This window comes from Coloeus monedula, assembly GCF_965178545.1.
Source record: "Coloeus monedula genome assembly, chromosome: 6".
NCBI lineage: Eukaryota > Metazoa > Chordata > Aves > Passeriformes > Corvidae > Coloeus > Coloeus monedula.
The window spans coordinates 26412747-26484269 of NC_138786.1; the positions used below are offsets into that span (position 1 = coordinate 26412747).

At 46.3% G+C, this 71523-nt stretch overlaps 2 protein-coding genes across 3 annotated transcripts; both read left to right on the forward strand.

Annotated features, from left to right (window-relative positions):
• Positions 1-30305: 30305 nt before the first annotated feature.
• DLL4 (delta like canonical Notch ligand 4) lies at positions 30306-41696 on the forward strand (the record flags this gene model as incomplete). Of its 2 annotated transcripts, XM_082284314.1 has the most annotated exons (11): positions 30306-30690; positions 30823-31086; positions 31559-31616; positions 32278-32547; positions 33248-33308; positions 33417-33547; positions 34927-35096; positions 36170-36389; positions 36839-37547; positions 38303-38411; positions 39849-41696. In XM_082284314.1, exons 1-11 carry the CDS (start codon positions 30637-30639, stop codon positions 39852-39854), a joined length of 2052 nt encoding a protein of 683 aa, XP_082140440.1. In that variant the 5' UTR covers positions 30306-30636. The 2 variants fall into 2 exon arrangements, with proteins under 2 accessions (XP_082140440.1, XP_082140439.1); XM_082284313.1 differs by lacking the exon at positions 39849-41696 and having other exon boundaries at positions 38303-38435.
• Positions 41697-68770: 27074 nt separating this feature from the next.
• On the forward strand, positions 68771-71219 carry CHAC1 (ChaC glutathione specific gamma-glutamylcyclotransferase 1). The gene is made up of 3 exons (XM_082284135.1): positions 68771-69026; positions 69116-69151; positions 69413-71219. The coding sequence occupies exons 1-3, from the start codon at positions 68784-68786 to the stop codon at positions 69842-69844; spliced, it is 711 nt and encodes a 236-aa protein (XP_082140261.1). The 5' UTR covers positions 68771-68783; the 3' UTR covers positions 69845-71219.
• The last annotated feature ends 304 nt before the right edge of the window (positions 71220-71523 follow it).

Consider the following 71523-nt stretch of genomic DNA (forward strand, 5'->3'; position numbering starts at 1 on the left):
AACAGCTGCCTTCAGTTGAGTCAAACACTCCTTATTTCAGGGTTTCTGTGACTAAAAGGTTCAAGAGTAGGTTTATGTGCTTCAAAGTTGCAGAGGTCCAAGTGCTGCAGGTCCCAGAGGGGTGGTGGGTGCAGATCACAGTCTCTCATCACTATAACAGGCAGATGATCAGAGCTTCTCATACCACTGACAAACCTGGGGGTAGTTCTCCTGTCCTGCAGCTTGATCAGTCTTTGGGGATATACAAAGAGCTTAGGCACTTACACAGTGACTCCATACCCTTTGTTCCACCAACAGGCATCCCATTTCCCCCAGGACCCTTGCTGCCTGTCAGCCCCTCTGCAACATCTGCCCTCCAAGAGCTACAGATGCTCCCATTCAATGCAAAAAGGGTCACCAAAAAGACACAAAACCAGAAACAAATCATGCAGAGAAGCTCCTCCAAATCTTTGGGGGAAACACAACACTGCTTTTGGAAGAGTGATGTAGGACAGTCTTTCTTCCATCCTCACATTCTTGCTCCTAAAACACTCTCACCATTAAGGTTAGGATTCCAGGGAGAAGAGAGAAAAAAAATGAGATCTTTCAGTTTCTTTCACCTTCAAGTCAAAACTAAACTTCCTACTTTTATCGTTCAAGGCAGATTTTTTTCTGGCCTTTAACCAAGACTTTTTGCCTGATCTGTACTCTGATCTCTGACATACAGTCAACATGTTCAGTGAAAGCTGCATTTTACTGTTAACCAATGAAGGCTTTAAAAGCAGAGTGCTTGGATGTCAATAACAAAGAAAGCAAGACCCAGAGTTTCACAGTGTCAGAAGTTTATTTTCGAACATTAGCTGTCCAAACACTTTTGTTGGTCTGGAGCAGTCCTTTTTTTCTCCAGGGAAGTCCAAGTCCATAATGATAGAGCTCCACATACACTCCTAGGCTGCTCATACAGCATAAGGTCTGCTCAGAAGACCGCAGTGCATTGCACCTCAGTGAGCCTGTAGTCCTTCAAGTTCTGGATGACACCCAGGACAGTCAGAGTCTTCTCTGCCCTGGTGCATTGTGACTTTTCCATTACCTCCCCTCAGGAGAGCAGCACTCAGTGGAGGTGGAGGAAAGCAGGACAGCCAGTGCTGACAAGTACAAACATTGATGGCTGGCAAGTCACTTACTTAAGGCAGGCCCATGGTCCAGTGCCTGACTGGGTAAGAGTCTTTCCCAGCCCGTTTTAATGGAGGGTTGTTCTGCCAAATGCATGAGCCTGGTTGAGCCAAACTCCACTGTTTCATGAAGCAATCCTGTCCATTGCATGTGGAGAATTATCACCTCCAGGCAGAGAGAAAATGTTGTAAGAATGGACATAAAAGTGAAACGCGGGTAACAAAAATGGTGAAAACTTATGAGATCACCTTGTCCTTCTCTCACACCTAGTCAATACAGGATTGTTCCCTCACTGACTCCAGAACAATGCCACTTAACCTAGATGCAGTCATGCTGCAGGAACTGCCAAACACAATGCAATGAAGACCAGAGAATGAGCTCATATTAGTTAATCCAATTCCTGCAGTAAAACAATCCAGGACTCTGATCTCTGTCCTGCAACATTCTCCTGAGCCAACCCTTTTCCAAGCCAACCCTTGAGTGTGCTAACACTCAAACACAAGCTGGAGCCACTGGTGGGCTGCTGAAATAACCTGGAGCTGGGAAAATGCAGCAAAACAATATGTTCTTTCTACTAAAACTGTTGCTTTGTTTAGATGGGATCCATAAACCTTGTTATTCACAAACATTCAGGGAGCAGAGCTTTATTTCCAAGAATGCTCATGGAAAGGAAATCCATTGTGTAGGCCAACATGAATAGACCCTTGGTGTGCAGTTTTTATGGGAAGCATCCAGGTGGCTAGTGAGAAAATAGCTTCTTACCAAGTAAAGCAATGCATTACAGCTATGGATGATTCCCAAGCAGTTGGAAGACATCCCCACCTGTGAGGCACACGTCACCCCAAGAGGAGTCTGAAACAATGCCACACAGCAAGCACATTGCAGGAGCTGCCACCCCCTCCACCAAATCCACCATCAGCCAAAGCATTCGCACTCACTGTTTGCAAGTCATTGCAGAGCCACAAAAACACACCTAGACAGTAGAAAGGAGCGTCCTATCTATTCCTTGGACTGGTATCTTCCAGTGCCTTATATGTAATGGACCTTAAAAAAAGGGGTTAAAATTAATTGTAGGGTCCACTGAAACGCTTTCCTGGAAATAGCCTGAGCAGCAAACCTATCTCATCCTCCTTCTTAAAATCATGTAGCTGATAAAAAGCAGAAAGTCTTTCATCACTATTTTGTATGCATAATTAGGTTTAGTTTGCAGAGCTGTGAGTCCTGAGTTAGCAAGTGCACGTGCGCACGCACAAACACACAGAGACCTTGTTCATTTATGTGACTGGTACCCAGAAACACAATTCCTCAGCCAGAGTTTGGGTGGAAAATACGAAAATGCATTTTGATAATATTGATGCTGGAATGTAACAGCATGCACAAAAATATGTCCACCAAGTGCAACACATTGTAAACAGGAGAAGAAGTAAAATAAACAAATACAGGTAATTTCATCTGGGTCAGAAGTTGACTCAATGTGACATTTCCTTTTGTAGTGAAGAACATTGTAGAAAAGAGAGCTTATTTATACATACTGGAATATATTTGGGTAGGGTTTTTTCTAGCTCTCTTGGTTATTTTTAAAGTAAGCCTAAATGTTTAGAGGCTTTTCCCCCTTTCAAGATCAAGATTTTCTTTCTACTTGATCTCACATAATCATAACTCATAGTTCTGCATCCTTAAAAATGACTGCTGTATGGCTGTGAGCAATGACCTCACCATGTGATCTCGCCCCAAAATCAAGAAAGAGATTAGGCTGTAAGCAGTAGCTCTAACTTCAATACTACCAGCTATTTAAAGGCATATGAAACACCATCCGTTTCTCCCATGTTTGCTTTCTTCTCCTGAGTGATGCTTTGCAGCTGTGTCTCTTCCAGCAGCAAGGCAGCCAGGGCTCCCTGGGGAGCCCATTTACACTGCTGCTCTTGAAGGGCTAAAGTGGGAACACGCGTCCTGTGTCCCTGGACACACACACTCACACACACTGCTCTGTGAAGCCCTGTGGGTGGTTTTCATGGAAGAGAAAATGCTGGCTGAAGTTCTTCTTGCTCTGTCTGCCTAGTACAGAGTGAATGCAGTCCTGGTCTCGGATGTGTCCCTCGTGCTCCCTGAGCTGGACATGGTGCCGTGGTCAGGACTGAATGCACACATGGGGATTGCTGAGCTGGAGATTATGGAGCAGAAGGGCTACAGTGACAGCTCAACTCCTTGTGCAGGTTTCCATCCAAAGCACTCAAAGCACTGTGCACAGGGAATAGGAATCACAGGGAGGGAGAGGGAGGGAAGGAGGTTGGCCTAGTCACTGAACAAGACAGCTGGCTGCAGGGTACATGTTTGGAGTGACAGATCAGGCTAGAAGCATCACAGCATCCTACAAAGTCACTCATTTACCATGACCAGCAGAGTATGGCAAGCACAAATAACATGTGAAATCCAACAGAGAAAGCCAAGCCTTGCTCTGGGCTGAGCACCCCTCTGTGGCCCTTTGGGAAGGTGCCAATGCAAAGCCAAGGCTCGCTGTGAAATATCATGTGTGTCTGTGTTGAAGGAGTTGGAGAAATCCAGAAGGAGGCTTTTTAACAAGGAGATGAGGGAACAGCAAAAGCAAGCAAGTGTCCAGAGCTCCTTGTCCACACAGACTGACCCTGCAGCACTGAGCAAATGAGATTATAGTCATCAACAGCTCATCAGCCCTGTGACAAGAAGAGTAATCGCCTCTGCTTAACAAACACAGGGCCTGAGACAGGGCAAGTGCAGCTACACCAGTGGTGGGAGAAGCATAGCAAGCCTCTGCCCTGGGTCTCCGGGGTTCACATTAAATGGGGCTGAGAACAGGCAAGGCCATCCGAGCCAGGCAGCAACAGTCACAAGTAGAGAAGGAGACAGGAAGAGGATCTGCACTTCAAGGCTCTTGGCTGTGCATTACCAACTCAACTGTTGTCCACACGACTCCCTGCATCATCCCTGTGCTTCTCCTTGTGCCCCTGGCAAGGGTGTCCTCAGGCTCAGAGCTCACTGTGCCTGCAAGATTGGCAGGAAAGGCTGACCTAACCCTGCACCAAGCAGGCCCTCAGACCTATTGTCTCGAAATCAGGGTAATGATGGATGCCTAGGATGTTTCATCATTTCCCAGCACTGTTACAAGGCCCACATTTAAACCTCATCAGAAACATTTTGGTTTCCTTTCTGATTTTTATGTATCTGGAGTTCTGGCTATACCCCCTCCAGCCTTTGTTCTCCTGTTATTAAAAAGTGTTCAATTTTTCAGAAAATTAGTAGTGCTGTAGAACAGACCTATGAACCTCTTCAAGCGGTCTGAACCTCTTGCATTAGCAGCAAGATCTCAGTGAGGTGTTTGCCACTTGGGACATGTCCTTCACATCCTCTCTATGCCTCTCCACTATCCACCCTCCATTGCTCACTTCTCAGCTTTTTCCCACACTTGCCATGTGGTCAAACAAATGAAAGGCTGGATAAGTCAGCAGTAGAGAACAGGGTAATTAGCTTCTGGATGCATTTGACAAAGAGGTTAGGACAAGGAGGTTAAGAGACTGGGAGCCCTGGACTGAGCTTAAATAGAGCCCTGGACCCATGGATATAGGGAAGGCCCAGGTGAGGCTGGTCAGGGCCATTACAGTTCTTCAGCGCCTTCAAGGCCTGGTACATTCACTGGCTGGATCCTCCTGTTGATCTCTGTTCCCAGAATGGCATTTCCTTCAGACAGAGGTAGACAGCACGTGCCTGCATGCACAGGCACAGCATTTTTTTGATATTTGCCCCTCTTGATTTTCCATCATTCCCTTCTGTTATTGTTTTTTTCCCACATTTGTGCAGAAATTAATACCCAAGGGTTCCAGACTTGATCTGGATTTTATTACCACAGTAAGAGCTTATAGAAATAGTGGTAGCTATACCACTGTCATTTGGAAAAGAGATGATGTGCAACAACTTGCATGTTTCAGTGGCTAACGTAATAATGTGGCAGTTACTGCTCTCTGTTGAGTCTGGTCCAGCTGTTTGTCCAAGAAGTCTCTAGGTGCAGCTGTTCTCACCACCAGGCCCAGATCCTTTCAGTTGCTGTTGAAATTGTGCCATAAATCTGCTGATGGATTTTGTTTTTCTTCCTTGAAAGCACCTGCTTGAGATGCATGGCCAGTTTTGTTATCAGATAGAAAAGGCAAAAGTTGAATTCTGCTTTCAGGCAGTTCATGGAGTGAGGTGAGCTCTCATGTTGGAAGGGGTTGCACCTCTGTTGAAAGCTCTGCTAATAAATTCACCTGTGCCTGCTCCCCAAACTTGCCTTCTACCTACAGGATGCTTGAAATGGGCAGTAAGAATTAGCCTGCCTCTTGCATGTAGGCTGGCATAATAAAATGCAGATCACTGCAGAGGTGACGACAGTGCAAATACCTATTGCAGCTTTAACAAGTAACTCTTCTAAATTAGAGAGAGAGAAGATGTCCAATCCAGAAGATGAGATTTTATCAGTTTCTCTGTGATTTTGATCCTTAGTATGAGTTCAAGATATTAATTGCACCGGTAGTTGAAAATGTGTGAAGCAGTTAAAACTCAGTGACTCCTACTGGGACAGGACTGGTGTGGTTTGGGGAGGATATTGCTGTTATTCAGCTGAAAAAGACCCACATGATCCCAATGCCATCATTGGCATGCAGGGGCAGCAGGGCCTCCCCTTTGGAGCAGGAGGAAACGATTTGCAGTCCCTGGAGGAGGCAGCTCGCGGGGGTCAGGCAGCATGTGCAAGCCTGTAATGCTGGAGGTCCCTGTGCCAAGAAAAATATCTTGGCCATACTTCCTCTGAGCCATTGGTGGGCAGGACAGCCCCAGTTGTTTCCTCCAGACCAGTGAGCAAGTGGACATACAGGGACGTGTGTTGTCCTTGGAGCGGGCTGCCTGCCCACCTACACCCACCTGTTGGTTCAGAGATCTGTGTCCTTTTGCTGAGCAGTGGCTGTTGCATTTCAGCTTCCCTGGGGCTGGCAGACCCCAATGCAAGTCCTGGCTGCTCACAGCCCTTGCAGCCAGCCTGGCATAAGGCTGGGGGAGGTCATAGATTTGTGGCTGGGAAGGACATCCCTATGGCGCTCCTTTGGCTCCCGCTCACCAGTGGTGCACACAACATCTAGGGATTTTACCCATAATATGCAACTAAGATTTTTTTTCACCTTCTCCTATTCCCTTCTTAGTTTTGGCCTTTCTCCTTTAAAGCTTAACAGCCTGATTTCCTCTTGCCTTGCTTACATCTGCTTTGATACAAAATAGACCACCAGCCTGGAGGCACTGAAGTGTTGCTGCTTTTGCAAAGCACAGAATAGGAACCCAAGATGCAAAGGAGAAGGAGTTAGGATACCCAGGGTCTTCATTTCTAAAAATGAGCTTGGTTGGCTTTACCTCAGCTGCCCTTTTGCAGACCTGCACCTCATTCACAAACCACTTGCTTTATTCTTTTTAAAAAAGAACTGAGATCACATCAAACAATCCCCCTGATACTGGGGCTGGATAGGCCCACCTTCTTTAAACTAATTCTTTAGAATAAGCAGATTGCTTCAAAACTATGAAATAAAGTCAGCCCTTCTTGCAAATGTGGTTGTCATTGTTGGCGGACATTGATGTGCTGTGAAGAAAACTCTGTCACATGCCTTGACTTCAGAAAAGCATGAGAAAACACTTGCAGCCTTCCCTGAGATAAGAAGCCACAAACAAATCAGAAACAACAAGCGAAAATTCAATTCAAGGTTTGCTCCAGGATGGACGTCTTGCTACGATAAATTAAGGTGTTTTTCATTATTAAAAATAAACAAAGCAATGAAAGTGAACCATGTCACCATTCATATGCTTAAAAAAACATCTTTAATCTGCTTGGGAAAATCTTTTTTTCCCCCTAACAGGAAAAAATATTAGTTGTCCAGATAACAAGCAAAACAAAATCAACCAAAGGGCATCAAGAGACTTCCTGAAATTGAAAAAACAATGTTTTGTGTAACAAGTTAAAAAAAAAAAAAAACAAAAACAAAACAACCACATGCAGCAAGCAGAATGATTCCTCCAGCTTCTTCAGGTTGTCAGTGGTTTCAGGAACATGAGGAAGAGTTACACAAGCAGTCAAAAGTTTTATTTAACCTTGCAGCATTTTACAGCTGTCCTAAGCCTCTTCCCTTCTCCCTTTCCCCTCCCCCCACCCCCCGGAAACCATTTGTCTTTCTAGTGCCTTATTTTTAACAGCTCAGCTCGGCCCCAAAGGGACATGTGTAAAAACAACGAAAGAACTTAATCCGGCAGCTTTAGGGTTCCCAGGACTGAAATAGCAAGCCTGATGCAAATCAGGAGAGAAGCTGCTTTGGAAGAGGGAGCAACACCTCCTCCTCTTGAGGGAGAGACGGATGGAAGGAGGCAGAGCCACGATGACAGGCAGCCCAAACACTCATGCACCGTGAGACTGGGAGATGTGGGCAATGTCGGGCTGGGCTAGCAGGGATGCTCAGGGACCCCATTCATCCTGCGGTAAATCAGCCCCTGGAGATGCATGGGGAAGTTTGCACAATGTCTGCCCAAACTGTGCCTGGATCCCTGCCAGGGCTGGGAAACTTTCATTCTCATGAGTTCACAAATTTCACCTACAAGAGCCTGATTTAAACAATACAGGAGACAGTGTGGCATTCCTTCTCACATCCCTCTCGGCCACTGCGCTGTGAAGCCAAAGGAAATCATTAGCTGTGCCTGCTAAGAACCTCTGGATCCCAACAAAATATTCACATTTGATGTATTCAGAGATTTTTTTCCTTTGTTTAAAGCTCTTTATGATTTTCACAGGTTTGTTTGTGATGCCAATTTATGCAGTTTCTAATGTTTGGCTGTGTATTTTAAGTGTGGCAATATGGGGTTCAAAGGCCTCCCATGTTGCAGTTACCATGGTTTTAAGTGGCAACCTTGCTTGCAATCAGGTAATTAAGCCATTAATTTATATCTGCTCCCTAATAAATACACAGAGCAGCAGGTTCAACCCTCACACATTTATGAACTCATTTCAGATGTGGCCTCTGAAATGCTGAAAGACCTTTCCTGTGAGTATTTACAGCAGAAGTCAGTCCATTGAATGTTTGCAAAGAGTAATCCCTAGACAGGTGTAGTAGTAGCCAAAGCAAATTGGTCTAGAAATGTCAACATATATTCATGGATTATTTGCCCAGCTTAAGCACTTATAATAAATGTCAACAGACCTGGCAATAAGGTTCAGCTTGCCAGTAAGGAAACCCCTAGCCTTGCAGCAAACACATGCACCACAACAGGAAAGCAGCACAAGCCTGCTGACAGAAGGAAACCCACTGAGGAAGGTGATGGGAGGAAAAAGCTCCATCAAATCTGCATCCACACTTTCTGGGGCTATTCCACCCAAGGGAAGGTTAGCAATCTGTGGTGCTTTTAGCATATCTGATCTTCCTTGCCAGCACAAGGTCCTTTTGTTCAGCAGGATGGTTTCCAGCAGCCCAGAGCTGTCCTCCAAGGCAGCCACCAGTTGCAGGGTGAAAGGGGCACATTTCCCATATGGGTGTGCAGCATGTAAGTATCTGGGAATGTTCCTAATGCTCACCTGCACCCTTTGGCAAGGTGACACTCCCACACCTTTCCTCCTCCACCAGACATGGGACTTGCCAATGTTCCACCAAGGGACTGATTCATCACATCAGTCTGCTGGCCAGAAGCAAGAAACCTGTTAATGGATAAATCAAGCAATATATGGCATGTTTGCGCTGCATACAGTGCTCCAGGGCCTCTACTCATGCAAACAGGAGAAGTCAGCCTCACCACCTTTTACAAAAAACTGTCTTCAGGACAGAAAAGCATCCTGAGTTTCAATTTCAAAAGCTGTTGGGCACAAAGCTCCCTCCCAAGGCAGAGCATGGGCAGCGACACGCAGCCCAGGACAGCTCTGGGTTGGCTGTGCACCACTGCATTCCTTGCTGACCTTGCCCTCCCTAAGCAGCCTGTCCAGGGCAGGGAGCAGCCTGAAAGAGAGAGCTCGTGTGGGAAAAAGGTCCCCATGCTCAGTGCTGGCACCAGAGCAGCAAGCTACAGGGAGCTCCTTTTGTAACTGCAGAGGTTCAGCCATTTCCCCTCCTAGCTGCTAGAAGCCCTTGCATGAAGAAATAAGTGATTTAAGGAGTCATCATTAATAACAAACAATAGAATATTTTTTTCTATTTGATGGGTTTTTAGACCTGTGACATATCCTGCCTTTGGGCACCATTCCAGAAGCACAAAATTGCCATGCTCCCACTGTGCCTGTGGGCAGTGGGCTGGAGGCTGCTCCTAAGTAAACCTGAACACCCAGCAGATACTTCCCTCTTTGTCCATCTCAGTTTTGTTACAAGAGAAAAAATGTGCCAGAGATCACAAACCTCTGCAGCAGCCACAATCCCTCCTGCAGCACCACTCTTGGCATGTCAGCCCGGTGCCAACTGCAGCTCTTCCCTGGCCCTGTGGCTCAGCTCAGCCACAGGAAGGCTGATTTTTAATCTTACTGACACCCTGTTTACACCAGAGAACCTGCTTTGATTGCAGCTGGCTTCCAGCTTCCCTTTGCCAAACCTACCTCGCACCATGCCCGACCCTTGCAGGCACTGTGGGAAGCATTACCGTCTCCACAAGCCACAGCCTCTGGCTGCCCAGAGGGACAGGCCACCACGGAGCCATGAAACACCCATCCAGCAAGGAGATAAATTGCACTGGAGGCTCTGCTGCCTCCATTTGCTCAGCATTCCTGACTGAGAGCTTTTTCCTGCAAAGTCACCAGGCCCATCTTGAGCCAAAGTGCACTCACTCAGCTGCACCATATCCTGACAGGATGTCAGCAGTAAACAGTAGGTAAATACTCATGCTTTATCATTGGTTAGTATTTGTTGTTTTTAGAGACCTGGACTAAAATTCCCACTGGAAAAAAAGTGTGTACAACAAAAGTAGCTTCTATTTTCTGCCCACAGGAGAACCATGTGAAGAGAGCCATTTCCTTCATTATTATTCCACACACAAAAAAGTTTGATGATATTCCTATTGGATTTTTAGATCTTTTGCATCTATCTACTTAATTGCTGGGAATTATTTGATTTATTTGATTTATTAACAAACTTACATTATGAATCAGTAAAGACCTATCCAGTCCCCACAACTGTTTGTTGGCCCTTTGCAATGTGGACCTTCTCCGGATCAGTGAAAGCCCTGCAACCATCCCTGAGGTGCGGAGCAAGCACTCCTCAAGCATGACTATTCTCACACCATTCAAAATTGGTTTTGGGAAATAATTGTGGGTGGAAGTGAGCTCTCTGCAAAAAGCACACTCCTTCAAAAATCAAGGAGTAAGTGAGTACAGCAAGCAAAGCCTTATTCTGGCATGACTAAAACATAAACAGCTATTTGCTGGAAATCACTGGCAGCATTTTCTCAGCAAAGGTTATTGTGAGAAGATATAATTGATATTAATGTCTAGGGTTATCTCATCTGATTGTATCAGCAAAATATGTGATCACTTGGTAATTACTTTTAACATAATTTTCACGGGAGAGCAGTCGACGCTGGAGAACAGAGTTGTCTTTTTAAACGCAGCAAAATACTGCCTAATTATGAATTAAACCCCAGGCTGAGCCAAGTTAGCAGCCTCTGGATTGATTTTGAGCTAGCAGTGCTTTCCCATTAAACTTTGGATGATTCTCATAGTCATTTTTCCATGGAAGTAACACTTTTCTGAAAAAAATAATGTTGTTAGCCCACAGAACATTGAAATGATACAATAGCTGCTTGCTTGGAGCTCACTCGCCACCTGCTTTTCCTTGTTTTGTTTTCTAGCCTCTAATTACTGAGCAGAGTCAATTCCTAATGAGGCAGTTTGATTTCCTGTTTTTCATACTTCTTGAGCTGCTTAAAGAGCCTGTCCAACATAAAAGGAACCCTTTTCTAAACAGATTTTAAATTAATTATAATAACCTTGGTGGTGGTTGTTGTTGTTGCTCTGCGTGTGTGCATGTGTGTTTGTGTGTGAGTGCATCTGAGTTTTCCATGGCTGTGTTTCTCATTTAACATTTCCACACGAAACAACTTTTTTTTTCCCCTCCTGTTTCCCCCTCCCCCCACCCCCAACAATGCAAACTGGAAACTCTTGTCCAGGAAATTGTAGCCACAGAAACACTGTGTCTGGGGCTGAGGAGGAAAAGGTGGTGATGTCATGAATAATTGGGCTGTGAGAAAAAACGGAGCATGAATAAGGAGGGAAATATTCTGACGTCTGTTTTAAAGCTGGAAGATAAACACTTGTTGTGAATGGTACACACTGCCTTCCAAAAGGACTGGTAGGAAGAAGAGCAGTACTAAATGACTGCTCAGAAATATATGAATGATGCTAATGAGGTCTCTGAGCCCTCTCCTAGCCCTACCAAACACGTGTGACGCCTCTCAGTTTGTGTCTCAGTGCTTCCCCTGTGGATAGCAGCGGCACTGGAGAGCTGCTGCATTCTCGGGATTTACAGCAGTCCTAGTCCTCCTCCTGCCTCTGCTCTCTGCTCACTCTGTCCCTGCCTGCTCCCTGGGGCCCTGTGGCATGGTGAGAGGCTGCTGCAGGCTGGAGCTGCACAGGCTGCGCAGGCTGCAGGTGTGGGGTGGCCATGGGCTCTGACCTTGCCCAAGAAGTTCCGCCAGCCACAGCTCCCCTCTGGCTGGCCAAAGGAATCTTGCAGCTATCTTGGTGCATGGATGGTACAAAACATTGCCAGGCAGAGCCTCCTGGCACAGTAGGAGCCCCTGCCATCATCCACCTGCAACTCCCCAGCACCTCAATACCCCTTGCCGCAGTCCCAGGGTGGTGTTCGCTGAGGCCACTCACAAAAGGAACCTAAGGACTTTGCTACGGTGTCAGTTCCCCCATCAGTTTTCTCCTTCCATTCTCCAACCAAGAGCCTTCCCAGAGAAATTCCCCATGGGAACCTTTATCTGGAGCAGAGCCTGCCACCGTGCCCTGGTAACAGGCCACAGCCTCTGCAGCGTTGAGAAGGTGGCTGAGGATTGTTGTGTGTTTGAACAGCCACAACCAGTCCAGCCCGGGACTGTTGTGTGGGCCACTTGGCAAGTGCACAGGGGAAAGGCACTCCCTGTCCCAGAATGTTTGGAGAAGAAAGCAATGGATTGGCACCAGTCAGCCCCTGGACCTACTACATTTGTGAGTGAATGAAGCTCCTCTGTGGAAGCTGCATATGAAGCTTACTGAAAAATACACAACCTGCTGCTAGAAATGTAAGGAAAGGCAACCCATGCTATAATTCTAAAAATTTGAGGGAGCCTTGGCTGGGGAGAGCTGCATTCCAGCCCCACCCAAATCATAAAGCTGAGAAAACTTCAATGGGCTCTAGCTTCTGGATTATTATTATTATTATGACAGGGTTTTCCTCTCAGGATTCAGAGTCTCTGTAAATGGTGGGAAAAAGGGTTTTATACAACCTCCAGTCTCCACATGACAAAGTGACTGCCTATTCCTACAGTCATCTGAACAGAATAGACGGAATAAGCTATTGTCTGTGCTCAGAAGTCAGCGACTGCACCGGCACTTGATTGGTCCAGGATGTAGAGGAACAAAAAGGTCATTGAATAAAAGAAGAACAATACTTTTCATGAAACAAATGAGCTTTTGCTAATTTATAACATGTTTGGATTGGGTATCATATACATCAAAATGATGTAATTAGTAAATGTCATTTTCTGGAGAGAGAGAGTTCAGCAAACCCTTAATGATGGGAATTTCCTGCCCCGGACTGGAGTCTCTGGACTACCAGGGCATCATAAAGATGCTGTATTCCACTAATAATTAGAATGGGCACAAAGTGGGACCTAGATGTATGACAAGGGGAAAAAGGAAAAAGTTCACCTACTGTGAGGGTTAGTTGCACTGAAGGATTAATGATAGGAGTACAATGGGCTGAAGGGTGATTAAAAACTGTCTTGCACATTTCACACTCAGTGTTTGAAACCTGGAATCTGAATTGTTCCTACCACCAAATATCCACATCCCTCAAACCCGTCGCTACTCGGGTGATGGTGTTTCTGCAGTGGACACAACCATGGGCTCAACTCCCAAAGTACCTCAGTCAGAGGGATGTCTGGAACAGGATGGAAGCTTTGCAGTTTTTACAGCACTCTGCTGAAGACATCAAATTGCAAGGGTGATTTTCAATGGGACCTGCATATGTTCAACACCAGCTTCAGAAGTTTTGAATGTGTTTCTCCCCTGCATACTCACATACACACGTAGTCACATTCACAGTGCAAGGCAGGATCACACCTGGGGTTACACTTTCCAGGTCTGAGGGAAAAACTGCTCCCAAGATGCTCTTCACTCAGAAGGGAGTCAAGAGTACTGGAAACCTTGTGTAGGAGGCATTTCTCAAGCAGTGTCATTCCAGGTTGCTTTAGGCAAAAGACTTGCATTAGCAAAGCCAGACACACTGCAAAACTTGAGGAACATGCAGAACCTACTTGTTAAGGAAAACAATAAGTATTTTGCCCTTTTTTTGCAAGTCACGCTTGACACTAAGCTGAGGGTAGATTTGTCAGAGCCCATCTGAAAGAGCAGCTGGCTGCAGCAGTGAAAGCCAAAAGGTCTAAATTCCCTCTTCAAATATGTCTGACATCTTCAAATAAGCATATCAGCTACATCAGAACTGCCTTGCATCTCTTCCTCCAGATCCTGAAGCCAGCCCTAAGCTGAACGTTGATACAAAGAGAAAAACACTGTTTCTGCTTGCAGTATAGAATCATGAAACAGTTTGAGTTGGAAGGGACCTTTAAAGGTCATGTAGTCCAACCCCCCTGCAATGAGCAAGGACATCTTCAACCAGATCAGGTTATAAAGTATAAAGAGACAGCAAATAGAGAGGGGTCTACCAGACTCAAAGAGCCTACCAGAAAGACTATGCCCTGACCTAGCTGCTTAGACCTGGGAGATGACAGAAATCCACTGTTTGGTTTTCATTTTGTATGTTGCTGACTCTTTCCCTCCAGAAGTTTTACACCAGTTTTTGGACCCAAAGCTCCTGCTGTAGCATGAAAATCTCCAGGATTTTCAAGAACCATGCGGCGCGCTCTGTTCTTCAGGGCTTGTGGAAGCTCAGCTGCTGTCAAAAAGACACCAGCTGGGCAGGGAACTAAACTGAGTTGCCACCTAGAAAACTTTTCCTCTCTGGTGGAAAAATCTAATAGGCAGGTTTACGAAGAGAAATCTCCTCTGGCAATGGCCGCAGCATTCTCTGAGATATGCGATAAATACGTTATATTAGTTCATGTTTCCTTCTTTGCAGGAATTGCTCAGGCACAAAGGAAACAATAACATGATTTGGAAAAACTTCCTTACTCATTTGTACTGCAACTTTATTCTTCACAACAAATTAAATGTATGTGGGAACTAAACCAAAGATCCAAAGGTCCAGTAAACACTAATCACAGAACCTCTTCTGCCTGTAATGGGCATGTTTGAGCAGGCAATATTTAACTGTTAAGGGATTTTTGCCTCTCTATTAGCAAAGGAAGGACACCTCTAAATGTGACATTCTTGTCCCCAGGAAATACCCTTACATTCTCTGAGAGTTCAGAAAGGAAAACATTCCACTGCAAATAATTTACTTCACACCCGCTTCTTTCCTTTAATGTGCTTTTTCAAAAATTCCTTCTGCTGCCAATTTTTCTATCTTTTATGAAGATTAACCCAGAAAGTCCCACATTTGTGAGCTAAATTAATAATCTTGAGTCAACAAAACCATGTTCTGAGGAGCCCTGGCTGAGCCAGCTACAATTCTGTGACTGTGAAAAAAAAAAACAAAAACAAAAACAAAAGTGTGAATTTTCTCCTTGGAGGGGGAGCTAAAAAGCAGAAAAGGTTACCACACATCTGCTGATCCACTGCACATAGTCACCATTTCTGTTCTCCCAGCAAAACAACATCAGCATGACCCTCTGCGTAGCTGAGAGAGGTACCTGCTGTCAGGTAGGGTAGCACTTAGTCATAACAGGAACAAGGATGCACAGTCCAGCAAATACTAGGGTATGACACACCACAAAAGCAGGTACAGGTGTTGACTCACAGACAATCCACCTTTTTTCAGCAGACTTCTTATTTACCATAAATGAGTACATACAGCCCACTTTCAGTTCTTCTAAGTTGCACTTAAGTTAAACTCTGCTTTGTGTTCACCAGATGGTAAGATCAGGACCATAATCTCAAGGTGATAACAGCTCTCTACAGCTTCAGCTATTATTAAAATATCTGTATCAAGACAAAACCAAGAAACCACATTAATTGGCTGAGTGACAAGGCTTGTAGGTGAAAGACAACTTGCTGTAAACATTAATAGCCCATGACTGTGTGTGGGTGGCAATGCATCAAAGAAATGGGCAGCTCTTGCTTATTCTAGTGTTTTTCTATAGTTTTGATTCCTGGATGGACAGAAGAAATAAAGATATAACATCAGTTAAGCATTCATTTGCTCTCTGCGTGGAAAGTACACCTCTGAGCTAACCAGTCTCTTCTCATTGTATCAGTCCAAGGTCGTATATATTGCCAGTAACTGCATTGTTCAAGCTTTGTCTTCAGATTTCGCAGAGTGTGTTCTCACAGGTCCCTCACTCCATAGCTGGCAGATGTGAATGGAGGCGCTACTCCATCTCCTCAAATATTTTGTAGTTCTTTCCTGCCCCTTTCCTGCAGATGGAAAGACCAGAGCCCTGTGTAGAGCTCCAAAGATAACCGTATTGCAGATCTGAAGTATAGGCAGTTGAGTTTTATCCCCAAGTCCTGTCTAAAAATCATCTGAGATCCTACCTGCATGTTCCCAAAGGAAGGTGTGAAAGTGACAGCAAGCATGAGGCAGTTTGGTCTCTTGAGAGCTTCACAGATTCAGCGGGCAGAAGTGATCACCTGCCATATAACATGGGGCCATCAAAAGTCATCTGGGATTCAGGTCCTGCCCGTGCACAGAGCAAGGGAAGGACTTCCATTACCATGTAGTATCCAGTAATGTCCTGGAAAAGCAGTGAGTTTTCACCCTAGATATGTACATGGTGCCAATGTGGTGAGGTTCTCCACATCCTTCTGGAATTAGAGTCCATCAAAACAGACACATACCCAGTGCTGGGTGTTACAAGCAAGCTCACTACCAAACTCCACAGAAATCACCCCGTGTCTATAAGCCTCTGACAAATTATTTAAGTAACTCCCTGGTTTGGGGAGAGAGAAAACATACATTAATAATAGGTCTATTAAGAAATCTCACTTGAACACTAGCATGCACACTCCCACATGTCCACACACCCGATTTCCAGGGAAATGGCCAGGGCAAAACAGTCATTGCTCCCAGAGTTTTCATACTTTGGTTTACTCTGATTTGTGAGCTGCTTTACTGATAAAGAACTGGCACAAATTGTCAGCTGTTATCTCCACAGAAATAGCTTCCTCTGCTAGACTAGCTTTCAGCACTTACTCACAGCCAGTGGAGACCTGGGTCTCTCAAAAAAACCCCTCTCTGATCAACTCAAAACTTTGATCCTGTTTTGCATGTTTGAATTAGGCTTAAAGCCTGCTTGGTGCTGCTCTGCTCCCTATTGCCCAAATGCTCTCCCTCTGCAAATATCCCAGCAGGCAACAGCAGTCCAGCACCCCAAACAGAGTAAGAGCTCATCTAGACAGAGCAGAGGAAAGTAATAGTATCTAAATCCTGGTGGACAACCCTGCCCTGAGCCCAGCTAAGGGAATTCTTCCCATTACTGTGGTACTGCATTAGGACAGGATAGAGACAACAACTCTGGAGAGTCAGGTACATTCTGACCATCCCTACATGACTTAACAAGTATATGTACAAACTTTGCACTCCAAATTTCAAGGACTTGAAATTACAAAGGACTCATAGACAGAAATTACTTCTTTGACTTATTAACCTTTAGGTCAAAACAGTGTAAATCAACTTCAATCTGTTAGCAACTGAGAGCTCCACATTTCATTCAACCCTGAGACTTTTTAGACTACAATCCCCAAAGCTAACCACTGCTGGAAAACAGCAGCTCAGCAGTCTCGGCAAAATCCGAGGACCTGCTGGCTCGGGGACTGGAGGCTTCTCTCCAAGTCACCACCCAACATGTTAGTGACCAAAAGACACTCTCACCCTACACACTACCTGTCTTGCCTACAACGAATTGGATGGCTTCTGCCTTACTGCCTGTGGGTACCAATCCACATGCAAAGTGTGCAAGCATCTTTTCTGATAGGTGTAGATCAAACTTTCTAATGCTACTGGCTACCCCTTCACACTGGCATGAAGGAACACTAGATGATGTGACAGTTTTGGCTGGGATAGAGTTTGTTTTCTTCATAGTAACTAGTAGGGGACTGTGTTTTGGATTTGTGCTGAAAACCGCGTTGATACCACGGGAATGTTTTCATTACTGCACAGAAGTGCTTACACAGTGCCAAGACCTTCCCTGCCTCTCACCCCACCCCACCAGAAAGTGGGCTGGGGATGCACAGCTTTTGGGAGGAGACACAGCTGGGACAGCTGACCCCAACTCACCAAAGGGATATCCCATACCTTACGGCATCATGTTCAGTATGTAGAGTAGAGGTGGAAGAGGGGAAAATGAAGGGAAGAGGATATTTGAAATTATGGCATTTGTCTTCCCAAGTCACTGTTATGTGTGATTGAGCCCTGCTTTCCTGTAAACAGCTGAACACCTCCCTGCCCATGGGAAGTAGTGAATTAATTCCTTGTTTTGCTTTGTTTACACCTGCAGTTTTTCCTTTGCCTGGTAAAATGTCTTTATCTCAGCCCATCAGTTTTCTCACATTTGCCCTTCTGATTCTCTCCCCCATCCCACAAGGAGGGAGTGAGCGAGAGGCTGGAGTTAAACCACAACAGGTGAGTGGCACAGAAGTTCTTGCACTTTGTCCACTTTTGCTGTAGTGGATCCATTAGTAAGGGAGAGTATCAGCCTATAAAGCTGCCTGTCAAAAATCTCCCAGCTGCACTGAATTCAAGAAAAATTAGTTTGGGGCATCACAGGAACCTGGTCTGAACCGTGACCCACTGACACAGAATTTGGTGGCTGCTTTCATTGGTTTAACAGCGTCTGATAGGATTATGGGCAGCACATTTCCAGGCTGGCTAAGCTCTACACAAAGCACTTCAATAAATACTGCAGCACTGAGTCTGTTGTTAGAGGTGTTTTGGTGTCCACAGCAATACAAGGCTTTGACTCTCCAGCGGATTTCTAAGCAACAAAACTTGCCAATCTCTGTTATTTTAGGTGTGAACTGAAAACATTTTGGTGTTGATACACCACAAAACTCCACCATACTGTGAACATTGCTATGTTTTCCTAAGAAAGGTCCTGTTCTTTAAGTATTGTACTTGTACAGCAGCTTTTATTGGCACTTCCTCATCCAGGCTGCAGCCACTCAGAGTGTGGGGATTTTTGTGAATTTTCTAATCACCCTTGCTGGCTGCCTCTGAATGACTGTGCAAATAAAAGGAATGTGAATGAAAGTAATGTGAACAGCAATTTTAGAATTGAGCTTGATTTCACCAATTTGCCAGTCTGGTAAATAAGAAGAGAAAGATTCAGAACTAAGAACCTGTTCTGAGAACTAATGCCAACCAATGCACAGCAAAGGCATGCAGTTGTTGATTGGTTTTTTTCCCAAATGGTTGCCTTCAGAAGAGCAAATACACCCATATCTGGGATATCGTGGGTTTGTGGGCTAAAGCAGACTTCCAGGACACCTTTTTAAACCCAGCCCCCTGCCCTCTGTTTCACCTCCTTCTCCACCCCATACAAAGAAATTACCTCAATACTTTTTCTCCTTTTACTCTTTTCTTATGTCCTTTTTCACCTTTCATTCATTCTTTATGCTGAGATCTTGGCAAGCAACATCAACTTCAGCACCTGACGAGTGCTTATTCTCCATCCAAAATATCCCCCAGTCTGTGGCCTCAGCCGCAAACTCCAAGCAAAACTGTACCAGCAACAGACCAAGGATAAGTGTCTTTCCTGTCATGCAGCTTTTCTCTCTCCAATTCTCCACTCCTATCCTGCTGTAGTGCTGGCTAGCAACAGAGCTCAGGTCAGTGCACATCACATGGAACACCTGCCTCTGGGTTTAGGAAGAGCTTCCTGGCAGGACTGCCTTGCCTCAGGTAAGAATAGTGATGCCACCTTCGGTAAGAGCTTCATGAGACCCACAGTAGTGGTTCTCATGGTTCTCAGGTGAATATATTTCCTATTTTTAACCCTTTTCTCACCATCTGTAGCAAGAAGAGATACTTTGAAACAAGTTCATCACAGAGGGTATTTTGTGGGATTATGTGGCTCCTGTGCCACCCACTCTTAGTGTACCAGTGAACTGGGCTCCCCCCAGGAAAGAAGAGCAGGTAGGAGGGAGCAAGCCGAATTTGGACTACCGGTTGTATTCCTGACAGACTTTTATCTTCAGCATCTTCTGGCATTGCTTCCCTGCTAGACCTCCACTGGTGGCAGTCACTGCTGAAGAGCTAACGTAAGGCAAGTTGTCCCCTGTCATACAGACTTGGTCTGAGAAAAAACAGATATCATAGTGGTTAAAATTCAAGGCACTAGGACATGGACTACCCTCCTGTTGCAACTCCTGCTACCCTTTCTGATGGAAGAAGAAATGGGAAATGATGAGGGAAAAGGCTCATAAAGGCCTTGCAAAAACTCAAATTAAAAAGCTGCATCTAGGAATACTTCGAGGCCACAATTAGTCCTTACAAATGAATGCTTACTATTTTCATCAGCTGGAAGAGTTAGCAGAAATTAATCAGCTGTGAATTGTTTCTAAAATGAGGCAAAAAGCAGCACTCAACCACAGGGGATCTGAAGCAAGAATGAAATGAAACACAACATGAAAATGTGGCCAAAATCTTAAATGAGGAAACAAGCAGGCACCAAAATAAGCATGTAAAGTGTCTTTACTGGTCAATTCACCATGAACAGAATGTTTCCCAGTACAAGGGTTAAAGAATACCAGTTTGGTGATACTATCCAACAACTTGAGCTGCCACCATGTATGATTCAAGACTCAGCTAGATACTAGATAATAAACACACTGGACAACTAAACTGTTATATATCTTGGCACCTGACCAGCAAAGCATCCATGTAAAACCGTATGCCAGTAAATCTGCCTTCTGCTTTTAAGCTGATTATTCAAGGGTTAACTATGAGATCCCCTAATGAAGTAATAAAACCCAGACATATTTTAAAAGCTATTGATTCATCACACTATCTGTTTTGGAGCATGTCAATGCATAAAATATTAAATGGAAATGCTCTGTAACTTACAAAAAGTTTATTAGTTGTGATATATGTTCTTTGAAACATTCTTTGCTCTACCTCTACTGCAGTGCTCCAGATTTTGTTAGGAATGGGCCTAAAACAGAATCCTGCATAAGACTCCCCTGCCCCCAAAGTTGGAAGGGTGCTCAAAATCTAATCCACAGTGCACAACCTGATTTTACCAATTAATCCATTCAGCATCATGATTGTGGTAGAGATCCCTGGCTTAATCCAGATATCCCAGCTTGCACCCTTTCCAGGTTGTAGTGATGCCTTTTACTCAGGCATCCTGCTGTGGCATAAGGCAGGTTCCAATGGAAATAGTGCCAAAATGCAAGCAATCTATGAGACTGTATTTCTTTACACCTTATACCTAGTTCTGAAAGCTTTGTCATAAGGCTTGTGCTCTTGACAGAACTAAGACACTCCTGATCCTAATCTCAGCCAAACATTCCAAGCACTGGCCAGTGGCTGATGCTCAGATTCCACCTGAGCTGTTGTGCATCAGGGTAAACCACATCATCCCTGCTCTACTCAGGCACTAAGGAAGGGATGAACCTCACCTCGCTTTAGCTTTCTTAAAGTAAGGGGTCTCATCTGATCAAGTCATGTGGGGGCCTCTGGAGTCAATGGAGAGGGAAGGGTTTCTGCAGATGGTGATTCTGCTTGTCTAACTCAGAGTACCCTCCCAGAATGAGCGATATGGTCCCATCTCTCAGAGTTGACACAAGAGGAAATGCAGATAATTAATGTAGCCTATGTACCTATTAAAAGGTTGTTATAGAGGCTCTGAGAAGCAGGGTTTCCAAGCAGCATTTGTGTGTGTGTGTGTGTGTGTGTGTGTGTACGAGAAGAACCACACAGAATGGGGCCTTGCCTCACCCCAGGTTTTAAAGAGGACAGTATGTCAACCTTACCCAACTGTTCAATTGCTCCTTCAGGACAGCTTCATTCCCTTCAGGATGTGATGGATGTTACTGTCTGCCCTCCTGCAGGTGATCTGGTCACCTGGAGAGACTTCAGTGGTTGCCACTCCTAAGCAGGCTCTGACAAAGGGTACCCAGTGACAGAAGACTTCTTGATCCCTTGCTGCTGGCTAAGGGTGGCAGCATAGTCCTATATAAGAGCACTTAGGAGCCTCATGGGAAGTCCTCGCAGTTGCTCAACTCAACAGAGGCTCCTGTGTAGGCTGCAAAAGAGCACCTCTGGGACCATCCTTGGGCACAGAGCTGGAGGAAAGAGTCAGTACCCATGCCATCAGTATAGCTCTGGTTTACATCATTTAACACTCACAGATGAAGTGTTTATTGCTCTTCCATTTGAGGATCACTATGTGGTCAAGTACCAGCTTTTTTCAGTCTGCTAAATTACCTGATGAAACTTTTGATTTAAAGAATAGAGCTGGGAGCTCGGGCAAGCTGGGCTCTTACCAGCCAACTAGATTTGCTATCACATATGAGTGACAAGATATTTATGCTGATAGGTCAACAGACAAACAGACAGATTCATTAATTTTCTTCTCCCTTGTCCCATTATCTAAGCCCCTGTGCCATCCACAGCCACTGGAGTGAATGTTCATTTCTATTCCATTGTCATACTAACTACTGCTCTAGTTTAAGTATTCTTTTGAACCCCAAGAACAATGTGCACAAGGCGCAAATCCATCCCGCTCCTCCATGGCTAAGTAGGGCCATTAGACAGGAGAAACAATAGAAACTCAGCGGGTGCTCTGTGTTTGCTCCCTGCATGGCCGCACACAAAGACAAAAAGCGAGGAGGGCTGGATGGTCCAGGGATGGGTATTGGATACCCTGATGCGCTTATTTTCCAGCATCCCCAGATCACAAAGGAGTAGAGGTTTTGCATGGGCCTGCAGAGGCTACATCAGTGACTGGGCACAGGACCTCATTGTCTGGTTTGTTTTGTTTCCCTGAACAATATGTCACATACTTACTTTCCTCTTGGAGGGCTGATGCTAACATAAAATCATCACCACGTTATGCCAAAATGTCAGCATGCCACATCGCCGCATCTCTACATGAGGCTGCCTCATGGGCCCCCACTAGGATTTCTGACCCCAATCATTTCCCATAAGCAGTGTTTGCAGGATGCAAGATCTTAAAATAGGACAATCCCAGAAATCCTGGAGCTGGTGGAAGCTCTTGCTCAAGTTTCTGTCTTGAGTGACTCCATCTGGACAATCTAGGACTGGTTTTGATTGGCTGTGGAAGCAGCTGGTCTTGGTTAAAACCTTTTTTTTGCTAGAAATAAATATAAATGCTAGGGATAAAAAATCAGGATGGTCTTTCTCTTGAGTCATTAGCAAGTTTTACCTCTGGTGAAGGGATTTCAAAGTGGATTTTCTTACTTATGTGGCCAGCTGTATTTTAAATACCTTTAACTTTTACCAGTGTGCAGCTCTGAGATGTTTGCTGCTGCTGCCTTGCTGCAGCTTGATCCTGGAGCACAAGCAGGTGCAACTCCACTGAATCCCACAGACCTTTTTCTGCCAGTACTGGCCTATACAGAAATTCAGCCCTGGGTATTTAACAGCTTCTGCCCAACACCAGATACCAGAAGAGTGAGTAAAGCAGAAGAGCTCAGCAAACACCTGGTGCAGCCACAATACCTTGATTGCAGGACACCTCCCACTATGAGGGATCAGCCCCAAGCACCCCTGGGGATGATGGCATGTCATCAGCCTCCCATTCGTGTGGCATGGGGTGCCATGCACCTCTGGCCACTCCAGAAGTTATTCCCAACACTGCTCTGCTCTCCTCTCTGTCCTCTGGAACAAGCTGCACAGTGGCTGCACTGAAGCCATACTCCGGGATTTGCTCTGCCAACTTTCACATGCCAGAGGTCTGAGGCTTCCTCCTCTGACTGTCTGAAGCAAGCGCCACAATGCTGGGCCCCTACCAAACATCCCATGGGCTCGGGATGAGGGACAGCAGAGGAAGGACTGGTAACACAGGCAGAGCGTGGATCCATGCCACTCCCCAGGGGAAGGGTTAAAACTGCCTTTTACTGTTTTTCTGTGACAGGTCTCTTTACTCAGTGCTATATAATATAGCCCCAAACATATTCTAAGTAGCCAAGGGCTGCCCGGCCATCTGTTTGAAGACACAGACCTTCTGAGGCAGGAGTTCCCAAAGCCTGGCCCATGGGACATTTACTATGGAGCCTGCAAAGGGAATTCTTCCCCTTTAAGAAGGCAGCCTGTACTTGTTTTGTTAGGCTGCTTCAGGCCACTGTCCCATCCATGAATGTTGATCCATACATGACTTGTATATGAAACCAGACATGGGAACTTCTGCTCCAAGTGAGAAATCTCCCCTCCAACTCTCCCCTGCCAATCTCACCCACAACTTCCAGACTCAAAATAAAGAGAAAGATTTGGTCACCTCCCAGGTAACTACGCTAGTTCCTGCCATAGCTTCCGGGGGTGCTTTTTATGGGAAATCCCGATTTTATCCAGCTATCTCAGATAAAAGTGCCAAACAACTTCATGACTTTCTGTCTTTGAAAGCAAATTAGGCTTTTACAGGTACATTTACGAATGGTATCTGTGGCCTGCACTGAATTAATTAAGAAAGAAACAGACCCACATAGCTGAAATATGTGCATATCCCTAACTATTTTTTGTATTATGTTTCATTTTATGTATTTATTCAAATTTAAAGCAAAGGCACCTTTCAAAGGCTCTAGGCACAATAAATTATACAACGAATGTAGTCAAACAAAACCCCAGCAATACAGAAATCACTTCTTCTAGAGCAACTCAGCCAGCCCAGAGCTTCTCCATGAGAAGACAGCCCCATAACTTCCCCATGCTTTATTATATCACTTTCTCATATCCCCAGATGCTATTTTCCCTTCCCTGAGATGAACAGGATGACACCTGGAGAGACATCACCTTTCTCTCTCTCAGCTTAGCAGGGAAAGTATTTTGGGGCAGCCAAAAGGAAAACGAAGGTTTGCCAAGGTATGGGGCAGAGCAGCACATGGGCGAGCACCACTCACCTCCCCTTGCTCTTCCTGCCGGGGACTTCAGGCTGGAGGGCTCAACCTCGATGCCCATCAAAGTGGCCTCTCAAAGAGGGGTTAACCCTCTGAAACAAGTTAAATATTGGGGCCTCTCATCCCACAAGTCCCTGTAAGGAACTTTGCCCCATGTCATGGGGTGATAAACTGCAGGCAGTGTCTTTGTGTCCTTAAAACATTAATTCCCCTAAAACTTGTAAAGCATCTATTGGTGAGTAAAATAAAAGGGAATCAAAAATGTCACAAACTGCCCTGATGCCTGTGACCCACAGGAATCCCAGCACCACCTGTACACCTGCTGCTGGTAGCTAGGACCAGATGCCACTTCCCCAGGCATACAGAAACCAGAGCATTAAAGGAAAAGGTGAAATCGGTGGGGTTAGTGTTGATTTTTTTTTTTTTTTAATAAAGCCACTTTTTCATATTTTCTTTACTTTTCAGGTCTGGCCCACACCCCAGCATCAAGTTTCTGCAAAGGGGCAGCCCCGTGCTAGGCGACTGTGCTGATGGGGCGCTGGGTTGGGGTAGAGGTTTGGAGCTGCTGTGGCATCTGGCATGAAAAAATGTCCCGGGAAGCTGTTACATTAAATGGCCAAATCGATTTATTGAATGGCAGGTGTTAGCTACAAACAGATGGAGAACATAAAGGCATAAGCAGGCATTTGTATGGAAAAGAAGCCATCGATTTGTAGCGAGAGACTCAATAGTGATCGTTACAGCCTTTAACAGAAATGTGCTTTTTTGCACGGGCTGGGCGCGGGGCGGCTCGGGGTGAGCGGGCGGCGGGGAGCGCAGCCCGGCCGGGCCCGGGCTCGCCGGCGGCGGCTGCCGCGGGCTCCCCCGGCGCCAGGGCCGGCCCGGCGCGGCGCGGGCGCTGCGTGGCGGTGCCGCCCGCCCCAGTTGCGGCGCGGCGTGTCCGGGCCGCCCGTGGCAGCGCCCCGCGGCAGATGAGGCACGCGCCGGCCTCATTACAATGAGAATGGGCAGGCTGGAGGGGCCATGTGGCAGCAACAGTTTGCAAATCCCCCCTCCTTCTGTGCGAATCGGGAAACATTTCCAAACATTTGTACCCCAAATCGACCACATTAACACCCCTCCGAGCGGCGCTCCCTGGAGGGATGCTCCACGCTACGGGCATTTAGGCAGAAACAAAACAAGCAAGAGGGATTTTTTTTTCTCTTCTTTTCTCTCTCTCTTTTCTTCCCCCCCCCCCCCCCTTTTTTTTCTTAGAGGATCTCGGTGTGTGTCAGCGCTGAATCGATGCGCAACTTTCTAGCCAAGGGGTTTTAAAGCCATCGGGGAATCCTTCTCAAAAAGTGGGGCTGTGCACATGGAAGGGCTGGCGAACACTGAATAAATGGGCGAGTCTCTGACTAAGAGATCAAACTCACTCAGTGATCAAAAAGGCGACCAGAGAGGCCAGCCCCAAAACAAACCGCAGAGCCAGGAAGCAGGAACACTCCCGAGAAAGGCGCGCAAGGTGCATAGTAAAACCCCGCACCGCACTCGTACAGGCGCCAGGGATGCTGCACTGACAAAATAGTTACGATAATTTTGACCAAGTGCGGGGCAGCCCGCGGGGCTCTGGAATTGCGAGGGGTTTCTGGGCGCCACGCAGCACACGACCCTGGGGGTGAGGGGTTCGGCTCCTGGGGAAAGGTGAAGGGCTCCAAGGCGCAAGTGCGCTGCTTCCCCCTCTGCGCACTGCGATCCGCTCCCAAATGAGTGTGGAGAAGGGGAGTTGGGTGGGCACCGGCTGGCGCTGAGGGCAGGGGAGGGGCGTGAGCAGCCGTGCCCCTCGGGCATCCGCACCGCTCCCGGGCACAGGGAAGGGTCAGGGGCTCCCCCCCAGGTTAGGGGAAAGGGGAAGACGCAGGACGCCCCCAGCTAAGCTTGACCCGGCCGGGAAGCCAGGCCAGCCTGGCTGTGGCTTGATGCTGCTTTAGGGGACAGCCTGGGACGCCCGGGTCACAGGGAAGGCAGGGACAGTCTCCATCTCGGGCGTGTCCCCTTCCAAAAACCCCGAATGGCACCACGGGGCGGCCGCAGCATCAGGCAGGTCCTGCCCCGGCCGTAAGTATGGGTGCTCTGTATTTTCAGGGCCTTAGAAGCAGCCCAGCAGAAGCTACGCAGGAAGCGAGTGGTGGCAACATTACCGGGAGCCGCTTATGCCCAGATCCATTCCCCCGCGGGAGTTTTCCCCCGTGAGTCGGGCGGGCAGATTAGAAAGCACGGAGCCTTCAGAAAAAGAGAAAAGCGGGACCGATGGTCGCGATGCAGGTGCTGCTGGCTGCGTCTGTGCGGGCGATAGCGAGCCCTTCGCAGCCCCTTTTCCCGGGCTCTGGCAGCCTGAGAGCAGCAGGACGCTGGCGGCCAGGGTCGGGGGGGTGGGAGGGGGCCGGACACCTCCCGGGGCCGGGGGAGAGCTGGACGTCCCCCCGGGAACGGAGGAGGGCAGCCTGGCACGAGGGCTCGGGGGGAGGGATGGCTTGGGCAGGCTGGCAACTTTCACCCGCCCGGAATTAATTAACGTTGTCTCGTTAGCGAGATGCGTTTGGCCCGGCCATGCGTATGCTGAGCTGGGCCAGCCTGGAGATAAACCGGCAGCAAATGGGGCGCGAAAGAGGGGAAGAAAGCGCCCTGACCTCGAGTAAGTGAGCTGGAGAGATAGGGAGCAGGGTGGAAAGGACGGGGAGGCGGCGACCACCGGGTATGTCTGGTACGGTCAGTGCCCAGCATCCCGACAGGGGCTGCGGGAACCCCACCGCCTCCTCTTGGCAAAGCCGGGGGCTCTGCGGGCTTCCCCCCGTCCCGAGAACAAGGCACCCCTCGAAGTGAAACGAGGATCTTAGGGGAGGTGGCTAGGCTGTTGCTCTCCAAGTGACCCAGGATGATGTGTTGGGCACAGGAAAGAGTTTGCAGGAGTTGTGTTTCTAATCTGCTCTCGGCCGACTTTCAGGCTCAGCTGTTTGATGCTACTTTTTTTTTTTTTTTTTTTATCTGAGCTCCCTGTGCGCGTGTGTCAACATGCAGCAGGTGGTTTATTATATTCCCCTGTTATTACTTCATTACGAACTCTTTTTATAGCTGCAATCAAAATAATTGTCTGGAGTTTCGAGAAGGATTTAGAGTCTGTTTTGCACCACTCACCCGAACTTCTGAAAATATTTGGTTTTGGGGGGGATGACACGTGGGGAGCTGGAGCGACTTCTGCTCCTGCCGGGAACAAGCAAAGCTAGATGCAAAGCTTGACTCGAAAAACAATGGCCACCCAAGGGCGGTTGAGCGGGCGGAGGAGTGCTTGGGGGGCTTGCACCCCTTTTATCAGATTTAGGGAAAGGCAGCTCTTCTCCAGCCGCCAAGGTGTACTCCGCCAGGATAGCAGAGAGGTTTGGCAGAGCTGTGAAAAGCAGAGATGAGCTTGTCTTGCTTTAACCTACATTAGCTCCGGGTCCATATGGTAGATGCTGCCTGTGGATCCCCAGCACCAAAGCAAGGCCCTATTCTTGCACGCTGCCCTGCTTGTGCCAGATGGTGCCTGGACCAAGTGGCCATGCGTGGGGTGGCTCTGGTTAGCCTAATAAACGTCCAATACAAGTCAAAAATCAAAACACACACATACTAACATCTGCTAGAGCCTGCAGTACCCAGCTAGCCTTTCAATACTGAATTAAAGAGCCCCACAGCCCTTCTGTTCCCCTAGGTTAGACACTCATTACCATTTATCAAGCACTGATGTTATCTGGCCTCTCATTTTATTTAGTACCGAAGCTATTAGCATCAGATTTGATTTTGACAGTTGACGCTGCTGCTGGTAAAGCCGGGATCTGGCCGGGTGGATCGCTGCAAAATTCCGAGTTCATCAGCGGCGACACATTCCTCCTTCCCACTTGTTTACGAGGCCGAGACAAAAGAGCTCCTCGCCTGTGCCTCTCTGCCTAGCGGTTTATCTCCACCACGGACACGGCTCCCGTCCGCACAAACACGTACCCCAGGCGACAGCCGGACTACTCGGGACGGAGCAAAGCCAAGGGTGCCCGGCCTCGGGTGCAGTCCCCCGACACTGCCAGAGTTTGTGCCTCCCGGCTTCGACTTTCACAGGCGCAGTGGGGACCGGGAGAAGTTTTAATCCTCTTTTGGTGGCGACACCGATTTCTAGCCTGCTCCTCTCCCCAAACCAGTCCAAGGCGGCGATGCCCTTGGCTTTCCCTCACGCTTTCTCTGCGAAGCCATGTCGTGTCCCACCCCCCGGCTCTCCCGGTGACACCCCGGGCGTTTGGACCCTGACCACATCCTGGGCCAAAGCTGGTCTCCAGGGAGAGCAGTCGCTTTAAATGTACGAGGGAGAGCGACGGCCTGGGAAGTTTGGCTGGAGTGTGCCCTCACCATGCTGCCTCGCCTCCAAACGATCCAGATCCCCGTCTTTCCTTATCCCCCCCAGAAGAACTCGGAGTGGGGAAGTAACGCCGTGAGAACACACCCTTTGGGAGAGCAGAGGGGCGGAAGGGGACCGGCAGCGCGCTGCGCCCCGCGTTACTCCCCAGGTGACCCACGCCGCGGAGGCCCGCAGCCTGGCGCGCCGGGCGCTGGCAGAAAGGTGGCAAGACCTCATTACCATACAGCTGAGGGTTTATCTCTCCCTCCCTCCCTCCTTCCCTCCCCCCTCCGGCCTCCCATCCATTTAACAAGCTGAAATAAAAAGCCACATGAAAGGCCTTCTCTGTGCTTGGCTTTAATGAGGGACACGCGACCCAACAATAAGCGCACGCTGCAATCAGGCCAAGGGCTTTATGGCACACGCCAGACCGCAACCCGGCCGCGGCCAGGCGGCCAGACACTGCCCGCGGCCCCGCTCCCGCCCCGCTTGCCTGCAGGCACCCGAGTTTTCCCCTTGCCCATTATTTCTGGGAGCCGGGGCAGCCCAGGGAAAACCCAGTTCCGTCCCTGCTGTCGACCCCGGCCACCTCGCTGGAGCGCTCGAGCGCCCGTCGATCCCCGCCGTGCCCACCTCCCTGCCATCACCCACCCCTTCTTCGGTGGGCTCCGTTAGCCGGGGTCAGGAATGGGGCCGGGCCGGAGGCTCGGACGCCCCAGAGCCGGGCGCTGCGCCCCGGGAGGCGCCCCGGGTGCGCGCCTGCCGGGCAAACACCGTTTTACTTTTGGTTTCTACCCGGGGCCAGCCTCCGCCGGGCAGGGCAGCTCTTGCCCGCCGGCTGGCCGCGGCTGCAGGGCACCGCGCCGCGCCGTCCCGCCGCCCCGGGACACGGCCGGGCACGGGGGACACGCGTGGAGTTGGGTAGTAGAGGGGAATGGGGAACAAACTAACTAACTAACTAGCAAGCGTATTTTTAAAACATTTCATCCTCTATTGTTCGGCCGCCGTAGAAAGCTGTCCTGTGGAGAGCCGTCTGATTTTCGAGGGAACTCTCTCTCCCAGTGTGAGCGCCGTAAATATCTCAACAGATGCTCGGCTCGTTCGTAATCAGCTCGGCTCCTCGGCGGGCAGCGCGGCAGCGGCGGCGGCGGCAGCAGGGTATTAATTCGGGATATGAGGGCTCTCCGCAACATTTGGTTCTTTTTTCCAGAAAGGAAAGATGGAAAGGGGAGGGATCTGACCGTGAGTCTGACTGACAGTTTACATAATGAGCTTGTGAGGATGCGAGGCAACTATATAAACAGCTCGAAGCGAAGCAAGTTTTCCATTTACTGAGCGCTGTTAGCACCGGTTAAAGGAGGAGCGGTTCCACACTAAGCACTCCCCTCCGCGTCTCTCACCAAACCCACCCGGCTTTGGAGTTTATAAAGGCGACGACAGCGATCAGAGGTCGGCGGCTCGCTGCAGGATTAATTCCCAGAAGGGGACGGATCGACACCTGGATTTTACCTTTCGATTTCTGCTGGTGCTCGGGGAATACTTGGAAGAGCAGGTTGCTCCAGGAGAATCGCCGTGACGCCTCTCTTTTCTCCCTCGACCGAGAAGCGCTTGCTTGGTCTATTTGAGGAATACAGAAGGAAAACTAAACCCACTAAGAACTGGAAGCTCGAATAACACAAGGATGACAGCCTTGCGCATCTTTGGCTTGACGTTTCTGTTAACGATTTTGCAGCAGGTAATCGCACATGCCCAAAAAAAAAAAAAAAAAAGGGTTCGCAAAATGTAAAGTGGGTGATGGAAGCAAGTTTGCATGGCAAAGCCGGGTAAGGTCTGATTTGGCTATTTTGTGTGTCTCCCCTTTGTGCAGAGGGTGTCCGGCTCCGGCGTCTTCCAGCTGGAGCTACACGAATTCGTGAATAGCCACGGGTCTCTGGCCAGCGGGAAGCCCTGCTCCCCCCACTGCAGGACCTTCTTTCGTGTTTGTTTGAAGCATTTTCAGGCAGTGGTTTCCCCAGGCTCCTGCACTTTCGGCAGCATCATCACCCCGGTTCTGGGAATAAACTCCTTCAGCATCAAGGATACAGAGAGATTTGACAGCCCCATTAAGCTGCCCTTTAACTTCACGTGGCCGGTGAGATTCCGCTTTAAACCCGATTGCGATGGTGGGGCAGGAGGGTGGCAAGAGCGGGCTAACGGCGGCAGGCTGATAACCTGTAATGTAATCAAACTACTTTTGCCTTTATACTTATTTCCAGAACTTCCTTAAAAAAAAAAAAAAAGGCGGGGGGGGGGGGGGGGTTGGTGGGAAAGCTCGATGAAAAAACTCATCCAGACCAGAAGCACTTGGGATAATCAATGTTATTAAGAGAAATAGAGCAAGGGGCTGGGGGCCTTGGAAGTGGGGATGTGTATCCATGGTCTGTAGGAGGGAGGGAAGGAGGAAAGCGTGTAGCCGCGGGGAGAGAGCGCAAACGCGGGGCCCGGCGGAGCAGGGCAGGGCAGGGCAGGGCAGGGCAGGGCTGGTGTGCGGTGGCGCGGTGGGTGCGGTTCGGTGCGGCTGTGCGCGGTGGGGTGCGGGGCTGACGCTGGTCTCTCTCCCGCAGGGAACCTTCTCCCTGATCATCCAGGCCTGGCACGCGCCTGCCAACTACCTGCCGGAAGGTGAGTACTGCGCGCGCCGCCGGCAGGGGGCGCCCGCGCGGCGGGAGCGCCCTCAGGCCCGTCCCGTGTCCCCCCCGTCCCGAGCGGCCCCCCCGGCTCAGCTGTTTATACTATAACTCCAGGGCCGGCTTTATCCCACCATCAGGAGCCGATCCCCCAACGATATCCATCAGGGGCCGCTTTGATTCTGCCCCGGCCTAATCTCCAACACAATTGCGTTTCCTCCGGTTTATTTTTGGCGTGGGAAAGCGAGGCGGGCTGCGGTGAGAAAGCCGGGAGCCTGCCAGCAAGCCCCGTCCGCCTTTTCCTGTATTTTACACCTTGCTCGAATTCCGCCCTTTGGAAAGGAATAATGGCTTTGGGATGTTTTTCTGAGAGGAGAGGAAAAGGATATTTCACAGCAGCCCTCCTTTCACAGGCCCCTCGGCTGAGTCCCCTTGGCCGGGGTTCGCACACTCTGGTGGCCACCTTTTTGTACCCTTGCACACATCGATATCCACACGCGTGCCTGTGTGTATGTATATATGTGTATGTGTATGTATGCATGTACGCATGTATGTATGCGGACATATATGTGCGAGCGGGGTATCCCGCTCCGCTAGCCCGGCGGCGTGGGACGCGGCGGGCTCGGAGCCGCTGACCCACGCCCGCTCTCCCGCAGGCTCCCGGCCGCCCCCGGAGGAGTGGCTCATCAGCCAGGTGTCGATCCAGCGGTCGCTGTCGGTGGGCGAGGACTGGTCGCAGGATGTGCATCAGGGCCCGCTGACCCAGCTGCGCTACTCCTACCGCGTGGTCTGCAGCGAGAACTACTACGGCGAGAGCTGCTCCCGCCTCTGCAAGCGCCGCGACGACCGCTTCGGGCACTACGTGTGTGCGGCGGACGGGAGCCTGGCCTGCCTGCCCGGCTGGGCCGGCGAGTACTGTACCGACCGTGAGTGTCCGCGGGGAGCGGGGCGGGGGGGCAGCGCCGCGGGCGTCGGCCGCGACTCTAAAGCTCACGGAGGCCTCCCGTGGCCCGGGCCGTGTTTTTATGCCGACGTCTCCACTCCCTACCTGGAGAGGCAAAGTTGCGCGCTGAGGACTTTGTCCCCTTTGGCTGCAACCACCCAACGCTGTGCTGCACCTCTGCGAGCCTTAGCAGCAAAGAGGGAGCTGGCAGGAAAGGGACCTTGGCTGATAGCCCTAAATAGCAGTAGCTATTGCAAGGTAAAAGGGTAGCAGTTGCTCACACAAAGTCTGCCCCCAACCATTCCTGCAACCAGAGGACATGAGGCAGGTGTTGCAGTGTAGTGGTGGGAGCCTTTACTCTGAGTTCAGGGTACCACTGGGATTTTTCAGTCTTTCATTAGCACAAGCCAAAGCCACTTTCTGCTTTTCTAGCAAGAGTTGCAAGAGTTCATGTTTGTTGCATAAACACAAAAACTAAAGGACAACTTGTCAAGTGTTGGCTCTCCCTGTTCACTTCCTCCTGCTCCAGAGCTCCCCGTACAAAGAAGTTTTAAAACAAAGTTTTGAAAGTGGAAAACTCTTTTTGGAAGTGTTTTTTAAAGCTTATTATCCTTTAAAAGTGTCTTCTGTACTGCCATGTGTATTTACCTAAACATTTATGCTTTTTTATGTTCTCTTCACAGCCATCTGTCTGGCTGGATGTACTGAACAGAATGGATATTGCAACAAGCCTGGAGAATGCATGTGAGTAGATGGCAATTGCAGTCTGCACATCAATTAAAATGTCATCTTGTAATAGAAACTTAAACTCTTCTCCATGTCATTAATGTTTTAATTGGACTTTTCTTTTAGCTGCCGTCCTGGTTGGCAAGGCCGCTACTGTGATGAATGCATTCCCCATATAGGCTGCCGTCACGGGACTTGTAAAACACAATGGCAGTGCATTTGTGATGAAGGATGGGGTGGCCTCTTCTGTGATCAAGGTTAGTTCTGAAGCTTGCACTTACAGCTCTAGGTTGGGTACTCCTTAGTACTGCACTAAGGAATCTGACTCACTGGATCTGGAATTAAATTTTCCCAAGGTACATGTTCACAGGCATCAGTTTGTTGCACTGCTGCCTAACTTACCAATTCTTGTAGTAATTTTGTTTGAAAACGAGGAAACTTTTTTGGTAGCTGCAGTTTTTCTCTTGCAAAAGAAGTTTCTCTTGGAGAAAGACCTAACAATCTGGATGAGTGTTGAACAGAAAAGTTTTCTGCCTGCTCAAGCTAAGTTTAACTTATTCCTTGAACAAGTATAACAATTTACTGAACAATTTCCATCAGCAGTAAACACCATCATTCGGGCCTTCCTTATTTTGCATACAAGGAAGTTAACTCATGTGATAAGTCTGGAGCATGAGAGAAAAATCATGTAAGCAAGAATGAAAAGTACAGGTTCCATTTTAAGGTACACCAGACCACTTCCACCTATTCAACCCACTGAATCACTGAACCGTAGCCAGCTGAGCAGTCATGTCCTCAAGGCCATATATGCACTGCTGGCGCTGAGATCATTAAGTGCTCAAAGCAGGCTAAGTGTTTCCAGGACAGTTATAGGATTAAGATGGTGAAGGCTGAATTAAGCAGGAAAAGTAAAGTTGCAGATTTTTTTTCTGCTTATAGTTATCTATTAACCAGTTGCATACACATTACTCTATAGTGTTTATAGAGATAATAAAGTTTTTCTACTTATGTCCTATGAACTTACGCTTTACCTCTGTCTCAAATTTAAAGGAAAAAAATTAATAAAACCGTCGATCTTGGCAGAACATTTGACAGTTTAATCTACTAACATCCATAACAAGAGAGCAAATAAACAATAAAAGATTTCTGGTGTTTGTTTAAATCTCAAAGCCAAAACATCTTTTATTTTTCCTCCCTGCCTCTCCAGAATGTGCCTCAGAGCACACCTTTTAAAGATGGAGCTCACTCTTTTAGTGTCTAACATGTCGTTCATGAAGTGTTCATAGTGCTGTGGCATATCTTTTGGAGAACACCTGCTTATGAAGTACATTTTCCAATTTGGTACCTAAATCCCATTGCAGCTAACCATTTTATGTCCACAAAAAAGGGAGAATGTACCAAAACACTAAGAAAGTTAAATTTTTGCCAGCTCTCTCAAAATTCAGAGCTCAGATGATAGATGGTAATCTGATTATTACTGATAATAACCTGGATAACAATCTCCAGTACTCCTATTGATAGAAAAATTAAATACTTCATTGGAAATTCTGTCTTTTTTGTTGACTACAGCATTTTGTAGGTGTATCTTTTCCCAGCTGTCAAAGACGTATTCTCCTAACTCCTGGTATTTTTGCAGATCTGAACTACTGCACTCACCACAGACCATGCAAAAATGGAGCAACTTGCATGAACACTGGCCAGGGCAGCTACACGTGTGCATGCAAACCCGGCTTTACCGGCGTCGACTGCGAACACGAGATCAGCGAGTGCGACAGTAATCCCTGTAGGAACGGCGGTAGTTGCACGGTAGGGGCATTTTAAATGTAAAGCCTTTGTGTGAAGCAAGCCACGGTGTACCTTTTCAGAAATGGTTCTGTAACAACATAATGGGAATTCGATAGTACACGGGTTCATTACTGACGCTCACAACTATCATACTGAACCCTTTCCGAGAGGTGTCAGGGGAGGAAGTCTGTTACAGGAGGAGATGTATCATCTAGATTAGAACTAGTCAACTGATCCTTGGGTTTCTGTGGCAGCCGTTATGAGAACTTGGCAAGATCTAGGGTTGGTGAGGGAGCAGATCTCTTAAAAATAAGCTTCTCAAACCACCATTCATGCAGAAATGCACTAAGTCTGTATTTTAATCATAAATAAAAGAAAATGTTGCTTTCTGCTGTGGGAAGATAGTGTCAAACAATATGGGGGCAATCAGCTGAAACTTTCTGTGAAACAGAATTCCACACTTTCAGATTCCTGTAGTTTAGTGTTTCAGCCTGTGTTCGGACTCAGTTAATGATGGGTTCTTACCAATGATGGATTGGTAAAGGCTGATTGATTATAGATGCCAAATGTAATCTGATACATGTTTAGATTAAGGCACAGGACCCTACCTCCCTTCTCCCAAGGTTTTGGACATACAGTACTTGGAAAGAAGAAACAGTTCGTTATGATTTAAGGGGTGGGACTTACCCAAGCCAAAGCAACTTAAAGTCTTGTGAAATAAAAAAGGGCTGTCACACTGAGGATAAATGGCCTGATCACAGCTTCCCCCTCTGCTCTGGGAAGACCTCAGGGATCCCATTAGACAGTAGTAGTGTTTGCAATGTTTTTGTCTAACTGCCTGCATGCTCCCTACAACCACATCTGTTCTGCGTGTATAGCTGCACAATTACTCCTGTACGCTGGGTACTGCTGAACCTATGCTCTATCCCTTACAGTCTGACCTGCAGGTGTTTACTTTCCTGGTGTCACTTTTGCCACATCAGGCTGTGGATGAGAAGGGACAGAACAGCGCTTGCTGCTGACCAAAACTAAGCATGCAGGGAGCTATCATTTGTTGCTGTTAAATAACAGTGGCCTAATGTTGTGTTTTGCAGGATATGGAGAACGGTTATCACTGCCTGTGCCCCCCTGGCTACTATGGCACTCACTGTGAGCACAGTGCTCTGACGTGTGTAGATTCTCCGTGCTTCAACGGTGGCACATGCTTGGAAAAGGAGCAAGGGGCCAGCTACACCTGCGTTTGCCCTTTCGGCTTCACAGGGTCAAACTGTGAAAAAAAAGTAGACAGGTGCACAAGCAACCCGTGTGCAAATGGTGAGTCTTTTTATCAAAAAATCTCATGACCCTGACTCATTTGTGCTTTTCAGTGCAGAAGTGATAGAAATCCAATCTGACCTCTACTCTTCCTCTAGAACATTAGTCCCTCTCCCCCGCTGTATTCCACATCTACCCTAATTTTAGTCTCTTGCTGGGGCAGGACTTTCGCTGGCATTTTCTATGCAACAAAACAATGCACAAGGTTTATCATATGATTAGGAAGATGGCAGAATTAATTAAATTAACTCTATTACATATTTAGAAGGGGCATAATTTTAAAGCACAGTGATAAATTAGGTAAAGTAGAATGAACTTTTAGATGTGTGGTTGTTTTGTAAAATAACCTCTCTCTTCTTGAGGTAGTATAACATGCTGACGGGGGAAAGGTTTAGATTTCTGAGTGAAGTGCATTGCAAACTAATTTTCATTTTACTTTTTCCCCTCAGATGGTAGTTGCTTTTACCTCGGGCAGTTTCGTGTGTGCCGCTGTCGGGCTGGTTTCTCTGGTCAGAAATGTGAGATAAACATCAATGATTGTGCCAGAAACCCATGTTCCAATGGGGGAACTTGTCATGATCTAATCAACGATTACACCTGCACATGCATGCCAGGCTACAGTGGCAGGAACTGTGACATCAAAACCAGAGATGAATGTGCTTCTGGGCCATGTGAGAATGGAGGCACATGCTACAGTGGACTTTATAGTGCCAATTTTGTGTGCTACTGTCCTTCTGGCTTCATGGGCAACCGCTGTGAATTGCCAGTTTATTCAGTGCCCGTTACACTTCCTCCTAAACCAGTCCCCTGGATTGCTATATCCATGGGGGTGGGGCTGGTGGCTTTGCTCATACTATTCTGCATGATAGCAATGGTCATCAGGCAGATGAGGATGCACCCAGAGCAGGAGTTGGAGACGATGAACAACCTGTCTGACTTCCAGAAGGACAATCTCATTCCAGCTTCCCAGCTGAAAAACACTAATAAAAATAAAGACCTTGAAGTGGACTGTGGGCTGGAGAAATCAAACTACAAACCCAAGAACCATAAACTGGACTACAATCTGGTAAAAGACCTGACAAGTAGAGGGACACCGGAAGATAAATATTACAAAAGTGAAAAGTGTTTAGGAGAGAAGTCTCCCCTCCGACTACACAGGTGAGAATGCAGTCTTTATTACAGTCTTTCTTAAAGCCACTCATCTTCATTATCAGTCTAGAAGCAGGTGAGCATATGAGGGAAAAAGAAAACTCAAGCAGATAATATACAAAACAAACCAGAACAAAGCCAGGAGTCTTCATACTGGAATATGTGAGTCACAACCAGGTGGTATCCTTAGCTAAGTCAATTAATTTGAGTGTTTGTGCAGGATGCTGTTAGTATGGATACTGTGAAGGAACCCAGAGTGGCTAGGCCAGTGGTGAAAGTAAGAAGTGTCTTTCCTTCCTCAGTAGATCTTGAAGGAACAACAGTTAAGGCATACAATGATTAAAATAAGTATTTCATTTTGTAAGAAGGCAAGATGATCTGCTTACTGAGAAGAATGATAGAGTGAAAACAGCTACTCTTTTTCAAAAGGAGAAAAGGGCGAGTATTCAGTGGCTTATCAGTCTTCTGATTCAGGTACTGAAGGTCTTGTCTGGGATCTGCATGTGGCTGTTACAGCGAGGGCTCTGAGGAACGCGCTGTTAGGTTGCACATGACAGGAGCATAGGAACACTGCCACTGTTTCTTACTTCCACTTCTCTAGCATAATATTCTGACAGACATAGAACGTGTGAAAGTTGATCCTATGCACTTCCCTTCCACACCTTCATGGCTATCTCATTCCACCGCTCCATATTCATGTTAGGTTTTGGGAGTCAGGCTTGTTAGTAGTCAGCTAATATTCTTTTTTCTCTGCCCTGCCTTAGTGAAAAGCCAGAATGCAGAATATCAGCGATATGCTCTCCAAGGGATTCAATGTACCAGTCTGTCTTTGTGATAACAGAAGAAAGGAATGAGTGCATCATAGCCACAGAGGTAAGTAAGTACACAGGTGGATAGGCATAAATTCACAAAGTAAAAGGGTAAAACATCCTTTGTATTGTATCTGAGAAGGCTCCTTTATTTCCAGGGATTGTGATGCTTCCCAGCATTTATGTCTCCTCCTCTGTGGCCCACACAGAACATACAGTGGGGAAAATAAAAAAATTAGCTGCTCTGATTTTATTAAACCAGAGGTTTTGGGCTTACATAAGTCAGTGGTAGATGAAAACACAGAACATCAGCTCATAAAAATTCAGCGCACTGTAGGATTATTTCCTCTTAAATAGGTGGTCAGAAGAAATGGAAATAATAATCGTTCTTAGGCTCACTGATGTAAAGCCATGCTTTTTCCTGTGACTACAATGGATAATCTTTGTTCTGTGGAAACAGGCAATGCTATAGATTTCTAGCAGAAGATGGAAGGTAGCAGAATGTGTTAGTGAATAGGCCTAAGAGCCATTTAGAAAGTCTGTTATAAGGTAATTTCAACCTCTTAGCATTTAAACTCCAGCTAAGTATTCTCTAACAGAAATTAATGGTGTTACTGATGAAAACATCTCGGTTTTTATGTTATATTGAAAAGTTGGATGCCCAAAAAAAAGGAAAGGCCTAACACTGAACTTTAAAGACTTTAAAAAGCAGGTATTGAGGAACCAACTAGTTCCTGAAGAATTACTGACCCTTTGGAAAAAGTCTCAGTGGAAGCTAAAGGCAATTTAACGTTCACCAATACCTGCCTTCTTTGGTGTAGCCATCGTTAGGACTACTTTCACCCTGCAGGAAAGAGAAGCTTGCTGTGCCATACAGCAGTGATCTGTGAAGTCAGATCTGCAGGATTCCGTCTCGCTTTCCAAGGTGGATATCAGATTTCCCCTTGAAAGCAAGCTGGAACACAAGTCAACCAACAATATTAAAAGTTTAAGACTAAGTGAAAGGATTCAAAGATACAAATGACAGCTAGATGCTTCATTCCCATTAAGCGACCTAAATACTGTATCTTCGAAGATATTGCTGACCAAAGCTAGGCTCCCAAATTTATATCATGCATCTCCAGACATGTTTCTGTTTTCAGAATGACAACCCTTAGAATCTCTCACCCCGTCATTCAGGCTTAATGCTTCTAAACACAAGCTGTTTAAGTATACCATGTACTTTTTACAGAGCCCTAATGTTAAATGCCCAGGTTTGTAAGCATTGTCCCCCTCAGGCCAGGTAGAGAGGCCACTCATCACAGAGATGACTATTTTTTTTTGCTGGTAATTCTTTGCTGCTGGACTCAGCTGAAAACATTGAGCACTGAGAGTTAAACTGCAGTAATGTCTGGCTTAAATTGCTTTAGTTTGACATAGCTGAATTATAGTTTGTTAGTTCTGCACTACTCTGTATGCTGTGATTCCTTCTCATTCCTGGTGTTATTTTACATCCCGACAGGTATAAGACTGAAGATCAGCCCATTTGCACCTCAGATTTGGTGATGCCAGTAGATGGACGTTCCTGCTGCATTGTTTACAATTCAGAACTGGATTGGACTGTTTTTAATTACATGCAACTTGCTGCTCTCAGGCGGAGGATGGAACTGAGTGAACTGGACAGACTGTGAATTTACTGAAAGATGCAATACACCTTTTTGTTCTTACTGCCCTTGTTTGAAGTTTGATACCAGAAATTTCATTTGCTATTGAAAAGGGGAGGCAGAGGGAAGAGAGAGGTTAAAAATGTTGGTGTTTTAAAAGGTGCTGAGGCCAGTTCCTCATGGACAGACCCCTGGCTTTCCAGAACTCTGGTTATGGGAGGTGCTGGTAGATAAGGAGGCACGTAACTGTCACAGATATTGCCATGGAAGGTGCGAAGCAGGACACATTGCTATGCAGATAATGGAATACAGTATAAATGAGGTCTCAATTTTTTCTGGGTTTAAAAGTGCCTATAATGTGTCAAGAGAATCTAACAAGCCCAAACAGAAACTTGACTGCTCTTTTTGCAGTTACCTGAACAGTACTGGGCAGAGGTGGTTGATACTTCCTGCTACACATCCATTTGCATCTCCTCTCTCCTGCTGCATGTACTGGAGACTGTGTAAGGGGTGAGAGGCGGAGGAAAGAAGAAAACCAAATTTACATGTCATCTCATTTGGTGATGCTTTGGAGAACTGATTGACTCAAGCCATGATGTGGGACATGGTTTTTGTGGAAGTTGTGATAAGGAATGTGTACTGCCTCTTCCCCATTGATAAGGAGAAGGTATGATCCCAGGTCTATGTAAAGCCTTACAAATGCGTTTAAAATCAATCAGCTCCTAGAACCTTTATGTGCTGAGCTGTCTCAGCTGTTTTCATGCCCTTTGCACTACCAGTGATTGTGAATAGACATTACTTCTTTTCTTCTCCTTCCTCATTCTCTTCCCCCTGCCTTATTTTGACACAAATTCAGGGGTTTATGTCGTGTTTCTGAATTAGGTGCCACCTTTTACTGCAAATAGTCTCAAAATTGCAGCTTCTACTTTCTGAAGAAGCAGCAGCAGTGTACCCACTTACCCCTCCATTTCTGCATCTGGTTGCAAAACTCCAATTCTTGTTCTTCATCCTGGTTCTAAATGCCCAGTAGTGAAGCACCCGCTGAGATGCCCTCTGCCAAGACAGGTGGAGATTAGAGTTAGAAGGTTTTAGGCTCATCCTGTTTCTTTCATACCCACCCACTGCTACGTGGAAAATATGCTGTGTCTGTCCCTGGAAACCAGAGGCGGGCAGAAGCTCCTTTCTTCTATACATATTTACAGCAATAATACCGGACACCCCAGTGGAAAGTGCCGTGACATTCATGAATGAGACCAGGGCATGGGGCAGAATGAGGAGGGAGAAACAAGATCTCTTAGAAGAAACCTGGACTGTGCTATCTCTCTGACAGCGTTATTCCTGCCCTTGTAAAGCCTGTTGTTGGACTAGCCCATCTACTCCCTTGAACTGTGCAGACAAGACCCCTTCATATTGTCCACTACTGACCTTCTGCTCTGACCACGTAGGACCATTTTGAAGATGACCTTCAGAAATCAATAATATGGGTTTTAGTTTGTCTGTTTGTAGTTTATTTTGAAGACTAGTATTTCAGTAATTTAAAAAAAATCAGAAGCACTGAACTTTCTACGTTTTATAACATTATTTTGTATATAATGTATATTTATAATCAAAACAGAAGTGTAAATATGTTTATTACTTCTCATGTAATGTTTTTAATGTGATGACAAAGTTTGAATTTTATTTTTTTTTCAAGCAATGAAAATACTTTCCTGCTACTACAAAGTTTATTGTGGTTTGTCCTTTTACACATGTTATTCTGTGACAGCCAAGGTTAGCAAAGCCCCCCAGAAGTAAGCTTGCCTGCCTGGTCCCTGCAGTCCTACATTTACATTTTGCACACCAACTGATGTCAGCTGCTTTTTATTTTTTAAAGTTATACTGTTAGCACATGTCAACAAAGTTGTTCAGCTGAGTGGCATTCATGTGACATTTTGAAATATTATACATATTTATATTGTGATGGATAATATTTAAATTACATATATACATATATACACACACATGCACACATTCTCTTGCTATTGGTGTGGGACTGAACTGTCAGGAAAGTTATTTTTATTAATACTTCACTCTTCCATCGCAACTCATGACATGAAAGATGCAGATTTAATACCATTTCAAAGTGGCTTAATAAATGCATTGTCTTGGGGTTCACTTACAGAACAAAACACAGTTACTATCTTTTTAAATCCTATTTCTTTAAATACTTTTAATAAGATCCAAATCTTGTCCACAGGTTACTCTGGCACAGCATCTACATCTGCTTATGTAAGATTGTATCCCTGTTTGTTTGATTGCAAGGGGTAAGATTTGTCTTTCACTTGTGGGATTAGGGGGAGTTTCAGGCTTTCTCCTCCTGAGTTCCCTACACTACATCAGCAGCTGTGTCCTCCCAGGGCATCACAAAGTCATTATCCTCTACAGCCCTTTTGGAGGACATTTCCACAAAAAAAAGTGTAAAAAGCACACTTGTATAAACACTCCCAGCAGGTTTAGTAGCCTTTGAAGCACATACATTTACAGGCAATTAAATCTCTCACTAAATCAGCTAGGTGCAATACAGCCAACATCTGAGTGCACAAAAGCAAAACTACAAGAACAGGAAACTACTGCTGCTCTATTTTAAAATCAGGGGGTTTTGTTGTTGTTGACAAAATGCCAAAAAAGCATCTGAATATTGGATGCCTTTCCTATCTTTCCCCAAAATAAAATCTAAGCAAAATTTGCTATTTTTTTTCAAAAAATGCAAGATTAAAAACCCCAGTGGCATTAAAAAAGCACCATAACAAATTCTTTTTACTTCATCATTAAGATACTACAAATAATGATTCATAAGGGTCCTTCTGAGTGTATTATTAGGGTTACATAAATACTGCTTACTTTGGATGGTTTTGTTTCTCCCTCTTTAGACCTTTTCACAGTAAAATTAACTTTCAAATCCCAGCCGATTTCCCCAGCTACCATAAAAAATAAATTTAAGACAAAATTCAGAAATAAGAAGCCACCTCCCCCTCCCCAAACATTCACCCTGTAGAGCAAATTATGAAAAACAAGCCATTGACAAAAAGCTGAGCAGATGCTCCCTGCTTGCAGTCCTTCCTCGGCAATGTGAAATAAACCCAACAGATGCCTCCCTTAATTGAGCACATGGATTACATACACACATGCACTCTGTCCTGCTTAAAACAAAACACACACAAAAATCAAACAGGAAAATAGACAGAGAACTCTTCCCAATGCCTAGGCAAGCAGGAATGCTAAGACCAAAAAAGACTCGGTTCTTCCTGCTCGAAACATGACAGGAAACTGTACCCCTAGACAGAAGGGAGTTGAAATCCATTAAAACGTGTGGACCTGATTGTGTAGATCCCATGGGGTAAAGCAGGTACAACACATGCCTTTGTGTATCCACACAGGAGAGAGGAAAAAAAATAAAAAGCATCATCTTACAAGGAAATCTGTGAATATTTACTGGAGGCAGCACTGCACGATGCAGCCACCAGAATAGATCACAGATCCTACGCAGGAAAAACAGGAGCGGTGCCTGCTTCCACACAGGGGGAGATGGAAAGCATATGTGAATCTATGCACGTGTGCACATCCCCAAGTCCTTGCCAAAGAAACCACAAGCAAATTAGCTGAACACATAATATGACCTGGATTTAATCTACATCTTTGGGCAAAACCTTCCTCATCAAGGGCCACTGTGCACTGATGGCTCAGCAGCCTGGCTTTCCCCAGGTGAGCACACCTCTGAGCCACAGTGTATGAATTCACTAGGAGGAGCTGAGATCCTTTTGACTGTGAAGATTCCACCTCTGTTTCAGAGATTCCTGTTGAGGACCACAGACCACGTCAGGACCAAAATATCATGATAAACAGTGCCTTTTCTCTTTACAAGTTCTTAACAAGTTTATGGACTTCTCAGACCAAACTGTGCAATTTATTGCTTTCAGCATAATTTGCAGTAACTGTGGCAAGATTATGGATTTGGCTCAAGGACTGCACCTAAACTTGGCATTCAGTTTTAAAAGACTGCACAAATTCACTTGAAAGCCATGTGACAAAACAACTGTTTTAAGAATGGACTCTGCCTCTGAGAAACTCTCTCATGTTTCCTTGTATTAGGACTTGATAAAAATTATTCCACAGCCACGCAGAGCCCTGCAGTCTAAGTGATTTTGGAGCTGGAATGAAGGAGAGGGGTGCTGCCTTGGACACTGCTTTGCCTGAGTTTTTTATGTTAGTCTCCATCCCAACATCACTTTCCTCTGATGGAGACAGATGCTGGGATATACCCGTAGCTATAGCACCCACTGGTGCTGAGACAACATGCAGCAGGACACAGCACAAGGCACAGAGTTTACTTATATTAGTGTAGGTGAGGGGTGCCTGTAGAAATTAGGGTCGATACAGGACACGCTAAAAATGGGATAAAATGCAAGATGCATTTTATTATGCACAAGACTTGACCAGCAACAGCTTTCAGCCTTGAAAGAGCTGCTGAGGAAGCCTAAATTAGTTATTGTGGAATTTCAACCACCTAGTCCAACAGATGAAACCATCTCTGTCAAAATGCATATCAAGTATTTTTGTTGCTCCTCAGTCTTTTTTTCATTAATTTGTGCTAAAATGAGAAAGGCACTGTAGGTCACTAACAAACCTGAACTACAGCAGCTTAAGCGACAGTTACGTATCTGTGTTTGCCTGTCATTCCCTTATCTCGCATACCTGACCCATAAATACACATTGGTTTTACGCAGCAAATATGACACTCCCAGCACATTTTGCTCCCAATCCAAACTCCAGTTGTGGAGCATTGACATAACTTCACTGTTTTCACAACTTCAATTTCATGCCCTCTCCATCAAGATTCCCTGCCCCCGTTGTGCTTCTCCCTCCCTGCCCTGCTCTCTCTTTTTAAGTTTTGCCATCTCAGCTCCCAGAGCTGGCAGGTAATGGCCTTGGTGGCCAGTGACATTGAAAGCAGTGAGAGTTCTCCTTGATAACTCTTGCATCTACTCTAAATCATCCTACTCTCCTCTCAGACCTTCTCTGGGAACCAGTGACCCAGAAACATAAGACCATCCTTTCTCTTTCTCCTGCCTCTGCTGGGCATTACTACTGCCATCCTCGCTCCTCTTCCCCTGCACAATTCCAGGGCATATTTCTGCAGCACAGTGGTCTATCATGCTGCAGGGTTAGGATGGAACTCTCTGGTCCATCAGGTAACTGCTTGTGTACACAGCAATAATTTCAGATGCCCCAGCAATTGTTCCACTCACAGCATTTGATTCCAAGGACCTTTGTACCTGGAATGTAGCTTTGTTTCCTCCCTTTTAATTCTTGATGACAGACCATCACCTTCCCAGAGGTGCTCCCTTCTCCCATAGATCAGCTGTCCCCTCCAACGAATGTTTCAGCCCTTGGGAGATGCAAAGGAGAAGAGACACAACATTGATCTGCTTACAAAGCTCACCCAGCAGTCACTGCCACCCAGAGGTCTTCACTGCCTTCCTGCGGCACTCCACACATGTCCCTGAGAAACTCAGTGGTGACAGGCTCTGTGCAGCTCCCCACACTGCAGAAATGCACCCCTGGACAAGAAGAGCAGGTAAAGTTTAAAAGTGCAGGGCATGGAGTAGACTGGAAAATAACTCCTGCTGCCCAAGTCTCCATCTCATTGTCCTCCCTTCTGACTGGCTCACTTCTGGCTGACATGTCATGTGAGAGGGGACACCTACAGCTGAGGCACGTAGAGGGGTCTACATCTGGAGATAACAGCCCTGGGTGTTGTGTGACCTGCGTAACACAGATGATCCCATGATTACTTTATCTCTTCCATAGACTGTAGAATACTGCTGGACTTGCCTCTCACAGAGGTAGCAGTGTAGTACATAACCACCATGGAAAGGCTTAATCCTTCTTCATTTCCTCTGCTAGCATTCTGTCTTCCCTCTTGCAACCAAGTTGGAGACAGTGCTCAGACTCCATCTATCCCTGCAACCAACCCACCCTGCTGGCTGCTCTGCATGAAGACCAGGTCATTCCCAGGAGGAGTTCCAAGGTGCAAAAGGAGGACCTTGCTCATAGTCATGTTTTGCAAATACACATTTAAAGGAGGAAAACATGCAGTTTGAGGAGAGGCTGTTTGGTGATGATATCTTTTAGCTGTACTTTATGACTTATTTGTTGAATTGTTGCTGGCTCCACAGTGGTATAGGTGATTATATTTTTAACTGACTGCCTAGAAGGTCACAGAGGCACCATGTTTGTTTTTATAAATGAAATTGAACTAACTTGTATTTAACATCCAAACAGATCAGCTGAAATGTTTATAGCTGGAGAGGCCTTCACCAGCCAGAACAGGATTTGGCCATTCCTGGCACCATGCAAGAGCTCTGATCATCCCTGTACTGGGGCACATGGCTCCCACAAAGACTTGTGAGCAGGGTTGAAATTCCTGGTCCAGATATGAATCACTGTGCATTTGAAATTACTTTTCTATTAACACTGTTTAATATTTGCCTTACATGTTCTGCTTTGGCAGAAAAGGCCAAAGCATTGCCAAAGCATTTCGTTCTTGATCATAAACTCATTTGTTCTCTGGAAGATTCTCAGCAAAGAAACAAAAGACAATCTGAACAAAATGTATCTGGGGGGTAAAAACCCACATGAGATAAAAGCATGGTAATTAAAAAAGAAATGGCCCTGTTCTAATCCTCTCTTCCAATTCAGCCCACCAGGTCCTGGTGTAAGTTTCTTCATCAATAGCTCCCCATCCTCTCATGTCTCCTTATAGCACAGGGGCTCTTTTCTTCCTCCCAACCCTTTCCCTTCACGAAGACTACACTGATTCCCACACTATTAAAGGTATTTATGTTTGTCATTGGTTGCTTAGGAGGAGGGTTTTTAAGTTCTTCAAAACTCTACATACAATTCACAATGCCTGTTCAGGTTTCAGGAGATAGAGTTGACTTATATCCTAGGAACAGGTAGAAATACCTGTGTACTTATAATCCAAAAATCTCCTTTTTCATGGAGACAGTAATGTTAAGGAATCTTTGCATCAGATACACATTTTTCAAACATGAGGAGGAAGAATTTCCTTGCCATTTTGGCAGTTGCTCCACAATCTGCTCTCAGTCATCTCCAGCAGATGCAGATTCATCTCACCTCACTGCAGCCATCCAAGCGTGAAGCATCTAGTTTAAGCCAACTGTGTAGCTTATCTAGGGTTCACAGAGAAAGGTAGATCCTTCCAGTGTTTGCTCCTGGAGAGGCATCTGAAATAACTGGGGGTGACGGATGACGCTTGGAAGGGTCAATGTCATTAACTGAAACCTGACAACTACTTTTAAGATGGGCAAGAGGCATCCTTAAGCATGAATTTGAGGAGCAGGCAGTGCTTCTCTGAAGGGAGTGGGATGCAGACACTTAACCCCTACATGTCCTTGAGGAGGTCTCCCTTTTGATGGCTGGCCGTTTCTCTCTCCTGACATATGAGCTGGAGTTGTTAATGCTAATGTGACTCAGAAGGATGTTGTGAGGGCTCGTTCATATCCTTCAGACTCCTCATGGCTTCGGAAGTGCAAATAAGCCCTTACCGGTTTGGTCTGATTGTTTAAGTAGCTGCTAAGGATAAACAGCCTCTGGGCACACCAAGCCGTGGTACAGGGCTGTGCAGAGTGGACATTGCTCCCACCACCTCCCTCACAGCAGAGCATTTTCCTTGAGTTTGAGCCCAAACTGGGCCGCGCTGTACTGCCATCATCGCTTCCTGTTTGTTACCTCACAGCACCATTTCCTGTTTCCTGCCTGATTATGACCATGCCAACTGTTTTTTTCTCAGGTCTGAACCAGCTTCCCAGCACCCCCATTTCAACTCACACAAAAACACCATCATGGGCACTGTCCTGGTGGCAGAGCGTGCTCCTGGCTGCCATGTGCCTCTCCCCACACTGTCACCTTCCCTCTCCCTGCCCACTTGGTTGCCCAGTCCCAAGCTAAAGAAGTGAGTCTCACACATTCCATAAAGTGAGAGAGAACAAAATGAGGTGCTGATGATTCCCAGGGTTTTGATGCAAACAAGCAGAAGGCAGCAAGGAACCCTGCAAACCATGAGTCAGCTGGACAGAGAAGGTGGTGACATGAGGGACTCATGGGGCCCATCTCTACAGACACCCTCTGTGTCACTGGGCTTTTTGCTTACTCAGAGACCTGGCACTGAGCTGCCTAAAGCAAATGCTGTGGGAGACAACATTAAGGCATCAGAGTACAGGGGATTAATGTGGTTTCCAGTAGCTCCAGCACCTCATCACTCCCATGGTAGAAACACTTCCACTTCCATAGCTGAATTTGCTTTCAGCATCCAGACACTTCTGGTTATGCCTTTCTCCACTCTATTTATGGCTTATTAGCATGTGGTATTTTCTCATTACCTGTAATAAAGTGACATTCCCAGTCTTGTTTTGGTATCTGAGACAGCTGAGCCCTTTCAGTTTGTCCTTGAACATCACAGCCTCTAAAGATGAGGTGAGGTCCCTGGCTCAGGTGGGAAGAAAACCTTCCTCCTACTACTCTTTACACCCTTGTTTAAGCACCCAAGGAACTCATGGACCTTAGAATGTGTCCCTTTTCCACCTCTCCACTACCCAGTTAAGGCCCTGACTCAACTAATACATATTGCCAGTTACTTACAGTGTTGTGTCACCACCTTTCAAATATGAAGAAAAATAAATAGCTTTTGCAGACATACACCAGAGGTATAGCACTTTTAAGCTGGTACTTTTATTTCCATACATCTCACCTACAGTAGGCAAAAAAACAACCAACAAAAAACAACATGCCTGTTCCTTTACCTTTTGCCTGTACTGTCTGTTTAAAGAATAAAGTATTTGAGGAATGACCTGTCCTTTACTGCAGTTTTCATAATATTCAGGCGTTTCAGAGATGCAACACAGGAAAGACCCTGGGAATTCTAAACTGCAGAGTGAAGACATGGAAGTGGCAATAACTGATCTATAACAGAAAAAACAAAAGCTGTTTTCCCCAGGTGACCCTGAATGAACACAACGGGCATGTTTGTACTAGGTGTTTTCTTACTTAAACACCTGGCAATAAGACTGTACCTCTGTGAGTGGTCCCCTTGTAGTACAAAGCTTTATGAGGATTCCATTTGAGTGTTTGTGTGAGAAATCTGAGCAGGCAACAGTAGCAGGGTACTTCCTGTACATCACATTTAGAATAGATTGTCCCACCACGAGTAACTGTGGGGCACACTGCTGGGAACATGGATCATGCCAGGTGAATCCAAGCTGGCAGCATGTGAGAGTGATGAGAGTGCTGGTGTGGAAGGAGCTCTTCACCATGTACCAGCTATTGCACTCAGATTTGTTCATCTGTACCAGAGACTAGGGAGAGCAGCAGGAAAAGAGAGTGTTTGCACCATTCCAGAAGTCTTGCAGTCCCTCGGGAGCCGGCAGTACAGCATCCCTGACCAGCCCTGTTCAGCCAGTAGAGGTCTGCAGAGTCGGCACAGCCCGAGCCTGCAGCTGCGGGCTATGAAGGCTCAGCGTAGGTGGCAGACTACGTCTGCCTGGCACAAGGCACCTTAGCTGGGCAGAACTGTGGGTCTCTTGGAACTGAAGGCACACCAGAACTCTGTCCCTGTGCACTGTGGATAATGGGGAATAGAACAGTGGGGCTAACAGAGGGTAAATATTGTGAGCGAGATTTGTGGCTGCAGGGATCCCTCTCTAATATTGGGAGTACAGGTGCATGGTCAACAATTTGCTGGCCAAAATGGGGTTTTTAACATAGTTGAAAGGTTTTGCACAGCTCTGGAATCCCAATTGCAAGGTCACAAGTGACCATGGAAAGTGCACTGAGGCATTGCAAAATACTGCCTTCAAGGGTCAGGTTGGAGTCATGGGAAGAGGGTATGTGGCACCCAAACCCACATTACAGTACTTCCCAGCAGTCAAGGGAAGGCAACTGGGGCATTTTCAACGAGACTCAAAGTTAGCACCCTCACTAAGCTATAAGAGACAAACCAAACTCTACCCTTTGAGAAACCCACAGGGATCAGGGAAGTTATACCCTGGCCTTCAGTGACTTATTTCTGTGTGGTGCCTGATGCAGCACATCAGGTAACACACATTAGTTCAGTGCCAGTGTGCAGAGCCAGGAAGGGCATCTCTCTGAAAGTCACCGCTCATGTTTCAGCTTCAGCCTGCGGCTCCACACAGGGAGCATTACTGCAGAGCAGCAGGCACGGGAGAAAACAAACAGCATTGTTTCCCCTCAGAACCAGATTCCCACCCCAGGACCCTCTTCTGGTGTGCTCCCTGGCCATGAGCTGGATTGGTGGGCTGCAGCTGTAGCACCAGGAGATCTTCAGCAACAAAAGACAGGCTAACACTGTGGGACAGAGCAAGTTGCATCTCTCCCCAGCCCACTATCAGAAAACTGACTGAAAATAGCTGAACCAGAAGGCTGCAGAGCACCCACCCTCCAGTCGGTGCTCTGAAGGCACAGAAAAGCTTTCTGTTTTCTCAGTTGCCCCTTTTCTTTGGGAACACCTGTACACCTGCTTCAGCAGCAGCAGGGTCCTTGGCAGTACTGGAGCCCTCAGGGGGCAGGAATCAGCTCCAGACCTCCAAACAGCAGCCTGTACATGCAGCATTGCGTTTCTTGTCAGAGGCTCATTAACACAGATATTTAATCAGTGCCTCTAAGGCAAATAGGGAGAGAGGCCATGGAGAACAGGGCTTCCGAAGGTTTGCAGGAGAGGCAGCACTCCTGTCGGTGGGGCTGCAGGCTCAGAAAGCCGGACCCCCATGGCAGCCTGGAAGCACGTGGGAAGAGCAGCCCATGCGCTTCTTTAGGTGTGGTTGAAGTTGTCACCAGAACCCCTCAGGGACCAGCACAGTTAGTCACTTCTGCAGCACTGATGTTTTGGGTGTGGCTGGTTGGCTTTTGTTTTCCTTTTCTCGGGCTCACACACATGCTGGAATCACACTAGTGAAAGGGCAGTTAGAACAGTTTAAGGGGTGTTTGTAAACCTACACCAGAATTAGATAACAATACTTGATGGGGAATGTGGGACACAGAGAAAGAGGGTGAACTCTGCAGTGGGCAGCTGCAGAGCCTGCCCAAGAACACATCCCTGGAAGTATTCGGGGCCAGGCTGGATGGGGCTTTGAGCAACCTGGTCTAGTGGAAGGTGTCCCTGTCCATAGCAGGACGATTGGAACTAGATGGTCTTTAATGTCCCTTCCAACCCAAACCTTCAAAGAGTCTATGAAAAGGCATCAGAATGTCATGGCAAGTAGCTGCGCCGTGTACATTTACTTTGAAAAGGATTTCTCACTCTCTACCCCTGCTTCTCTTTCACTTTTGTTTCATTGCTTCAGGCCCTGTTACCTCCTTCCTAACTAACTGCAGGTCTCCAACCTTTCTGAGTCATGCTCCAGAGAGGCAGAGGCATTCGAGGCACTGCTAGGCAGCCACACAGGATAGGTACCTCAGGAGAAGGCACCACCCCAGACCTGCAGAGATCAGTCATTTCCCAGAAGGGTGCATGCCATTCTCTATCTCTTTCTAAGTGCAGCTGTTCACTTCCATAAACACCGCCTTTGTTTTAACGCTGTTAGTCCAGCCATCCCCCTGCGTCCTGTGGCAGCTAATGAATGCCACAGGGCTGCAGCTGCCAAATGAAAGAGAACCCTCTTCATGCAGGCACACGTCTGCCTTCAGGGTGCTGAGCAGCCTCACCTGTAATTTTGTAGAGCTGAATGATTAGGTCCAAAATGCCTTTGTATAAACCTGTGCAGTGTTTGGTGCACACAGCTTGTGTTCTCCTCGTTCTCCACTTTAGTTTTACATAAAAACCATTGCTAAACAGTTGCAGCATGTAATTTCCTGTAACATGGATGGAGTGTGTTCTGGAGTGTGAAGAAAGCTTTGCTAGTAGTACAAAGAACAACTGGTGAGGAGACATGGAGCTATTTTTTTTGTTTCTCAGCTAGCTTTCCTATTAACGTAATTGCACTGACTCCAGCAGTTAAATGGGTGTAAATCAGGATTGGAGGAATTCAGGGTTAGGGATCCATTCCCTCTCTTCTCTCCCAGTTCTTACTGTACAGTCTCTGCAGCTGCCCTCTACAGAATTCCCCATTTCTCTGTCCATCGTTTTCTCCATCAGGTATTCTTGTCCACTTTAGGCTACAGCAGGTTTGTACAGTGCTTGGAGATCCTCTGTCGATGGAGGCTGTGTTATCATTACGGACAAACACCTCTCTGCAGTCCTGCCCTCCACCTTGCTGTCACTTAGCACCCTGTGGAATGTGCCCAAGAAAATGGCAGAGCTCCTACACTGTCACAAACTGAATCCTGAAGAGGCAATACTGAAGAGACTCCTTTTGGCTGCAAATCCAAACTGCTGGAGCTGACTGCTTGTCCAGAGGTGTTACCACAGCATGGCGCTGTGGGTCCTCTGGGCACTCCCCTTCCTCCACTCTGACCCGGACAAGGTTTATTCTGAGGAAACAGAATTAAGAGAAAGTAAGAAGGGTTGGTCTTTACCTGTGCCTCACTGGGTTCAAAAGCTTCCAGCTTTTGAGTTCATCCTTTGCCCCTTCATCCGCGTCTCAGCAAAAGGATTCAAGATCCCCACACTGATATTTTCGCATGCAACACAGACATCGTCATAAAAAGGAGAGCAGCACTGCCACTGAGGACTGTCTCAGTGCACAGAATTTTTGCTTGTCTGATGTGAGACATGCACATTTCCCATTCTCAACTGTTCCTTTAGAGAGCACTTGAAGTATGCCTTTTCTGATATTTTCCTGTGGGACCATGAGGACTGCTTAGGGAATGGAAGTATTGTTAAGCAGTCACATGAGTCTTTTGAATAAGCCCATGAGGAATTCACCCTTTAGGTCATAATTAAGTGCATTATCTCTTTATTACCACTGTACTGTGGGGTTTCCAGCAGGCCACTGTCACTGACACAGGACTTGCTCTCCAAATTGTTATGAATGCCATAAAGAGAAGGCTTTTTGCATGGCTTCTGCTGGAATTCTCCAGGCTCAAGTAACTGCTCAGTACATGATCAGCTCTCTAATTCTAATGTTCAGTTAAAAATTCATCCACCATAGAGGATGTTTGCAAAGTAAAGGGAGATATGATCTTTTCCAGCTATGATTTACCATAGATACAGTGCAATAAATAGGTACTTCTTGGCATGCACTCCAAGGCTGGACCAAGAAAAGTAGAAGGGGTGGGGGTTTAGTTCTGTTTTGGTTGGTTGGTTTGGTGTTTTTCTGGTTTTGGGGGTGTTTTTGGGGTGTGGGGGTTTGTTTGTTTGTATGTTTTGGTTTTAATGAATACCTCATTACTTCCACACTTTGTCTTCATATTCCAGGTCAGCAGCTGGTGGTGAAGTTTGAGAACAACCTCGAAGGATGAACCTTTATGCCCTTTGGACCATAGAGGAACTCAATTGTGATCTCTTTAAACCTACTTGCTCACACTTGCTTGCAGAAAAATTCCTACTAGTTCCAGGATGACATTCCCTGCCAGACTCTGAATGTCATCATATGGAGATCTGCTCCCACACAGAAGGGTGCAGAAAAGATGATGTGCTAATGAGCTACCTTCTTATCCCTGCTGTCAGTTCAGTGACTCTCCCTCCTCCTCTTCCCTTCCCCTGAACTGCAAATGTAATTGCTTTCCAGCAGCACTGAGAACAGCCCGGTCCATCTGCAACCCTGGAATCACTCCAGAGGGCAAAGTCTTGGCTTTTTCCTTCAAATTATCTTGTCTTTTCTTTAGAGGAGAAGGAAGGAAATACCAACCAGGGCACTGATGCAGTCAGACTGAGCAGTTGAAATGAGGCCAGCATCCCTTTTGCCATCAGACTACCCAGGCTGTCCTTCTGCCAATGCTCAGCAAGCCACTGCAAGCCTGTTGCCTGACTACCATGTCACTAGCACTGTTATTCTGCTTGGCAGTGCAGCTTGTGCCCCCAAGCCCACTCCCCTCATGCATTTCTCAACACATTACCTAGCACCCAACAATATAATATCTAACACAGAATGGGCAGCCCAACACTTAACTCCTCTCCCATGTTTTGCAAGAAACTTCACCATTTCTGCATGCACAGGACTCAGGTGCAGGCAAACAGGGTATTTGACATTGTTCACTCTGGTTGCCAATTAAACTTAGGGCAAGCCACTTTCCCCTCCCACTCTTCCTAGGTGTAACATGGGGCTAGTACTCACTCATCGGCCTCCAAGAGGGATAGTTAGACTCAATTAACTGGTGTAAAAAGAGTTCTGTGCGTTGCTAGAGGACACTGACGCAACATCTGAGCCTGCTCAGGCAAGAGCAATGCTCAGGCTAGGGCAGTGAATACAGCAAGGTCAACACGAGCTTTGATGACACTTGTGGTCTACTAAAGCCATAAAATTATTTCAGATGTCATGGTTATCAGCATCTTTCTTTCACATCACCTCTCCATATGCAGATTAGAGCTCGCTAAGAGACATATGACGTGATTCTTGAGGCTGTCTTGTGCAGGGCCAGGAGCGGAACTCTGATGATCCTGTGCATTTCTTCCAAACCAGAATATTCTGTGGTTCTGAGTGGTCCTGCTTTGGGCCCTTGGAAATGAGGAGAATGAGAGATCAGCAGAGAAAAAAGCCTGCAAGGGAAGAGGAATTTGCCTGCTCAGTTTTCCTAAGAGGATCCATAGGTACAATATTTGTCAAATAACAGTATCTAAGCAGTTGCTTTAATTTCTCTCTTACAGAGGCAACATACCAGGAGAAAGATTTGTCAATAAAAATTTGACAAAAAACAATTATGCTTTCAAACCATGTTGTTCCCCAACCCCCTTGTTTATGAAATCTATGCCAGCCTTTTATAGCTTTTTCAATTTAAAGGGTCATATTGAGAGCTCAGCTCTGTTTCCTGCCCTGCCTTTGTTTCTCAGTTTCCCATTTGTAGCTGTTTTTTGACTAGCCTGGTCACAAAGCATGAAATCATTTGTTTTCAAATCCAGTGCACAGAAAAACTGGGGGATTCAGCTTGTAACTATTTTGATCTGATATCTTCTGGGAAAAGCCACATGTAGCCACCAACTGGCCTTCCCACATGGAGTTCTCCCACTTAAAGGCTCTTCAGATGCTCTTTAATGCTAATGCTCAGCCTTATGATGCAATCTTTGCTGCATGTATCATGGATGCTGTAATGTGCCACAATGACCCTTCTACTCAGGTCCTGAGCCCTCTCACGGCATGTTCCACCATGAGCAATACATAAAACGTGAAGCTATTGCACAGTCATATCATGACACCTTCTTTCCATTACCTCCAGCACAGCACCTTGCAATTCCTCTTTAATTGCTCTCATTATCTTCCTCTACCACATGTATCTCTAAAGAACAGCCAAAAATAGCTCAAAGAAAATAGGCCAGTTCTGTTACAGGAAAGTGGCTAAAATTTGCCTGAGAGGTTACTTTTCAGGCTCAAGGCTCCACAGATGATGCTGTGGAGTCTCATTTTGACTTTTCTTTGGTGTGCAATCCAATGTTATGACAGACTAAAAGACCTCATGCCTGCTGATGTTTGAAAGAAGATACATGGCAAAACCATATTTATGTTCAACATACACCAAGTCACCCTGGCTTGAAGGGAGGAAGATAAGAGACAGCTCTTGGCTTAGATTTGGTCTCTCACATTTGTATTGCTTGGCTGCAAAGAAGTGCAGTACATGGGCTTTGTTAGATGAATGGAGCCCGCTTCAGCTACACCACCACAGCTTGGTGCCATTCCACCACCTTGCAGTGAAATCTAAATCCTTTCTTCTGTTACATTTAACCAGCCTATCCATGTATCCACCCACAACTACTCTTTCCCAGCCGAGCCCTTGACACACAATAGTTGTCTGCTCCCCTTCACTTTGTCTGCTCACCCATGGAAATCCAAGGGCTAAGAAATCCTAATGCTCTACTGTGATGCTTTGTAGTGTGGGGCAGGGGAAATTTTGGAAAACCAGTTTAATAAGGCAGCTAAGGGAAAAGAAGGATGCTTGGAGTGGAATGTGCACTCTAAGCTACTGTGCCATCAGACGTTATCCTAACCTGCTGTAGAACAGTTTTCTTGTCCTTCTCATTTAGGATAAAACATATATACACAGCTCTGCCAGCAGGTCTGGAGAAGCAACGAGAAAAGCTGGGGCTTTTCCACCATCTGGATCTAGAAATGAACAGCCATCCACAGCCTGCTTTCGAGGAAACTTCGTGATATAGGCTCCCATTTCAACACAGAAGGTAATGGAGTGGGGGATAGGAGAAGAATAGGTGATGATGATTCAACTAGAGATACAGCATGAAACAGTCCTTGGGCAATAGTTCGATCACCACAGCTATCCTCAGGATTGGAGATAAAAGGCACTGGCAGATTTAGAGGGATTCTTCCTTCCTCTGACTCTGAAGACATCTGTTATGCATAGGCTCAGACTCAAATTAAAGGAATCGCTAACTGCTTAATCTTAAGCACATGATTAAGTTCAGCATAAAGTGATTTAAACACATTCTTATCAATCTTCAATCAGGAACCTCTGATCCTTATTTTCTTGTCTAAGCTTTAAAACATAACGGGATCTGATTGTAACATTATACACGCAGATGGTCAGTCTGTGAGAGGGCAGCACTGTGACTGCCCATTCCACAGTTTGAGGCAGTGGGACATGGAATAAAGCTAAAGGCTTTGGCATTAGCCTGCAGTGGCAGACTTCAGGAATAAGCTTCTGCCAACCAATATCCTAGAGAGAAGAACACTACTGTCCTTTCACCCTGCATCCACCTCTGCATGAAGCCTCTCTCCTCTAGACAGTGCCCAGGTGCTCCAGCTGCTGCTGCAAGCTACCTGCTGCTAGGCTGGGGTCTTGGCAGATTATAGCCAAGTGCTGTGGGATTGGAGGTTGAGATTAGAGGGTAATTTTAAAAAGAGAATATTATTATTCTAAAGAATCAGTAGCCTCTTAAAGGCAATAGCCTTCCTATCTTAGCTGGCACAGATTTCCTAAAATGGGACACAACTAGAAAAGATTAAAATATTTTGGAAACCACTCACTGTTCCACAACTAGACGTGTATGTGTAAAATTAAGAATAGGCTGTACATGTCCCAGCAGTGCTGACAGCAATGCCACATTCATCATAAACTGGAACACAAGTAGCTGTACAGCCACTTTGTTTTAATTGTCCAGAGATCGTGGGGTAAGAGCTTGTTTATTTTCTCACTGAAAAGATGTACTCAAGGAACTGTTTTCTATCCAAAACACACAGATAACAGGATAGAGTCTTTCCTCAACAGTGCAATCTGTACTGAGGTGGGATTCATACATCTCTGAGGATTTGAAATACACGTGTTAGCTGAGAGTCCTGAAATCTTATACCAAGGATACCACCAAGGGAACATATAGAGGCTTTTCCTTGAAATAAGGGGAGGGAAATACCTATCAAAAAAAGCTGACACTGTCAGCTGTTGTCCTGGCACCAGTCTAGTGTTCCCACCTCACGAGAATCTGTGTGCTCTTTAGCCTGAGGTAACCTCAGGCTATGCGTAACATCAGAGTTAGTAAACAGGGGGTGACGGTGCCTCTGCTTGTGTACAGCATTCCAGTCCAATCATTACATAACACACCAACAACTCAAGTTATGATTTTGATATTCCACTGACACACCAGTCATCAGCTTCCAGTGCCCATGCAACCAGAGTGTCTGCAGATTCAGTCCATCTCAGGAGAACATTCCCCATGGTAGCACTGTACTGCTCACTGCCAGGTTCCACACTGGCCTTTAAACAGGGAGGGTGCCCTGGTAAAATCTGGATCCCGATTCAACCAAACAACATCACCCTTTACTCTGTGTTGTTACAATTGGCTTTGGAGGAACAAGTGCGACAAATGTTGTACAGGGGTGCAGGTAGAATTCAGACTGGATTAATTTAAGCAGATTACTTCTAAAAAAGCACATAAGCCAAATCAATCTCACTTCTCCCACTTTTCCACCTCCTCTCAAAAAAGTCCCATTGTTTTTCAAGAGCCAAATGGGCCCAGATGCATGTAGTACTGCACCCTACACTACTCTTTACTCCAGCCAAGGCAGATAAAGTGTGCTTACATTCTGCTTTGGTGACATTGTTACTGTCTCCACATACAGACAGATATAACTAGGCAGGGTATTTGGCATTGAGAAGATACCACAGCACTTCAAACTACTACAGAGCTGCTGAGAGATGACATTAGAATGGGAAGAATGACAAGGAATTCTCTGGCCTTGGCATAAATAGATGAAGTTACTGAATTCAGCATGGCTCACCTGAGCTTCTGCTGTCACGTCAGTTCCAAAAAATTCAGCATGTAGCAGATAAGACAAGGTTAGGAACATGAGAAGAATTAAAATCTGCAATGGAGACATGTCATGGCAGAGCTGGAAAAGGTTAATGCCAGAGCAGGACTGATAGCAGACAGAGAAAAGCAATCTCATGGGGAATATTGATAGGTCAGGGTCAGCCAAAAGAGGAGCAATATCAGGACATGGTGAGTGCAGGAAAAAGTTCAGGCTGACACTGCAGTTACATGCACAGAGAAGTTTTGCAAGCAGACATGAGAACAGGCTAACAGTAAATACCTTGTTCTGTCAACACTGGGTGCTGTTTTCGGCCATAGCTATTAAAACCCTGGCAAAGTATGACAGCTCTGGACAGTGCAGAACTCTATTTGCTGGTGCCCACAGGTCATTGACAGCTGAGGAACTCCTAAGAAGAGCTCGGATGACTTCAGTTGTGATCTTAACCAGCCAAGAGCTTGGTCACTGTCAGCCTGTATCCTTTTGCTGTCAATCCCACAGCTTCTGTGCGGTCCAGTGCCCGTTCTTCAAGTCCCCATGCTCCCTGCACAGAAGAGGATGCAATGTCTCATGAGTCACTTTCCTGTTGCTTCCCAATTAGGAGGGTGGCCCACAGAACTGCACTGTCAACACTTCCCACACACTGCTTATACAGCAAGAAGGTGCAGCAGTAACATCTTCTCTGCACTTAGAAAAGCTGTTGAGTTACCCTTCCTTGCCACGCAGTCCATCAAAAGGCTGGCAGAAACTTTCTCACACATGCACTGGGAGCAGGGAAGTTATAATTGGTTCACGGAGAGGCTGCTCAGGGCTGCAGAAGCCCTGCTTGCTCAGGCACTCTGACACAGCACGACAACACAGCTACCATTGCACACAAAAGCGCACCCATGACTTATGCCCAGAGAACAAGAGCAAAGATACAGCTTCTGGGTATGGATTTCTCGTTTCTGCCTGGAGGAGGGAGGTGAAGTCATCGCCTGCAGGCATAGGCATGTCGAGGTGACACAAAGCTGGGGCAGAAACACCAGCAGTCACTGTAAGCCCAGCTGCTGGGGCTCTGCACTGACAGCGCTGTGCGGCACAAGCAGCACAGGTGAATCAGCCCAGCAGCTCCCAGTCTTATACGTGCCTGGAGTCAGCTTCCCCCAAACACACCCCCTGTGTGTGCGCAGCCACAGGGAATTCACCTCAATTTATGCTAATACTCTGACTCACCCTGTTGATCAGCCTCTCTCTTTGTAGCCACTACAACAGCAGTCTCGGGCAGGCAGTCAAGTGCCTGAAGCCTGGACGCTGGAGTTCCTCCTACCTACCTTCTGTTATCACCACAGCCTATGACTTGATGCAATATGTTCTCAGAAGCCTTCTGTTTCCATCTTAGTGCAGGACGGCACAACCCTTCTGCTACATGGCCCCAGTGTTCCATACAGGGCAGAAAGGAAACCTTCCCTCACCAAAAAGAGCACAGTAAGACACATATATCGCTGGGTTTTTTGTAAAGCCAAACCAGATTTCAAAGAGACTGTGACCAGAGCCATTGCCGGTCTGGTAACAAGACCACAAAAAACATGACTTCTCTTCAAAACAGGATTCATCTTATTTCACTAGAAAAATTCTGTTCCCACACGGGCTACAGCTGCACTTTCTGACCTCTCATTCCAGTGGGCTTGGAAGCATCATATCTGCTAAAAACTCAACTGAAAGAGGTTTAATGTTGAAATAATTTTATCTTCTTAATCTACAATAGTTTTAAAGTATTTGAGAGTCATGATATCCCCATGATGGAAACGGTAACACCAAGCTTTCAAATGCTGCTACAGCAAACTGCCACAAAGGTTACGAAGCATGGAATGCACCAGGACAACCCAGGACTGGTCACAACCAACATGCACAACAGCTTTGTCCAGGCAGGTGCTTTTCCTGTTTTGATCCTGCATGTGGTTGAGCGTAGGAGGACAATGCTCATCATTGGCCATAGAGAAAATCCAACAGCTACTGATTACTTTTGAGTATTCTCAGCTGTCCAACCCTGCAAGTTTTTGCTGTTCCCACATGCAAGAAGGTGGCAGGCACTTGACTTCAGAGAGCAGCATGACTGGTTACAGGCAGGAGTTCACCCAGCTTTGGAGAGATGCTCCAGAACTGACTGCTGCCCCACAGGATGGGAAGGATGGTGTGGACTGACTGCTGGGCAGCACATGTTCCTTATGCATTTGTGCTCCAGGCTGAATGAGAAGTGTTTCTGTGGAACCTGCATGTCTTCACACAAGTTCTCATGCCTGTTATCCTGGCACTCATTTTTGTCTTCTGGGGCAGAGACAGCATGAGCTGATACACAGATGCTCTCTCTGAATTAAAGAGCTGGCAGATCTTGCTTATCATATTTGCCAGGGCACCACAAGGAAGACAGGCAACACTTAGCAGGTGTGTGAGTCATTTCTTGGCTTATTAAGTAGCTTTTTTCCATAACATTTTGTTCTAAATAAATAGCATTGGGCTTTAAGGAAGGTGGTGATCGTGGCATGTTCTGCTCCTCATCTTGGGAAGAGCACCTGTAATTAGGAAGGACAGGTCTTTGGATCTGCTGGGCTAATCACAGGAAGATTCAGAAAAGGAAACTGCAGACCTAGGTTACCAAATTAAAGGGCAAAGAAAGCTGAGAACTAAGTGCCCAAAACCTAGGTGGACATGACTTAGGAATTCACAAAAAGAATAGAGCTACTGCTGAGACAGAATCTGTCCTGTTAATACTACAAAACCAAACATGCTAGCTCACATACAACACATCTATACCTATTTTTCAAACCACAAACAGTTTTCAATGTATGTGCCAGAGATACTGAAATATAAAGACAAATATTTTCAGCAGGACTGCAAATTTCCTTCAGACAGAGACATAGTCTTTACATCAGAATGCAAGATTCTGCCCTGCATGGCCACATTTAAAGCAAAATCTTTCAGTCACTAACAATAATCTGGTTGGTATGAGCCACAATCTCAGGACTGTTTGGGGTTTTTGGTCACAGCAATGAGACTTTTAGTCATTCTAGAAATAAACAAATTTGATTTACTGAGACAACAGCATAGAACATTTGTCTTCCTCTGCAAAAAGCATCACATTAAGTAGGTCATTTGTTTGCAACTCAAACATTCAAAATAGTGAAATATAACATAAGTGAGTCATAGTTACACATTAAAAGCTATAAAGGAGAATGAAGGCAGTGAAGGAGGAACTTCTTATCAACACAGCTACTTATCACTCTTCCTCCACACAGATCCGTAAATCCCACACATTGATTGGCTGGGTTATTGCTTTGATTGTACAGGCAACACACACATCTTCCTGCCCTAGAGCAACCAAGAGGCTAAACAAAAGCACTGTTCCTACTCTCCTTTTTGCCTTGATAAGGACCTGGATGAGTGGGCAGCAGGTGGGTTTTCTTCCTCTCTCAGATGAAGACTATTAGTGACTGTTTCAGGCGCAAAGCCATCCCTCTGGCCATTGCAAAGAGGGACAGAGCTGCTAGGAGGCTGGCTGCTGTCCTTGTAGGGTTACCAGATGCCTGGTAGAGGGAGGACTTTGTTCCTCTTTGTGCTGTTTAGTCTTGTTGCTGACTTTGCCCTTACTCTGTCTTTATAGGTCCTGCTGTCATCTCTTTAGCTGTGTGGTTTATGGGCTTTGTTCCCAAGGAGAAATCTCTTGTGCCTTTATTACACTTGGCAGCTTGCTGCTTCCTCTCTTCAGAAAGTGTGCTGGCTACCTATGGTCCTTTCTTAAAGTTTGGTGGCTGACTTTATAGCTCACTTCTCTGCTGCTAAGTAGAACATGATTTTCAACTTCCTTCTACCTTTCAAAATTCCCGATGATACTGTAGTGTTGCTTTATCTGGGATTTCTCAGTAGGCAAGGGATGAATGGTGATTCAGGGTTTGCTTTTGTTCTGCAGCCCTTGCTTTGCCATTAGTATATCAATCAGATATTTCAGAGCTCTCAGTTTGTGCTTGTTCAGGGCTTTGTGGTCACACTCTAGCTATAGCTGTGTTGTAGAAAATGAATCCATAGCATCTAAGCCACAGAGAAGCAATGCTTGTTATGAAGACACCATGACAAGCTGGGTAAGAACAGCTGCAGGCATGTCAGGACAAAACCTTATCACTGCAAACTGATGAAGCCTCTCCGACACTACAAATCTGTGGAAATTATGGAGCTTGGCTGTACTCCAGCTACTTCCTGTGATACTCCTGAAATGAAAACTTTCTGCTCATCAGACAAGAGCACCGGATGGAAAGGCAGTAGGTAATAGAGGTAACTACATCACATAATCTCTGTTGCAGTCAAATCTACATAAAGAACTTATTTTTGTGTTATTGGCCCTTCATACGGAGGAGGGGGGGGGGGGGTGCAGATTTAAAAACTTGCTGCTCTGCAGGTTAGGATATTCTTTTCAATCTTCAAGCTGAGCCACTCATGTCCAGTTAATGCTCATATCCCTTTGTGTGAATTCAGTTTCAATAACAGGGCTTTAGTTTGCTCAATTGCGACTTTTTTTTCATGTCTCAAATACAGGCACCACTTGCTATTTTCCAGTCGTGGTACCTGCCCCACTTATATATTTATATTCTTTGCTAATAAACTCTTGGTTTGTGTCTCTTCTTTCACCTCCCTTGACACAAGGAGTTCTAAGAACAGTGCTTTTCCTTCAGATGTGGTAATTTTTTTAAAGGACTCACAGCAATCACCACCATCCCGTCTTTTATTGGTTTGCATCTAAGGTATCTTTGGTCTTGACAGTCATATCCCTGCCTGTAATCCCACTTCTATCTTGATCCTCTTTTTATTTGACTAGAAAGCTTCTTACTGGGTTTTAAAGTCTTTGCAAATGTGCAAATTGGCCCTAATTTCTGCGGCTCTTACTTCATTACATAGCTAAGTGCCAAACCAGAAGTTTCTCTGTTTCATTATTCCTTTTCCATCCTGTATGAGTTCCCTATTATTTCTTAAACTGTTCTTGAAATCAGCTGGTTACTTCCCTGAACAGTTATCCTTCCCTACTTGGGATGCAAATCACAGATTTGCTTTCTACCTTTGAATTAAAATTTCTGTTGTTCTTCCATGTTTCTGTCTTTGGACTCTTCAGTCTACCTGCCTGTATCAACCAGTTCCTTCAGGTTTTTCTCAGACCTGTTTAAAATTTTACCTATAAACACATTTTTCTTCTTTTTATACTGGAACTAGAACTAAATCACTTCCTGAAGTGAAACTAAATGACAACATTACATCAGCCCAGGTAAGATAATGACTTTTACAGCCAGGGCTGAGGTTCCCAGCCCTGGCCTTGTGAGACCATGCCTCCTCCATCAGAGTCTCACCTTAAAGCTGCCAGTGTGGACATCCACATGACTCCTCAAAATGCCCCTCTAGTGTTTGGGCAGCAGAGTGAGGCCATGGGGAGAAAAGAGCAGGGGGTTATACTGTACCAAAAGACGAGCCAATCTGGTTCATGACTCACAGCCTGGCACTCAGATGAGTTCCTAGGTTTGGGATGCTCTGGGCTCAAGCAAAAGGAGTTTCCACAAGTTTGTACTCAGATTTTAAGTTCAGTGTCCAATTTGTTCATCCCTCAATGAAAGCGAGTAGGAAGTGTTTGAGCTTCTTTCCTACCCTGCTACAACCCTCCCCAGTCTCTGCTCACTATATCTACCTTTAACCAGTAAAAAAACCCCTCTGAAATTGTAGTTCTGATTCTTTATTGAGAAATTTTTTATGTATTAGTGCTGGGAGGGACTTTGTCAGCAACATGGAATATGAGAGAGGGACAGGATGACCAGAGCAATCAAGGCCAGTTCCTGCCAGGGGGGTCAAAACTACCCACCAGCTTGAAGTGAGAAGGGGCTGGAGGAACTCAGCAAAACCCATTGTACAGCAAATCACTCTGGTGTACAACTCAAAAGCCAAAATTATAATGCTGGATTTTCTGAAAGGACCTCTCAGCCAACTACCAGGCCACTGGTTAGGGTATTGTTATTGATGGCATGTTAAAACGCTCATTAGATATATGGATTTACTTTTTCCCTCTCATATAACGAATTCAAATACAAACCAAGTTTGTTATGTCTCCATCCAGTTTGTCATTCCCATCTGTGAACTGGGCACACTGCGAAATCTCCCAACACAGCTGACAACAGTCAGAGCTGTAAGAGTCATGGGGTGAACCGACTGAATGTGGAGTAGGGTCAGCATCAACTCAAGTTCTGTCCTGCAGAAGAATCCCCCAAACTGTCACCTTGTCCTAGACTTGTTTTTCAGCCTGGTGTCCTTACAGTACTTTTCCCCTGGATTTTACAGTAGTTCTCTTTAACATACTGGTATGTCCTTCACCATTTTTAGCTCCCTTTACTCAGGACTGTATTTAACCCCACAAGTTAATGCATTTAACAATGGAAGTGGGTTCCCCTTGGATGCTACAAACAAATTCAAATACACCCATTTCCTACTGTTCTATCCATCTTTCTTGGTCTCCAAGTTTTAATACAGAAGCTTAACAATGTGGCTTATGCATTTCCTTGTTTGAAACAAGGCTGACTGCATGTTTCTATGGTAAGTGTTCACATCTGGAGGGGATTTGTAAATGCCATAAGAATTGGATTCCTCAAACAGAAGTGAGTAAGACCCCTGGTGATGCACATTGATGTGGCTTTTTGAATATCAGGTGAATAGCACTGATTTACATTGCCTTAAAAAATCTGTGGCATTGTTTGAACTTCATCTCCAATTCCAGTAGCTTTAATCTTTACTGAAGCTTTTGGGAAAAGAGGACAATTTAGTGTTTAGATTCCTGCCTGCTCACTGTAGAGAGGAAAGCAGTGCCAAGCTGTTGAAAGATGTGGTGGTATCTGGAAATGATCTGGCAATCCTACTATCCCCAGCTGATATTTTCTGAACAGAATAACTTTTGGTAAGACCCAGTATGTGCCCTCAGTTTACTGAAGTAAATAAGAGCCTGACACACAAGCCACTGCTATGTGTCATGCCAGCCCTGTTGTTGGTTCCTCTGGCTCTAAGGTGATTCATCACTACCCTGAAAAACAGGCAGCCCTGGCACTGCTAGTCACCCCACAGTAACATGGGAATGCTTGCTCTGGGGAAGCACAGCATATACTGCTAAAGAGAAAATAGCTCCTCCTTTTCCTGAAACCTGGGAAAAACTAGTTTCAGGAGTAACAAATAAAGCTGTGATTGCCTTTTTCTCTTTCCCAAAGGTTCCAGGCCAAAGTAAATATTCTTACTGCTGTTAAGGGTTTTTTTTAAAATTATGTTAACAGAGTATGACCATTATATTCCGTTTCTTTTTCCCTTAGTCACTTTTAAACTGTTGAAATCCTACAATTTTTTCCATCTCCTTTTGTTGTACTACAAAATCTACATCGTGCTCCCTAACAGTTAACTCCACTGCTGCTCCACATCCTCCCTCACACCTGTTTGAACATTCTTGTGGTTGAGTTTGGCAGGCTGTTCTCCTGGCCTTTCAAACACAAGCTCCAACAATACCAAGAGACACTAAAGCCTCCTTTATACCCGCCTGCTTCACTTACACAGTGGCACCTATACTGTCTGCAAGGCACCTTTCTGCTCAGCCCTTTGCCCCTAGTGATCCTCATGCCCCTTTATTTAACCGAAGTAAAGTGAAGGTAGAGTCAACATAGAAATGAATGAAAGAAAGCTTGAAAGAACAAAGAAATATTCTTAACCTCTTGCTGTATATGCCACAACTTCAGTAATAGTCTTCCCCCAGGCTCTGCTCCTAATGATGGAGCAATATCCCAATTTACACAAGAAAATCAGGGACTTCAAAAGGAGTTTCTAGCCTCATACCTCATTGATCTCGTTGTACAGCACTGCAGGGAACAGAGACCTGTAGTGTTTAACTGGTGTGGGATCTGAAGCTGGTACCCTAAGGCTTTTGTTGTACACATTGGCTCTCCATTGCAAATCTGGCTTAGCCACGCAGCAGAGTCTTTTGGCAAAGCAGACAGAGAGACTCTACAAAGGAAAGGAGTAAATTTTCTCCCTCACCAGCAAGCACCCAGTCACCTCCCAGTAGCATAATTTTTAATTTCTTGGTCCAATTTTCCTTAGCTTAGTACCAGCAGATAAGATACCTAGAGCTTCATTTGTCACACATGCATAATCCAGTGCATTTCTCAGATCATGGAATCACAGAAGATGCTGAGTTGGAAGGGACCCCTGAGGATCATCAAGTCCATCTCCTGGCCCTGACCCCAAGAATTACACCCTGTGCCGGAGGACGTTATTCTTGAACCCAGACAGGCTTGGTGCTGTGACCACTTCCTTGGGGAGCCTGTTCCAGTGCTCAGCCACTTTTGGATGAAAAACTTTTTCCTGACAGCCAACCTAAATCTCCCCTGACTCAGCTTCATGTTGTTTTCTCCTGTCCTTGGTCACAAGAGTGAAGAGATGGGCACTTGCCCCTTTGCTTCCCCTCATGAGGATGTTGAAGACCACAATGAGGTCTCCCCTCAGTCTCCTCCAGACTGAACAAACCAAGAAGATGGATAAAATTCACATCCTGGGGAAAGCTGAAGAAAGAGATTAGATTATTTTTTTACTGGTGTTACTAAGACCAGAACCTAGCAAGAGCTTTTTCATCTTATCTTTTAGACTGATTTGTCACTTTTTGTGCTCTTAGTAATTAGGATGCACCTACAGGCAAGTGTTTTAATGCTTTTGTTAACTACATATGGGGGCATTGCTCAAATTTCCTTGATCTTAGCAGGAAAAAAAGATAAAGAATGAAATATGAAAAATATACACTTGCTCTACATATACAGTGGGAAATAGAGGACTGGCTTAATTTCCAGAGGACACTGGTTTCATTTGATTGAAAGGCCACATCATTTTAGCATGGACAAACTCCTGCTAAGGCAGGAATCTTGTATGTTAGGGGATGGGATCTACTAGAGATTTATTTCTTATTTTCCACAGCTGATAAGGACAGTTTCTGGAGCATTTTCTGGTCTGACTGAGGCCTTTGAATACAGCAGCTGTACAAACAGATGACAGATTCACCTTCTGCCTATGGAAAGGGACCATTGGAAAAGGATTAAGAGGCTGCAAGCCCGTGCCAGCATGGGTGTGTGGTGTGAAGGGCTGGGAGCCTGCCATGCCAACCCCATACCTTTGAGCCTGAGTAAGACAGAGAAGGTGACTGGGAAAAGCGCAAGTGGAGAGGAAAATCAAGGAGCTTTGGGCTCCATTACAAGGCTGACCTTGTGAAGGGTCATCCACAGTGACAAGTCAGAGAGTCAGTCGTGTAGGGCAGGAGAAAAGGACATGCTCTGTAAGGCATGGAGCAGCAGGGCAGATGTGAGAGCCATGCAAACTCCTGTCACCCGTGATGAACATACCACAGTACAGGGAACACCCACCACAGTCTGTGTGTGTTGTAGCTGCAATGCTCTGTTAAGTGGAGTGGAAAGGTGGGTGCTAGTTGGATGGGGACCAACAGGAAACTAAATAAAATACTGTAAATAGACTGTTTAGATTGATTAAGTGCAGAGGACAAGAAAAATAATGAGAAACACTTTGATGGTTTTGCATCTCATTCTTTCTCCTCCTCTCTTACCAAAATGAACAACTTTGTAATGTAAAAAGTCCACCTCTAGTTGTCACAACCTACCTAAAGCTGGTTTACAGCTGGGTGTCCATCCCATACACAGACAGCACTTGGGCCCACACACATAACAAATGTTATGTATTAGAAGCTGACATTCCAGCCTGGGTATAGTACTAGGGGAAACGCACTCGAGTAGCTGGATTCAGCACCATGTCCTTGCATTTGTGTGGATGTTATTATTCTGTTTCACTTATGTGCCTTACGCCTTGGCCCTGTTGATGTCAGGAGCTGTCGCTTCACCCTGTTAAATATTAACTGCTTGGTTTTCCAACGCAGCACCTCCGGTTCTGGGATAAAGCCAAAGCCGGGAGCGTGGGGCAGGCTCCTGAGGAGGGCTGGCCCACTCATTCCACCCCAGCTTCTCCCTTTCGGGCACGGCGCGCTCAGCTCCAGCGGCCTCTGGGGTCTGGCAGCGGCTGATCCCCTGGCGTCCCCAGGCGGGAATGTCGCACCCAGCGCTGCTGGACAGGCCGACGGCTCCGCTCGCGGGCCGGGGTGTCCCGGGCCGGGCAGCCCCGCCTGACGCAACCCGGGCCCCGCTTTGCCCCACGCGCGGCGCCGCGAAACCTCCCGCCCTCGTTGCATCACCCGGGCGGGGCGGGGCGGGCGGTCCGGGCCGCCTTTAAAGCGCCGCGGCGGCAGAGCTGCCCCACGAGCCCCGCAGCCGCAGCCCCGACATGAAGCGCGACCCGCAGAGCCCCGAGGAGCGCCCGGAGCCGCCGCCACGCCCGCTCCTCTCCTCCTCGCCCTCGGGGCAGGCGGAGGGCGCGGAGCTGGCCGCGTCGGTGTGGATCTTCGGGTACGGCTCGCTGGTGTGGAGGCCGGGCTTCGAGTTCACGTCGCGCAAGGTGGGCTTCATCCGCGGGTACAGCCGCCGCTTCTGGCAGGGGGACACCTTCCACCGCGGCAGCGAGAAGACGGTAAGGGGGGGGGGGGGGCAGCCCGGGGGGGCCGCGGGGCACCGGTGTCGCGGCTCGGCTCTAACGCGCTGCCTTTTCTCTGCCCACAGCCCGGCCGGGTGGTGACGCTGCTGGAGGACTGCGGGGTGAGTACCGGGGGCGCTGGGAGCTGGCCTGGGCGGGGGGTGCCCGCGCCACCACCTGGAAAGGTGTGTCGGCAGCCGAGTGCTCTTGAGCCCCGCCGGGATCGTGGAGGGGGGTGTGGGGTGCGTTACCTTTCTCTGCCCTGTTATCAGTTGTGCGGAGACCCCCAGAGTAAGGGAGCCTTGATTTGAAACGTGAGCGGGCGGTTGGACAGGCCACTGCAGTTACAGCATCCCGTAACCACCTTGCTCTTTCACTTTCAGGCATGCACGTGGGGTGTCGCCTATGAAGTCCGTGGGGAACAGATCGCTGCATCGCTCGAGTATCTCAACATGAGAGAAGCTGTCCTGGGAGGCTATGACACCAAGTTGGTTAAGTTCCACCCTCAGGAGAAAGATGCAGAGGAACCCATCCTGGCTCTTGTTTACATTGCAACACCTCAGAACCCCTCTTACCTTGGCCCAGCATCTGAAGAAGACATTGCAGCTCAAATCATTGTCTCAAGTGGTTGCGCGGGTCATAACATTGAGTACTTGCTGAGACTGGCAGACTTCATGCGCTACTTTTGTCCTCAAGCAGAGGATAAACATCTCTTCTCCATCGAAGAGGCTCTTATTTCCATCCTTCCGTGTCTATACTACACAGAGGACTCTCTAGAAGAAACCGCAAGTGTCCCTCAGAAGTCTAAGAGTTGAAATAGGAATTTTTTTTTTTTTCAGGGTTCAGGAGAAGGGACATAAGGAGAAGAAAGCAGTGGGGACAGTCTTAACTCTGATAAAATATACTGGACTGAGTGAATAAAGGGACAATTAGCAAGTAGTTGGGGAGGGAGGAAGCGGAGAGTAAAACACTTCTATAGGACTTGCAATTAGTACCTGTTACACTCCTTATCTGTAGCATCACCATACCCATCACTGCTTTCCAGATGGAGAGCAGGGATCTTCACAGGAACTCTGCTCTGGAATATTTGCTTCTGGGAGTCAAACCTGAGGCCCTCATTTTCTTTAGAGAAAGAGGCTCATCTATTCTGTGCACTTTCTCTTTTTTTCTTTTTTTTCTTTGAAAACTAGTTGAGCAGGACTTGACTAGGTTTAAGCAGTATATATGTAATTCTACCTCAGATTGGCAAAATGCTGCTTGTGTGGTGGTGGAGACTTTGGCAGATTCTGCCAAATAAAACCTTTTTTTTTTCCCCTGCCTTGTCCCACCTCTAGTACAATGACCTGGCGCTAAATTTTAGAACGTTTGTGCAATATTAAGTGAGCAGGCCTCTTTATGCTCTTGTGGATCCTACTTCTGTATGTTGTGAAGGACCACAGTAATGCACTTATTTTCTAAAATGTCATACTGTATTTATTATGTGTTATATTTCCTCTTAGGAGGGCTATCTAAACTACTCACATGCCACAGTGCTATGCAGCCCACATTCAACCTTGCATTTGTGCCTTCTAGTTTTAAATCCATTTTCTGAGGGCTAAGCCTGCTTTAATGACAAGCTTTTCTCCAAGCTTCGCTGACCTTGTGCTGCTACAGATGTAACTGACTCTGTAAGAAATGGTCGTGCCTGTGGGGAAAGCCTGTGCTGTCTGCAGGAAAGCTGTCAGGATGCAGGAGAGTTTTAACTAGCCCTGTACTGCATTAACCTCTGGTGCTTCAGGATGGGTTTCTGCAGAAGCATTTGAGGGTTCTAGTTCCATACAGGGGTGTCTGTCTGGCACACTTTCATTTGACTGCAAAGGACCATGACTGAGCATACCTGTAAGCCTGTGAGCTGCTGAAAAGCCTGCCTTGATCATGTTAAGTAGAGGCACTGCTGCAAGCTCAGACTTTTCAGCTTCACATATTAACAGCATGAAAACCCATAGTATTTTGTGAGAAAACTGCTGCTACTGCAACTGCAGCAAAATCACTCTTGAGAGCTGACCCCTGGGACTGTTGGCTCCTCCCAAATACCATGTGTTTTTTTAATTATAAAAAAGGCTAGGGTCTCTTTGTATTACTGTGGCTTGTATGTATATGAAGTGATAAGGTGCTGTGCCCAGTAATAAAACAAACTGACAAAGTCAGTCTCATGTACTTTGGTGTTGGTCTTTTTCATTATGGACTTACAGTTCAAATTAAGAAGTCTGGTTGTTTGGTTTTTTTTAAATGGTGATTGGTTTTTTTTAAAAAAAACCAAAGCCTTAACTGCTAATTCTGCTGAAGCTCCTGTGGATTTTTTGTGGGTTTTGTTTGGTTTGGTTTTTTTAATCATCTTGCTGCTGAGCAGCATGCCTCTGCTGTATCTACTGGAAGAAACTGATTGACTCTTTCCCTTAGAGAAAAGGGGATTCAGTGACTTTCTCTTTCCAGCTCTTGTTGATTGTGGAATGCC

What these genes read in the sequence shown, in the direction of transcription:
- CHAC1 (XM_082284135.1), top strand. Translation starts at nt 68,784, where the DNA reads ATGAAGCGCGACCCGCAGAGCCCCGAGGAGCGCCCGGAGCCGCCGCCA. An exon ending in ACCGCGGCAGCGAGAAGACG is followed by an intron (nt 69,027 to 69,115) that starts GTAAGGGGGGGG and finishes CTCTGCCCACAG; the next exon opens with CCCGGCCGGGTGGTGACGCT. An exon ending in CGCTGCTGGAGGACTGCGGG is followed by an intron (nt 69,152 to 69,412) that starts GTGAGTACCGGG and finishes TTTCACTTTCAG; the next exon opens with GCATGCACGTGGGGTGTCGC.